Below are 72,089 nucleotides of genomic sequence, written 5' to 3' on the forward strand. Positions count from 1 at the left end.
AAACAAAATAGTGCTGACACTAAACACTACACAGAGACAATTACCCACATTAACCTAATGCCTATGGCTGCCTTAAATATGGCTCCCAATCAGAGACAATGAATGACAGCTGTCTCTGATTGAGAACCATTCAGGCAACCATAGACATACCTAGATACCTACACTCAACACAAACCCATACACTCTACTAAACCTCCTATACCATACAACCACCCCAGACGAGACAACTATACACAAAATTCCCCCCTGTCACACCCTGACCTAACCAAAATCTTACAGAAAACAAAGATAACTAAGGCCAGGGCATGACAAACTGCCTGTCATATAAACGCCTAAGCAAAATATATCATGCTGCAGGCAGAATAGAGAAGAAGAATACATGCTTAGAACTGATAATTGATCGCATGGTACAAGAATGAATTAAATTAATTGATTATTGAATGTTATGATGGACACAGCTTTGTAGAAACAAAACATGCACAGCCTCTGCTCACAAACTCGAAAACGATCGTTTGGGGTGCTGCAGTTCACAAACGATATTGTGCTTATCACCCTCATGGCAGTCAAGCAATGCAACTTTTGGAACCATTTCCCTGTTTGATCGCTAGGTTTAATGGGTATTATGACACCTCCACTGGGGGGGGGGGGGGCTCTAGGTACCAAGAAATAACCGTATTTGTATGCCTAGCAATCAACAAATGTACATCGTTTAAAGCATTATTTTACAAGTCTCAATCACAAATGCTCCAATAAGCCCCCTATGGTGAAGGACGTAAACGAGAGGCTTGTAGAATCCTGACTCGTTCAAGTATTCAGTTCATCGTTCGCCTATAGGGGGTCCTGCATGCTCTGGGCATTACTGACTCAAATGAACAAAATTTGTTCAAATATTTTTATTTTCACTGAACGAGTCAATAAAAAGAGCCAAACTTCCCATCACTGCTTTGGAGAAGGCCTACTTTGATTTTGTTTTCTCTACCGCCTTTTTTTAAAGAGGCCAGCAGGGGAGCCGATTCTCTGAAAAGCATTAGAGAATCCTCAGGGACAAGCTCTGCCTTCCCCACCTGGACTTTACCAATCACAATACATCGAGAACTATCTCGGAACGCTAAAGCACATTGTGAAAATGTAAAATAGCGTAAATTCACTTACTGTACATATATAGGCCTAGTCAACATTCGATTCAGTTCTGTCCTACATATCCTAAGCATACTCCCATAACTCCCACAATGAATGGCACAGTTAAGTTCTTGTAAACATAAACATGTCAATAGTAATGCCTTCATTTAAATTCCAACCAAACTTCCTTTTGATTATGAAACATCATACTGGAGCAATCGCCCTGTCTTCCCTAGTAATTGGCCTGGCTACTGACAGAGGTGCTTTAAAGTGCTAATGTACAGAGTGGACCGAGTCAGTGCATAAGGGATATCAGCTAGAGTCGGCACATCCTCTCATCAATAACAAGCTTAGCTCAAAGTCAGTTATCAGTCAATCAACGGTGTTTAGGGAACTTTCTTAACTCTGATGTTGAGGACACCATTATAGTAAAAAATAATAAAAATATTGGTATCGTTCAAAGACACCTAATGGTATTCTATAGGCACTAGTACCGCGAGGCCGAGCACTCTCCAAAATTATGAGGTACATTTATGAAATCCTCATAGAAACAGTTAATAACTAGCTCCGAGTGTTGACAGGGAGTCTCAAGTGAGGCTGGAGAAAGGCAAAATCATGCACATTTTCAAAAGAGTACAAAAGGAAAAAGGGTTTGGAGGCCTCCGAACATAAAAGAAGGCTCCCGCTCAAAGCGCCAACCTTTCCCAGACACCCTTGAGAGCCCGCCTCACCCACCTCTCCAAGCATTTACATCACCCACCCTCTTTCTCGCTCTCTCCATCACAAAAGTCTATCCGAGCCAATCAAAGGCTATTTATAGGTCATTCAGTTTAGAGCTGCAACACTGTGACCAAAACTATATTGATTTACAGCCTGGGAAAATTCCTCCTCTTAAGTAAATGATTGCTAGTAAAAGGAGTGAGTGGGAATCAGGTAGCTGGCTACAGTTGTGTGTGTGCCAGTGGATCTATATGCTGATGACCTCCAAATGACCCGTTTTCCCCCGAGTGCATGATTATCCTGGGAACTAAGGGCAAGAAGGCGACTGCGTCACTTCCTGTTGAATCTGCAGACGTGTTGCTGTGCGTTTTGCTGCCAACTTTACTTTGCTAGCTGACAACTTTACGTTTTTTTGTTTTGTTTTTGTTTTTAATTACCGTTTATATTTTTAGTTTTTTTCCATCGCAACTTTTTTCCCTCATTCAACTTTTTCACTCCGGACGCTTTATCTGGACATGGTTCGTCAACACCTTCAACAGCCGAAGCTAAGTAGTAACATTAACATGATGTCTTCTAATTGCAGTCGCTGTACTCATAATATACAGGAGAACGATCGCCTTACGGCGAGAATAGCTGTGCTACAAGCCCAGCTTCAGACGCAATCGTTAGGCAAGGGTAATTTCAGTGTAGGAAAGGAAGAAACAGCGTCTGTGCCACCAGTAAGTACAGATAGTAACGTTAGTATAAATCCCCCCGCACAGTCCCCGCAGCCGGACAACTTTCTCATGGCTTCTGGAGGGAAATGCTGTTGGAATGCTCAACCGGTGTCGCTCATTCAGCCGACAGAAACTTTCAACCGGTTCTCCCCATTATGTAGCGAGTCGGAGTCTGAGTCTGAGTCTTCTCTTGTCTCTACTCCTCCCGTTACGGGGTCTGAGACGCCGAAGGCTCCCACCATTAGCTCTGACAAATTGAAAACCCTAGTCATTGGCGACTCCATTACCCGCAGTATTAGACTTAAAGCGAATCACCCAGCGATCATACACTGTTTACCAGGGGGCAGGGCTACCGACGTTAAGGCTAATCTAAAGATGGTGCTGGCTAAAGCTAAATCTGGCGAGTGTAGAGAGTATAGAGATATTGTTATCCACGTCGGCACCAACGATGTTAGGATGAAACAGTCAGAGGTCACCAAGTGCAACATAGCTTCAGCGTGTAAATCAGCTAGAAAGATGTGTCGGCATCGAGTAATTGTCTCTGGCCCCCTCCCAGTTAGGGGGAGTGACGAGCTCTACAGTAGAGTCTCAGCACTCAATCGCTGGTTGAAAACTGTTTTCTGGCCCTCCCAAAAGATAGAATTTGTAGATAATTGGCCCTCTTTCTGGGACTCACCCACAAACAGGACCAAGCCTGACCTGCTGAGGAGTGACGGACTCCATCCTAGCTGGAGGGGTGCTCTCATCTTATCTACCAACATAGATAGGGCTCTAACTCCTCTAGCCCCACAATGAAATAGGGTGCAGGCCAGGCAGCAGGCTGTTAGCCAACCTGCCAGCTTAGTGGAGTCTGCCAATAGCACAGTCAGTGTAGTCAGCTCAGCCATACCCATTGAGACTGTGTCTGTGCCTCGACCTAGGTTGGGCAAAACTAAACATGGCGGTGTTCGCCTTAGCAATCTTATTAGGATAAAGACCTCCTCCATTCCTGCCATTATTGAAAGAGATCGTGATACCTCACATCTCAAAATAGGGTTACTTAATGTTAGATCCCTCACTTCAAAGGCAGTCATAGTCAATGAACTAATCACTGATCATAATCTTGATGTGATTGGCCTGACTGAAACATGGCTTAAGCCTGATGAATTTACTGTGTTAAATGAGGCCTCACCTCCTGGTTACACTAGTGACCATATCCCCCGTGCATCCCGCAAAGGCGGAGGTGTTGCTAACATTTACGATAGCAAATTTCAATTTACAAAAAAAAAAATGGCGTTTTCGTCTTTTGAGCTTCTAGTCATGAAATCTATGCAGCCTACTCAATCACTTTTTATAGCTACTGTTTACAGGCCTCCTGGGCCATATACAGCGTTCCTCTCTGAGTTTCCTGAATTCCTATCAGACCTTGTAGTCATAGCAGATCATATTCTAATTTTTGGTGATTTTAATATTCACATGGAGAAGTCCACAGACCCACTCCAAAAGTCTTTCGGAGCCATTATCGACTCAGTGGGTTTTGTCCAACATGTCTCTGGACCTACTCACTGCCACAGTCATACTCTGGACCTAGTTTTGTCCCATGGAATAAATGTTGTAGATCTTAATGTTTTTCCACATAATCCTGGACTATCGGACCACCATTTTATTACGTTTGCAATCGCAACAAATAATCTGCTCAGACCCCAACCAAGGAGCATCAAAAGTCGTGCTATAAATTCTCAGACAACACAAAAATTCCTTGATGCCCTTCCAGACTCCTTCTGCCTACCCAAGGACGTCAGAGGACAAAAATCAGTTAACCACCTAACTGAGGAACTCAATTTAACCTTGCGCAATACCCTAGATGCAGTTGCACCCCTAAAAACGAAAAACATTTGTCATAAGAAACTAGCTCCCTGGTATACAGAAAATACCCGAGCTTTGAAGCAAGCTTCCAGGAAATTGGAACGGAAATGGCGCCACACCAAACTGGAAGTCTTCCGACTAGCTTGGAAAGACAGTACCGTGCAGTACCGAAGAGCCCTCACTGCTGCTCGATCATCCTACTTTTCCAACTTAATCGAGGAAAATAAGAACAATCCAAAATTTCTTTTTGATACTGTTGCGAAACTAACTAAAAAGCAGCATTCCCCAAGAGAGGATGGCTTTCACTTCAGCAGTAATAAATTCATGAACTTCTTTGAGGAAAAGATCATGACCATTAGAAAGCAAATTACGGACTCCTCTTTGAATCTGCGTATTCCTCCAGGGCTTAGCTGTCCTGGATCTGCACAGCTCTGCGAGGGCCTGGGATCGGGAGAGACACTTAAGTGTTTTAGTACTATATCTCTTGACACAATGATGAAAATAATCATGGCCTCTAAACCTTCAAGCTGCATACTGGATCCTATTCCTACTAAACTGCTGAAGGAGCTGCTTCCTGTGCTTGGCCCTCCTATGTTGAACATAATAAACAGCTCTCTATCCACCGGATGTGTACCAAACTCACTAAAAGTGGCAGTGATAAAGCCTCTCTTGAAAAAGCCAAACCTTGACCCGGAAAATATAAAAAACTATCGGCCTATATCGAATCTTCCATTCCTCTCAAAGATTTTAGAAAAAGCTGTTGCGCAGCAACTCACTGCCTTTCTGAAGACAAATAATGTATACGAAATGCTTCAGTCTGGTTTTAGACCCCATCATAGCACTGAGACTGCACTTGTGAAGGTGGTAAATGACCTTTTAATGGCGTCAGACCGAGGCTCTGCATCTGTCCTCGTGCTACTAGACCTTAGTGCTGCCTTTGACACCATCGATCACCACATTCTTTTGGAGAGACTGGAAACCCAAATTGGTCTACACGGACAAGTTCTGGCCTGGTTTAGATCTTACCTGTCGGAAAGATATCAGTTTGTCTCTGTGAATGGTCTGTCCTCTGACAAATCAACTGTACATTTCGGTGTTCCTCAAGGTTCCGTTTTAGGACCACTATTGTTTTCACTATATATTTTACCTCTTGGGGATGTTATTCGAAAACATAATGTTAACTTTCACTGCTATGCGGATGACACACAGCTGTACATTTCAATGAAACATGGTGAAGCCCCAAAATTGCCCTCGCTAGAAGCCTGTGTTTCAGACATAAGGAAGTGGATGGCTGAAAACTTTCTACTTTTAAACTCGGACAAAACAGAGATGCTTGCTCTAGGTCCCAAGAAACAAAGAGATCTTCTGTTAAATCTGACAATTCATCTTGATGGTTGTAAAGTCGTCTCAAATAAAACTGTGAAGGACCTCGGCGTTACTCTTGACCCTGATCTCTCTTTTGACGAACATATCAAGACTGTTTCAAGGACAGCTTTTTTCCATCTACGTAACATTGCAAAAATCAGAAATTTTCTGTCCAAAAATGATGCAGAAAAATTAATCCATGCATTTGTTACTTCTAGGTTAGACTACTGCAATGCTCTACTTTCCGGCTACCCGGATAAAGCACTAAATAAACTTCAGTTAGTGCTAAATACGGCTGCTAGAATCCTGACTAGAACCAAGAAATTTGATCATATTACTCCAGTGCTAGCTTCCCTACACTGGCTTCCTGTTAAGGCAAGGGCTGATTTCAAGGTTTTACTGTTAACCTATAAAGCGTTACATGGGCTTGCTCCTACCTATCTTTCCGAGTTGGTCCTGCCGTACATACCAATACGTACGCTACGGTCACAAGACGCAGGCCTCCTAATTGTCCCTAGAATTTCTAAGCAAACAGCGGGAGGCAGGGCTTTCTCCTATAGATCTCCATTTTTATGGAACAGTCTGCCTACCCATGTGAGAGACGCAGACTCGGTCTCAACCTTTAAGTCTTTACTGAAGACTTATCTCTTCAGTAGGTCATATGATTGAGTGTAGTCTGGCCCAGGAGTGTGAAGGTGAACGGAAAGGCTCTGGAGCAACGAACCGCCCTTGCTGTCTCTGCCAGGCCGGTTCCCCTCTCTCCACTGGGATTCTCTGCCTCTAACCCTGTTACAGGGGCTGAGTCACTGGCTTGCTGGTGCTCTTTCATGCCGTCCCTAGGAGGGGTGCGTCACTTGAGTGGGTTGAGTTACTGACGTGATCTTCCTGTCTGGGTTGGCGCCCCCCCCTTGGTTTGTGCTGTGGTGGAGACCTTTGTGGGCTATACTCGGCCTTGTCTCAGGATTGTAAGTTGGTGGTTGAGGATTTCCCTCTAGTGGTGCGGGGGCTGTGCTTTGGCAAAGTGGGTGGGGTTATATCCTTCCTATTTGGCCCTGTCCGGGGGTTTCTTCGGATGGGGCCACAGTGTCTCCTGACCGCTCCTGTCTCAGCCTCCAGTATTTATGCTGCAGTAGTTTGTGTCGGGGGGCTAGGGTCAGTTGGTTACCTGGAGTACTTCTCCTGTCTTATCCAGTGTCCTGTGTGAATTTAAGTATGCTCTCTCTAATTCTCTCGTTCTCTCTTTCTCTCTGAGAACCTGAGCCCTAGGACCATACGTCAGGACTACCGGGCATGATGACACCTTGCTGTCCCCAGTCCGCCTGGCCTTGCTGCTATTCCAGTTTCAACTGTTCTGCCTGCGGTTACGGAACCCCTACCTGTCCCAGACCTGCTGTTTTCAACTCTTAATGATCGGCTATGAAAAGCCAACTGAGATTTATTCCTGATTATTATTTGACCATGCTTGTCATTTATGAACATTTTGAAAATCTTGGCTCTCTCTAATTTTCTCCTTCTCTCTTTCTTTCTCTCGGAGGACCTGAGCCCTAGGACCATACGTCGGGACTACCGGCCGTGGTGACTCCTTGCTGTCCCCAGTCCGCCTGGCCTTGCTGCTATTCCAGTTTCAACTGTTCTGCCTGCGGTTATGGAACCCCTACCTGTCCAAGACCTGCTGTTTTCAACTCTTAATGATCGGCTATGAAAAGCCAACTGAGATTTATTCCTGATTATTATTTGACCATGCTTGTCATTTATGGAAATTTTGAAAATCTTGGCTCTCTCTAATTTTCTCCTTCTCTCTTTCTTTCTCTCGGAGGACCTGGGCCCTAGGACCATGCGTCGGGACTGCCGCCCGTGGTGACTCCTTGCTGTCCCCAGTCCGCCTGGCCTTGCTGCTATTCCAGTTTCAGCTGTTCTGCCTGCGGTTATGGAACCGCCACCTGTCCCAGACCTGTTGTTTTTCAACTCTTGATGATCGGCTATGAAAAGCCAACTGAAAATTATTCATGATTTGACCATGCTTGTCACTTATGAACATTTTTGAACATCTTGGCATAGTTCTGTTATAATCTCCACCCGGCACAGCCAGAAGAGGACTGGCCACCCCTCATAGCCTGGTTCCTCTCTAGGTTTCTTCCTAGGTTTTGGCCTTTCTAGGGAGTTTTTCCTAGCCACCGTGCTTCTACACCTGCATTACTAGCTGTTTGGGGTTTTAGGCTGGGTGTCTGTACAGCACTTCGAGATATTAGCTGATGTACGAAGGGCTATATAAAATAAAATTGATTGAACTACTTCCTCTAATTTGGATACATCTCCATACAGAGGCGGCGGTGCGGCGGCCCACAAAAACACACTCCTTGATATCTCAATCTGTCACAGAGTCCGCCACCGTGTATCAGAAGAAACACATCATGGTTAATTAAGTCTGGTGACAGGAGAGCACCTTTTGGGGTGGAGCTAACGGACTGTGGCACACTGTATTACCCCGATCAATCACATGGTCACATGGCTTCCTGTGTACAGTAAGTGGTCAATGTAACAACAAAGTGATCTGTGTGTGTGTGTGTGTGTGTGTGTGTGTGTGTGTGTGTGTGTGTGTGTGTGTGTGTGTGTGTGTGTGTGTGTGTGTGTGTGTGTGTGTGTGTGTGTGTGTGTGTGTGTGTGTGTGTGTGTGTGTGTGTGTGGTGAGGGGTGTGTAAATAGGTGTACTTTAGTTTTGTCAAATGCAGTTTGCCAGAATAAATGTTTGTGTACGCGTGTGTATACCTTTTGTGTAGTGTGGAATGTTTGTCGGTAACACAGCTTAGCATGTGAGTGAAAGATATTGTGTGTGTATGTGATATTGATTGTGAGAGAAGCTGTGGTAACTTAATGACCCAGATCTTTGCTTTGGTGCTACAGATGAAAGCTGGATTGGTTCTCTAAGAGGTCAGGGGGAAACAGTAACAATGTAACAACACCATAACCAACAGAGACACCAGGGCCACATTCTGTAGGCAAACATTGTAGAATGTTGCAGATAGAAATGGCTTAAATGACATGCTTCCTTATGTCTGAGGCATGTTTGTTCTACATAATACACTGAGTGTACAAAACATTTCCATTACATGGAATCCAGGTGAAAGCTCTGATCCCTTATTGATGTCATGTTAAATCCACTTAAATCAGTGTAGCTGAAGGGAAGGAGACAGGTACATGTTTAAGCCTTGAGACAATTGAGACATGGATTGTGTATGTGTGCCATTCAGAGGATGAATGGGCAAGACAAAAGATTTAAGTGCCTTTGAACGGGGTATGGTAGTAGGTGCCAGGCGCACTGGTTTATGTTAAGAACTGCAACACTGCTGGGTTTTTCATGCTCAACAGTTTCCCCTGTGTATCAAGAATGGTTCACCACCCAAAGGACATCCAGCCAATTTGACACAACTGTGGGAATCATTGGAGTCGACATGGTCCAGCATCCCTGTGGAACGCTTTCAACATCGTGTAGAGTCCATGGCCCAACGAATTGAGGCTGTTCCGAGGGCAAAAGGGGGTGCAACTCAGTATAGAAAGGTCTTTCTAGTGTTTTGTACACTCAGTGTATATTATCATTATAATAATAATAATATATGCCATTTAGCAGATAATTTTATCCAAAGTGACTTAGTCATACGTGCATACATTTTAAGTATGGGTGGTCATGGAAATCGAACCCACAATCCTGGTGTTGCATGCACTGTTTTCTACCAACTAAGCTATTATTATAATAGTATTATGTAATCATACTATTAAATATTTATTTCTGAACGTTCCATAACATTGTGCCCTGCTGTATGTAACCCACATCAAACACTGCCACTGACACATACCACTAATGCTGATACTAATATCACTGTCCTGTCACACCCTGATCTGTTTCACCTGTCTTGTGCTTGTCTTCACCCCCCACCAGGTGTCTCCCATTTCCCCATTATCGTCTGTGTATTTATACCTGCGTCTTCTGTTTGTCTGTTGCCAGTTTGTCTTGTCCTGTCAAGTCCTACCAGCGTGTTTCCTGTGCTCTAGTTTTTGTTTTTCTTATTCTTCCCAGTTCTGACCTTTCTGCCTGTCCTGACCCTGATCCTGCCTGCCGTCCTGTACCTGCCTGATTTGGATTACGACCCTTTGCCTGCCTTGACTTACCTTTTGCCTCCCCCTTGTACTATAATAAACTCTGAGACTCGTACTATCCGCCTCCTGTGTCTGCATCTGGGTCATATCCTGAGTCGTGATAGTACGAACTGGCCATGACTGACCCAGCAGACTCGGACCAGCTCCAGAACGCTGTCTCCGTCCAAGGAGTCGCCATTGGTAGACACGAGATAGTATTTCAAGACCTTATGGAAAGACTCCAGACCTGGGCGGAATGCCATGACCATGCTTTCACTGCGTTGCTGTAGCAATTCCGCTGGATATCTACTAAGCAGCAAGCCCCCAGACTGTCAGTTACCCCGCTACCAGTGGCGCTTCTTCCCAATCTACCCTGGCTCCCCCAAAACCCCGCTTACCTCCTCCAGAGCGCTACGCTGGAGATCCAGGATCCTGCTTGGCGTTTCTCTCCCAGTGTTCTCTCATCTTTGACCTGCAGCACTCTTCGTTTTCCCTCGGATCGCTTGAGGATAGCGTACTTGATAACGCTGATGTCTGGGAGGGCTCTCAATGTGGGAGCAACAATCCACCGTTTGCCTCAGTCTGGAGGAGTTTGTGGCGGAGGTAGAAGACTCCCGTAGTGTGGCAGACTACATGGTAGATTTTTGTTACTTTGGCCGCTGAGAGTGCCTGGAACCCGGAAGCTTTGTTCGACACGTTCCTGCATGGATTATCGGAGGTGGTCAAAGACGAGTTTGCAGCCCGGGAGCTTCCCATGGATCTCGACTCTCTCATAGCCTTGACAATAAGGTTGATGGGCGGCTACGGGAACATAGGAGGGAGAGGAGGTCTTCTCCCAGTCACATTCGCTCGTCCACGATGCTCACCTCGCCTCCGAGGAATCCCGGAAGTCCCCGGGAGGATCCGATGTCACCCGAGTTCTCTCGGGAATCTCTGAGGGCTGTCGACTCGCTGCCTCTGGAGCCCATGCAACTGGGCTGGGCCAGATTGTCTCCTGCTAAACGCTTACGCGGACTAAGCACCAGGAGCTGTCTGTATTGTTGAACAACAGGACATTACATATCTACCTGTCCATTAAAAGACCAGGCTCATCAAGTAGGTACGAGTACGCTGGTGAGCCGTACGGGGAGTTTCCCATCTTCCATTTCTCGTACCCCTCTCTATGCTATCCTGTTGTGGGGTGACCAGTCCAAATCTCTCCGGGTGCTCATTGATTCTGGGGCCGACTACCCTGGTGTCGGAGCTGGGAATCCCCACACAACCCCTCTTCATTCCCATGGACATCAGAGCGCTGGATGTGCACTCTATTGGCAGAGTCACCCACACTACTTTTCCCATTAACCTGAGCGTGTCAGGTAATCACAGTGAGTCTATGCAGTTCCTGCTATTGAAACCCCTCATGCACCTGTGATTTGGGGTTTTCATGGCTCCAGAGGCACAATCCTCTGATAGATTGGGCTACTGGTTCTATCATGGGTTGGAGCCCGTTCTTCCATGCGCATTGTCTGAAGTCAGCCAACGCATTGTCTGAAGTCAGCGCAGCCTGCCCCGGGACGAAGCCTCAGATCTCTCCTCCATTCCCGCGGGGAGAACCAGGACCTTCGGGAGGTTTTCAATAAGGCCCGCGCTACATCTCTCCCTCCGCATCGACCCTACGACTGCGCTATCGACCTTCTCCCGGGAACTACACCGCCTCGAGGGCGGCTTCATTCCCTGTCGGGTCCGGAGACCAAGAGAGGTACATTGAGGATTCTCTTGCTGCAGGGAGTATTCGTCCATCTGCCTCCCCCGCCTGGCGCAGCGTTCTTCTTTGTGGAGAAGAAGGACAAAACCCTACGCCCATGTATTGACTATGGGGCCTTAAAAAACCTCTTGAAGCTAGGGGGCAGAATTTTTATGTTTGGAAAAATAATGTTCCCAATGTAAGCTGCCTATTTCTCAGGTCCAGATACTAGAATATGCATATAATTGACAGAGTAGGATAGAAAACAGTCTAAAGTTTCCAAATCTGTCAAAATATTGTCTGTGAGTATAACAGAACTGATTTTTCTGGAAATCCAACCCGGAAGTGACTCTTATTTTGAAAAATCACTGTTCCATTGCCTGCCTTTCGTCCATTTAAATGGATATCAACCAGATTCCTTTTCCAATGGCTTCCTCAGGGTGTGAACAGTCTTTAGACATAGTTTCAAGCTTTTATTCTGAAAAATTAGCGAGATTTATCAAAACGTGTCAGTGGATAGACGGAGGTCCTTACATTAGTTCATGCGCTCGACACTGGTTGCTCGACATTTTCTTTCTCTCCAGTATTGAATAGTTTACAGTCCGGTTGAAATATTATCGATTATCGATGTTAAAAACAACCTGAGGATTGATTATTCAAAATGTTTGACATGTTTCTACGAACTTTACGGATACTTTTTGGAATTTTCGTCAAGCCTTGATGACCTGCCCAAGGCTGTGGAATACTGAACATAACGCGCCAAACAAATGGAGGTTTTTTGATATAAAAATAATCTTTATCGAACAAAAGGAACATGTATTGTGTAACTGGGAGTCTCGTGAGTGCAAACATTCAAAGATCATCAAAGGCAAGTGATTCATTTTATTGCTTTTCTGGCTTTCGTGACCAATATACATTGCTGCTAGGTGTTCTTAATGTTTTGTCTAGAGATCGATAAACTCACACAAACGCTTGGATTGCTTTCGCTGTAAAGCATATTTTCAAAATCTGACACGACAGGTGGATTAACAACAAGCTAAGCTGTGTTTTGCTATATTGCACTTGTAATTTCATGAATATAAATTGTTTTTGCAACAACAAAAAAATATTTGGCGCTCTGCAATTCAGCGGTTGTTTACGAAAATGATCCCGCTAAAGGGATCCGTGCGTCAAGATGTTTTAATGACATCACGGCTATAAACCGTAACCCTCTACCACTCCACTCCTCTGCGTTCAAGCCTCTCCAGGGGGCGACGATCTTCTCTAAGTTGGACCTTCAGAACGCCTACCATCTGGTTCAAATACGGGAAGGAGACATTTACATTTACATTTAAGTCATTTAGCAGACGCTCTTATCCAGAGCGACTTACAAGTTGGTGCATTCACCTTATGATGTCCAGTGGAACAACCACTTTACAATAGTGCATCTAACTCTAAGGGGGGGGGGGTTAGAAGGATTACTTTATCCTATTCTAGGTATTCCTTAAAGAGGTGGGGTTTCAGGTGTCGCCGGAAGGTGGTGATTGATTCCGCTGACCTGGCGTCGTGGGGGAGTTTGTTCCACCATTGGGGTGCCAGAGCAGCGAACAGTTTTGACTGGGCTGAGCGGGAGCTGTACTTCCTCAGAGGTAGGGAGGCGAGCAGGCCAGAGGTGGATGAACGCAGTGCCCTTGTTTGGGTGTAGGGCCTGATCAGAGCCTGAAGGTACGGAGGTGCCGTTCCCCTCACAGCTCCGTAGGCAAGCACCATGGTCTTGTAGCGGATGCGAGCTTCAACTGGAAGCCAGTGGAGAGAGCGGAGGAGCGGGGTGACGTGAGAGAACTTGGGAAGGTTGAACACCAGACGGGCTGCGGCGTTCTGGATGAGTTGTAGGGGTTTAATCGCACAGGCAGGGAGCCCAGCCAACAGCGAGTTGCAGTAATCCAGACGGGAGATGACAAGTGCCTGGATTAGGACCTGCGCCGCTTCCTGTGTGAGGCAGGGTCGTACTCTGCGAATGTTGTAGAGCATGAACCTACAGGAACGGGTCACCGCCTTGATGTTGGTTGAGAACGACAGGGTGTTGTCCAGGATCACGCCAAGGTTCTTAGCGCTCTGGGAGGAGGACACAATGGAGTTGTCAACCGTGATGGCAAGATCATGGAACGGGCAGTCCTTCCCCGGGAGGAAGAGCAGCTCCGTCTTGCCGAGGTTCAGCTTGAGGTGGTGGTCCGTCATCCACACTGATATGTCTGCCAGACATGCAGAGATGCGATTCGCCACCTGGTTATCAGAAGGGGGAAAGGAGAAGATTAATTGTGTGTCGTCTGCATAGCAATGATAGGAGAGACCATGTGAGGATATGACAGAGCCAAGTGACTTGGTGTATAGCGAGAATAGGAGAGGGCCTAGAACAGAGCCCTGGGGGACACCAGTGGTGAGAGCACGTGGTGCGGAGACAGATTCTCGCCACGCCACCTGGTAGGAGCGACCTGTCAGGTAGGACGCAATCCAAGCGTGGGCCGCGCCGGAGATGCCCAACTCGGAGAGGGTGGAGAGGAGGATCTGATGGTTCACAGTATCAAAGGCAGCCGATAGGTCTAGAAGGATGAGAGCAGAGGAGAGAGAGTTAGCTTTAGCAGTGCGGAGCGCCTCCGTGACACAGAGAAGAGCAGTCTCAGTTGAATGACTAGTCTTGAAACCTGACTGATTTGGATCAAGAAGGTCATTCTGAGAGAGATAGCAGGAGAGCTGGCCAAGGACGGCACGTTCAAGAGTTTTGGAGAGAAAAGAAAGAAGGGATACTGGTCTGAGAAAGAAGGGATACTGGTCGAATGGAAGACAGCTTCTAACACAGCTAGCAGGTACTATGAGTATCTTGTTATGCCACTCGGACTGTCCAATGCTCCCGTAGTGTTCCAGGGCCTTGTCAACAATGCGCTCCATGATATGTTCAACCGGTTTGTGTTTGTCTACCTTAACGACATCCTCGTTTTTTCCCAATCAGCTCAAGAACACATCCCCCACACCTGACAGGTCTTTCAGTGTCTCCGGGAGAACCAGCTTTTTGTTAAAGCAGAAAAATGTGAATTCCATCGTTCCACCATCTCCTTCCTAAGGGACATCATTGCTGCTGGAAATATTCAGATGGACTCTGACAAGGTGAAACCTGTGGTGAATTGGCTCCAACCCACATCGAGAGTGCCGCTGCAACATTTCCTGGGGTTTGCTCATTTCTACCGTCGCTTCATCTGGGGTTACAGCACCCTGGCTTCCCCCCTCTCAGCACTCACCTCTCCCAAGGTTCTGTTCACGTGGTCTCCAGCAGCTGACCGGGCGTTCTCTGACCGGGCGAATCAAAGCATCGGTTCACTACATCTCCCATCTTAGTCCATCCGGACCCGTCCCGTCAGTTCATGGTGGAGGTTGATGCCTCGGAAGTCGGAGTGTGGGCCGTCCTGTCCCAGCGTTCTGCCCAGGACCAAAGCTGCATTCCTGCGCTTTCCTTTCCCATCGTCTTTACCCCTCTGAAAGGAACTACAACATGGGAAATCGAGAACTACTCGCGGTCAAGATGGCGTTTGTGGAGTGGAGGCACTGGTTAGAGGGGGCAGAACATCCATTCATAGTGTGGACTGATCACAGAACCTGGAATATCTCTGCACTGCCAAGCGCCTCAACTCTAGGCAAGCTTCATGGGCCCTGCTTTTCACTCTGTTCAACTTTACCATCTCCTACCGCTAGGGGGCCAAGATTGTGAAGCTGGAAGCGCTGTCACACTCTCACACCTCTCTAGCCCCGCTGCTACACCATCGGACTCCGAGACCATCTTCTCTACCTCTTGTCTAGCGGCTGCACTCATCTGGGTATAGAGCATTGGGTTGTCAGCCAGCCTGTCCTCCGGTTTTCACACCCAGTCTAACGACCAGTCGGAGCGAGCCAATCAGGACCTGGAGACGACTCTTTGTTGCCTCGACTCCGCCAACCACACCACCTGGAGCTAGCAACTCATGTGGGCGATATACACCCTTCCCTGCTCGGCCACAGGTCTCTTGCCTTTCGAGTGTTCCATGGGATATGAGCCCCAGCTTGAACGATTTGTGCTACAAACTATTCATGGGTTGCAACTCCATCACTTGTTCACGTCATGCTGTCGTTATGAGCGTTCCTGAAACGCTTCCGCCATATTGGTGACCTAAAGGCGACTGGTGCCCAGTCATTCTGAACTGGGGCAAATGACTGTTTCATCAAAATTACACTGTACTGGGCTGGAAATATAATGACAAAGTAGGCAACTAATTCATAGGAAACAACTTTGCCATCAGTATGTTTAGACTGATGGCAATGTTGCCATTAGCTAGAATAATGTGCCAACAATAGCTAGCAAAAATCTACGTAAGCTAGCAAAAATACTGTGATGTCCACTCAATCTACAGTGGCTTGCGAAAGTATTCACCTCCCTTGGCATTTTTCCTATTTTGTTGCCTTACAACCTGGAATATAAATAGATTTTTCGGAGGTTTGTATCATTTGATTTGCACAACATGCCTACCACTTTGAAGATACAAAATATTTTTGCGGGTGAAACAAACAAGAAATAAGCAAAAAAACTGAAAACTTGGGTGTGCATAACTATTCACACCCCCAAAGTCAATACTTTGTAGAGCCACCTTTTGCAGCAATTACAGCTGCAAGTCTCTTGGGGTATGTCTCTATAAACTTGGCACATCTGGCCACTGGGAGTTTTGCCCATTCTTCAAGGCAAAACTGCTCCAGCTCCTTCAAGTAGGATGGGTTCCACTTGTGTACAGCAATCTTTAAGTCATACCACAGATTCTCAATTGGATTGAGGTCTGGGCTTTGACTCGGCCATTCCAAGACATATAAATGTTTCCCCTTAAACCACTCGAGTGTTGCTTCAGCAGTATGCTTAGGGTCATTGTCCTGCTGGAAGGTGAACCTCCGTCCCAGTCTCAAATCTCTGGAAGACTGAAACCGGTTTCCCTCAAGAATTTCCCTGTATTTAGCGCCATCCATCATTCCTTCAATTCTGACCAGTTTCCCAGTCCCTGCTGATGAAAAACATCCCCACAGCATGATGCTGCCACCACCATGCTTCACTGTGGGGATGGTGTTCTCAGGGTGATGAGAGCTGTTGGGTTTGCGCCAGACATAGCGTTTTCTTTGATGGCCAAAAAGCAACATTTTAGTCTCATCTGACCAGAGTACCTTCTTCCATATGTTTGGGGAGTCTCCCACATGCCTTTTGGCGAACACCAAACGTGTTTGCTTATTTTTCTTCTGGCCACACTTCCGTAAAGCCCAGCTCTGTGGAGTGTATGGCTTAAAGTGGTCATATGGACAGATACTCCAATCTCCGCTGTGGGGCTTTGCAGCTCCTTCAGTGTTATCTTTGGTCTCTTTGTTGCCTCTCTGATTAATGCCCTCCTTGTCTGGTCCGTGAGTGTTGGTGGGCGGCCCTCTCTTGGCAGGTTTGTTGTGGTGCCATATTCTTTCCATTTTTTAATAATGGATTTAATGGTGCTCCGTGGGATGTTCAAAGTTTAGAAAAAAAAATTATAACCCAACCCTGATCTGTACTTCTCCACAACTTTGTCCCTGACCTGTTTGGAGAGCTCCTTGGTCTTCATAGTGCCGCTTACTTGGTGGTGCCCCTTGCTTAGTGCTGTTGCAGACTCTGGGGCCTTTCAGAACAGGTGTATATATACTGAGATCATGTGATATACTGTATATACTGAGATCATAATTTTTTTCATTTCACTTCACCAATTTGGACTATTTTGTGTATGTCCATTACATGAAATCCAAATAAAAATCCATTTCAATTACAGGTTGTAATGCAACAAAATAGGAAAAACACCAAGGGGGTGAATACTTTTGCAAGGCACTGTAAGCTAGGTAGCTGAAATTATACTGCATCCAAAGTCAATCTGGCGACATCACAATGATGACAAAAGGTTTTCCTACTAATTATTTACCTCCTTTTGAAATGTCATCATGTTTCCAAGCCATAGTAAAGCACTTTAGACAAATTCTTCATCTTCATCAGCGCCCACTGAGAATGCAATGAGTAGAATGCTCGGTTGGGCATCAGTCCTAAAACAAATGTTAAAACAATATTGTGACGAAACATGCAACCCATAAAATCTGAAAAGATTAGACTCTCACGAACACACACGTGTTGTCTATTTTGCTCTATGATGTTCACAAGGGGTCCGATTCCGACATAGGAAATGATGCCTTTCTTACGCACGCCTTTCCTACGTACTTACCTTATGAAGGTGCATAACTGGCTTAGCGAGCGTGGTTCCCTTGCGTGTGCTGAATAAACGTAATTCAACCGATGAAAAACCTCCCACTTGCTGGCCAACAGATTTTTTTCTGGTGGAGTTTTCATTCAATAGGGTTTCAGTACATTTATCTTAAATACGGTGTACCTTTTTTATTAGAATTTTGTAGACAGACTATAATATATTGAGAGAAAGGGGTTCAGAAAATAGGGAACAATGAAAGAAGGCCATCTATGCAACTTTTGTCTCCGTTGCACCAACTGGTAGATTAAAAAATACTATATTTTAGATTATTTAGACACATTTTAAGGTTAGGAAAGTATAAACGAATCATTAAAAAAAGTTGTATGAATCATCCAGGAAAAAAGTGTACAATAGGGCTTGACCAATAGTCCTATAAATCTACCCTAATTCTCACTAATCATGGAACTGTATAAAAAAAACGGAGCAAAGCCTGTGCATAGTTACGAAATATGAACAAAAATATAAACACAGCATGCAACAATTTCAAGATTTTACTGAGTTACAGTTTAGGAAATCAGTCAATTGAAATAAATAAATTAGGCCCCAATCTATTGATTTCACATGACTGGGAATACAGAAATGCATCTGTTGGTCACAGATACCTTAAAAAAAATTAAGTAGAGGTGTGGATCAGAGAACCAGTCAGTATCTAGTGTGACCACCATTTGCATGACACCATTTGCATGACACATCTTTGCAGGGTTGATGTGGCTGTTGATTGTGGCCTGTGGAATGTTGTCCCACTCCTCTTCAATGGCTGTGTGAAGTTGCTGGATATTGGCGGGAACTGGAACACATTGTCGTACACGTCGATCCAGAGCATCCCAAACATTGTCAATGAGTGACATGTCTGGTGAGTATGCAGGCCATGGAAGAACTGGGACATGCTCAGCTTCCAGGAATTGTCCACAGATCCTTCCGACATGGGGCCGTGCATTACCATGCTGAAACATGAGGTGATGTTGGTGGTGTCTCTGTGCATTCAAATTGCCATTGAAAAAATGAAAATGTGTCCATTGTCCCTAGCTTATGCCTGCCCATACAGTACCATAACCCCACCACCACCATTGGGCACTCTGTTCACAACGTTGACATCAGCAAACCATTCGCCCACACAACGCCATACATGCTGTCTGCCATCTGCCCGGTACAGTTGAAACCGAGATTCATCTGTGAAGAACACACTACTCCAGCCTTCCAGTGGCAATTGAAGGTGAGCATTTGCCCACTGAAGTTGGTTACGACGCCGATCTGCAGTCAGATCAAGACCCTAGTGAGGACGACGAGCATGCAGATGTCTCAGCTTCCCTGAGACGGTTTCTGACGGTTTGTGCAGAAATTCATCGGTGCAAACCCACAGTTTCATCAGCTGTCCGGGTGGCTGGTCTCAGACGATCCCGCAGGTGAAGAAGCAGGATGTGGAGATCCTGGGCTGGCGTGGTTACACGTGGTCTGCGGTTGTGAGGCCGATTGGATGTACTGCCAAATTCTCTAAAACAACATTGGAGGCGACTTATGGTGGAGAAATTAACATGCAATTCTCTGGACACAGCTCTGGTGGACATTCCTGCAGTCAGCATGCCAATTGTACACTCCTTCAAAACATGAGACGTCTGTGGCATTGCGTTGTGTGACAAAACTTCACATTTTTGAGGGGCCTTTTATTGTCCCCAGCACCTATTTAATCAGCTTCTTGATATTCCACACCTGTCAGGTGGATGGAGTATATTGGCAAAGGAGAAATGCTCACTAACAGGGATGCAAACAAATTTGTGCACAAAATTAGTTAGAAATAAGCTTTTTATGTATGGAAAATATCTGGGATCTTTTATTTCAGCTCATGAAACATGGGACCAACACTTTACATGTTGCATTTATAGTTTTGTTCAGCGCATATTTCATTCTCACAAATTATGAGGTCACACAATAAACATTTCTGAATAACGGCACAGCTATTTATTGCCTACTTCACTGTGGAAAAAGGGAAGCAATACTTGTAATGTTGATGTGATTTTCAGTTTGCTTCCATATGGCTGGTTTTACATTTGTCTACAGGGATCATACGGAAAAATAACCTAGAACAATTGCTATGTGTATTTACAATCCCCTTCTCCAAATGGATTACTCATTTACCTAGCTCTTATCAATAGCTCTTATCCATTTAGAAATTACAATGCATGGAGAATGCTGTTATTTCTATCTAAAAAAGAAAATAGATGTTTTCCACTTGGAACCGGCAGGTTTGCTCAACCTGATTCATGGTTTCCTCAAAGGTGGTGGAATTATGACGGAATTATGACGGAATTAAGTCAAGGTCAGTATACAGCTTATCTATAGACACCTCCCCGGCAAACCTTCCTTTCTTAGATCTGCACCAGAGCGAATAGCGGGGTTAATAGAATGCTATTCTCATGCTCAAGTTCAAGGTCAGAATACGCATAGAGAGAAAAGCGCATAACGTTCCATTGCTCAACCCGGGTCAGAATCGGGGCCAAGCCTTGCAGGACACAAGGACACCATCCCAACTCCCTACAAAATGACTGTGCAGTAAAAATAACTTAAAGAATAACTTAAAGAATAAGGGTTGTTCCACATGAAAAACCTTCCCTGGTGTTTTCCTGAGCTTTCCTATCTCTCAAACGTGTTTCAGACACTTCAAAACATATTCCCTTTTGTGTTCTTTAATGTGTTTCTATGGGCTAATAGCAGTAAGGCCAAATTCAATGTTTCATCAAGTCATTTTTACATACATTGTTTTTATACCTACAGGGGCCCTATAATACAAAATTAAACAGCTAGATGGTCCATTTTATTAATATCCTAAAACAAGTCCATATGTTAGGTTAGTAGATATCACAGAAAAAGGGCTTAGATCTACATGTTTTAAGAAACGCACACAAGATCAGTCATAAATACTGTACTTATCTTCTAGTGTCCAGAATCCCTTGTGGGGCACCTATAGGTCTTTCTTTTTTAGAGCGTATTGTTGCTGGAAGTCCAAAGAGATGCCATTCATTACCACCTCACTGTAGACAATGGACATGTATTACATCCTGTAAAATCCCAACCCAGTTTTTACCATTGTGTGCTTAGTGTACGCTGGCCTTGTTTCTGGAATCGTTCAGACACGTAATTCTGAACCCATCTTCCCTGAGAAAAGAGCTTAAAAATAAAACGGGTCAGCTGCGTACACAAATGACACAGGGTAATTAGCTGCTAATTAGCACAAACAGACAAGGCTGAAAATGTTAACAGGATATTTAACCACATTAAACTGCCATTCAGAGCAAAGAAATAGCAGGAAACCACACCGAATAGGAGCATTACAGCAATAACAACAAAAAATCTAAATACCCGACTTTTGTTTCAACTCAACATTTTTTATTCCTCTCCCCTTTTCGGGAAGAACCCCATCCCAAACCTATACCCTCACATTCTCCACTGCGGCTGAAAGTAATATCAGCCTAGGTTTATGACAAAAGGTTATGAATGATGTTTATGTATTAATCATTCATGGTGGCATAGTCCAGGTTCATAGGCTTCTCAGTCGCCTGAAAATTGCACGCTCACTTCGGCTATAAATGATCAGATCCCAGTTCCCATCCCAGCCTTCTCACCCCTAAGGAGGTTTTCATTTTCATGGCGGACACTGTTTATGATAACGCTCCTGACTAATGATGACCAGACATTTAATACAGTGGTAGCATTTATATTTTTTGTGGTGATGTGTCACTTTGTAGTCCCCATATGTAAACAAAGCATGAGGGAGAAATGAATGTTATTCTGAAGAGAGAAAGACAACAGAAAAAGAGCAGAAGCAGCAGCATTTTATCTTTCCCTGGCTGCCCTCGTTCTGACTGACTGGGAGAGACAAGCCATGTGGTTTGGCTGTGTGTGTTTAGAGGGTAGAGGGGGAGAGGGGGAGAGAAGGAAAAGCAAATGCAAGGGATGAAGGAAGTGGATGAGCACACAAACACAAATACTCTAGGTCATACACATGCTTACAATTTCAATTGTCCTGCAAGAACCACATACTTTATGCAACATTAACACACTCAAACATCATCTGCCCTCACATACATAAGCATATGACCATAATCACATACCAGACGGCAGGTAGATTAGTAGAATGTGTAGCTATGGCTATACTCCAATCACATGAAACCTGACACAATGTTTTTATGGGGTCATTTGATTAACGACATGATACTATAAATCACATCTGAAAATATCTGGCTAAGGGGGGTTAAATTGAGAGAACGATAAAATGGAAATGGAGAGCAAAATGACAAAGGTACAGAGACACGCACAATGAGATAGAAAACAAAAAACTAGCAACCGATATTAAATAAAACAAAGGTTATAGGAAGAGAATAAAGAGTGAGAAATGAGTGTGAGAAAGGGATAGAATAATTGATAGCCATATTGTAACAGCCAAGCCATTCAAATTCAATGTGTATGAGTAATCTATGTGGGACAAAGAGAGATGTCAAAAGGACGACAGGCTGTGTGGGCTGAAACTCTGCACACTGCGAAACTCGGTATATAATCCCTATTGGTCCCGTTGATGCTCCCAGAGCCTTGCACAATAATTAGTTTCACCATAGCTGTGTGCTTAAGACCGATAAGCAATGGCTGGGGCTGAGGAGCAGCCGCCACCGAATGGATGTAGAAACTTGTTATCTGCAAACCGCAGAAGAAGAAACAACGGTGCGGCGACAGGGACAGAGCCTTCGGTAATGACCATGTGTGTGAGAAGTGCGCGAGTCACCGACCGCGTTCCAGAAACAACAACGGCAATGCAATAAAATAACTGAGCAGGTGCACCGTTTTCAAGAGTCCCACATAGGTATTGCAGGCCTGTGAAGACTGAAGAGACAGTTTTGTTTTAACTTGGTGCGTCTTTAGTATCTTAATTAAGAGGTTTGCTTAATGAAGGGGGCGAGCAGCTCTGCTGGGACAGCCTTGAAAACAGTTAGTTTAGCACCAGGCCGCTTTCCTTATCTGCTCCATCTCCAAGGGACCAAAACAACAAGAACAACATCAACAACAGATCAGCCAGAACAAGAGCAAGAGTAATGGCAGGCATTTTCCTACACAGGTTTCGAACCAGTACAATGAGCTGCGTGAGCATGTCAGCAGCCGTGGCGAAAGTTATGAGATCAAGGGGAGTAGCGCCAATTCCATCAGGCAACATCCACATACGAACTGCAAGACTGAGAAAACTGGTGACAGTATGATCTCTCATAATAACTGAATAACTCTCATTTACCATTGTACAATATATTATAAGGGTGGCAACGAAGGAAACAAACTCAAAGCCAATCTCAGTTGGCTGTATACTGCTCTAAGGCAGAGTTTCCCCAAATCCTATAGATTTGGCATTTTGGCATGCAGTGACTTTAGAAAGTATTCATACCCCTTAATTTATTCCACATTTTGTTGTGTTACAGTTTGAATTCAAAATGGATTAAAACAAATAATAATCCACCCATCTACAAACATTAACGCATAATGACAAAGTGATAACAGAAAATGTTTGCAAATGTATTGAAAATGAAATCTAGAAATATCTAATTTACATATGTATTCACACCCCTGACATAGTATGTATTCACACCCCTGAGTAAATGCTTTGTAGAAGCACCATTGGCGGTGATTACAGCTTTGAGTCGTCTTGGGTATGAATTTATCAGCTTTGCACATCTGGATTTAGGAACTTTCTCCCATTCTTCCTTGCTCAAGCTCTGTTAAGTTTGATGTGGAGCTGCGGTGAACAGCAATCTTCAAGTCTTTTCGATGTGATTTTAATCTGGGCTTTGGCTGGGCCACTCAAGTACTTTGACATTCTTGTTCTGAAGGCATTCCAGCATTGATTTGGCTGTATTCTTAGGGTCATTGTCCTGTTGGAATGTAAATCTTCGTCCCAGGCTAAGGTTGTTTGCACTCTGAAGCAGATTCTCATCAAGGACTTGCCTGTATTTGATGCTGTTCATTGTTCCCTCTATCCTTTGTGGTGGTTATTTCTTTATTATCAAATGAGGAGAGACAAACATATCACACAAGTCAGATTTATACTTAAACTTAATCTTTATTCATTTATTAATAGGGAAAGCAGGTCACACCACACACACAAGTGAATGATGTGAGTGCTCTGCAATAACGAGGCTGGTCAACCCAACACTCTTGACTGCAGGGTTGAGAGCCCTGACACAAAGAACACAAAGATCTTCTATAGCAAAGAGACACCCCTTAGTCTACATGACAAACCACAGATGTGTGGAATGGGTCACAATGTGAGACTTGATATATGAGAAAGGAGTATCCCCCAGCCAGATAGCATTTGCCGTGAAGACTGTTCTTATTGTACAGAAACCAGAGTTTGGCCACTAAGACAAGGTTCCTCTCATCATTATCCATATCCGAGCCAACTCTCTCTGGTACCTTACATTAAATAAACACCAATTCATTATGTGAAATGCATGCTGTAGGTTTTATCACCAACCCATTCAGAAATCAATTGTCAGCTCCAGATACTCCTATCTTGACCACACGCCTAGACTAACTGCAGGGAGCTGGAGTAGAACCCATATTTTTGCAAAAACACAGCATTAGTAGAACAGAGGTGTCATACTATTTGTTAAGTATATATAATGAATTATTAATATTAAACAAAGCAGGTAAATCTGTAAACGTTGGTGTTAACACCTTACCAGTCACAGTCGCTGCCGCTGAAAAGCATCCACAGAGCATGATGCTGCCACCACTATGCTTCACAGTAGGGATGGTTATAGACATGTGATGAGCTGTGCCTGGTTTTCTCCAGACATAGCGCTTTACATTCAGGCCAAAGAGTTAAATGTTTGGTCTCATCAGACCACATAACCTTTTGCCTTACCCTCTAACACATGCATTTTAGCAAATTCCAGGAGCTGAGAATTTTTTGTCTCGGGGGGTGCTACAGATTACTTTATTTGTCCGCTATTACAGGACTAGTAAAGGCCCAGTGCACTACTTTTGTGGAAAATGTCTTCAATCATCTTCATTGTTACAATAACTAACTTTGAGAAATGATTTATAACAAGAATTGGGGTATGCTTGAGGCTTTTGTAAAAATTACACAACCCCCAAGCAACCCAAAACACGCAGGATATAAATGCAAAAAATATGATAATTTTTTCCCTGCGCTACAGACGGCTATATTGGGCCACTAATACAGGACTTGTAAAGGCCCAGTGCACTACTTTTGGGAAAGATTTTTTTTTTACAGTACCAGTCAAAAGTGTGGACACACTTACTCATTCAAGAGTTTTTCTTTATTTGTACTATTTTCTACTTTGTAGAATAGTAGTGAACACATCAAAACTATGAAATACCACATATGGAATCAGATAGTGCCCAAAGAAAGTGTTGAACAAATCTAAATATATTTTAGATTTTAGATTCTTCGAAGTATCCACCCTTTGCCTTGATGACAGCTTTGCACACTCTTGGCATTCTCTCAACCAGCTTCATGAGCTAGTCACCTGGAATGCATTTCAAGTAACAAGTGTGCCTTGATAAAAGTTAATTTGTGGAATTTCTTTCCTTCTTAATGCGTTTGAGCCAATCAGTTGTGTTGTGACAAGGTAGGGTTGATACCGTGGGGCAAAAAAGTATTTAGTCAGCCACCAATTGTGCAAGTTCTCCCACTTAAAAAGATGAGAGAGGCCTGTAATTTTCATCATAGGTACACTTCAACTATGACAGGCAAAATGAGAAAAAAAATCCAGAAAATCACATTGTAGGATCTTTTATGAATTTATTTGCAAATTATGGTGGAAAATAAGTATTTGGTCAATAACAAAAGTTGATCACTCTTGCACACTCTTGCACACTCACACAGCATGGCTACAATTTTGTTTCTGGTGTCCTTTGACAGCTCTTTGGTCTTGGCCATAGTGGAGTTTGAGGTTGTGGACAGGTGTCTTTTATACTGATAACAAGTTCAAACAGGTGCCATTAATACAGGTAACGAGTGGAGGACAGAGGAGCCTCTTAAAGAAGAAGTTACAGGTCTGTGAGAGCCAGAAATCTTGCTTGTTTGTAGGTGACCAAATACTTATTTTCCATCTCATCATAAACTTTACTAAAAAATACATGTTGGACAGCAAATGAAAGATACACTAGTTCTTAATGCAATCGCCGTGTTAGATTTTTTTAAATAACTTTACCATAACAAACAGCTTACGTTATAGCGAGACAGCGCCCGCAATAAGGGACTAAACATTAGGACTAAACATTTTCCACAGAAATACGAAATAAAATCATAAATGGTTCCTACTTTTGCTGAGCTTCCATCAGAATCTTGTACAAGGAGTCCTTGGTCTAGAATAAATCGTTGTTTGGTTTTAGAATGTCCTCTTCTCCTGTCGAATTAGCAACCATAACTAGCCAAGTGGCGCGAAGATGTCCATCTTCTCTCAACGCAAACAACGCAAAACTCCAAAACTCCCGATAAACGTTGAATAATCTGATAAAACTCGATTGAAAAAACATACTTTACGATGATATTATCACATGTATCAAATAAAATCAAAGCCGGAGATATTAGCCGTGTATACCGAAAGCTTTTCAGAAGGCAATCTGGGGTTCCTTCTCGCGCCTTCGAAGACAATGAAATTTCCAGACACGTCATTCCAAAAGCTCTTGTTCGACCTCAGATCAAGCTAGACACCCCATTCCACATCCCACTGCCTGTTGACATCTAGTGGAAGGCGTATGAAGTGCATGTATATCCATAGATTTCAGGCAATTAAATAGGAAGGCCCTGGAACAGAGCCTCGATTTCAGATTTTTCACTTCCTGTCAGGAAGTTTGCTGCAAAATGAGTTCTGTTTTACTCACAGATATAATTCAAACGGTTTTAGAAACTTGAGAGTGTTTTCTATCCAATAGTAATATTAATATGCATATTGTACGATCTAGAATAGAGTACGAGGCAGTTTAATTTGGGCACGATTTTTTACAAAGTGGAAACAGCGCCCCCATATTGACAAGAAGTTTTAAACCACTTTTGAGGTCTGTCAACATATGGCAAATTTGGATTTTTTGGTGAACTATCCCTTAAAATGTAACATTTGCTATTGTATAGACCTACAAAATATAAAATAATCATTTAATAACAGAGAACTTCTTTGAATGACAAATGCAGTATTTTAGCTAACTTAAATTGTGTAAAAAAAAGTGAGCCAATGGTCAGTAAGGGATGCGCTTGGAGACGATACCGTTATGAGGTGAAAACACTCTGTGACCGTTTGGACTGCTTTCTGGTTCTGCTATATTCCACAGCCCGCAGATTGGACTGAATAAAGCTTCAATGTGCTTCCCTTTATTTCCGCCCCCGCATTCTTTCTACCTGGAGACAGCTCCGCCCTCCCTTCTTGGCAACAACACCTCCTCCACACAGACTCTTAACACAGAGGCCCCCCAGGGTTGTGTCTTCAGTCCTCTGCTGTACTCCCTGTTCAACCACGACTGCGTGGCTTTGCCTGACACCAACTCCATAAAGTTTGCTGACAACAGAAGGCCTGATAACCAACAACAACGTGTCAGCATATAGGGAGAAGGTAAGTGAACTGGCATTGAAGTGTAATGACAAAAACCTCTCCCTCAACATCAGAAAAACAAACAAGTTGATTGTTGACTTCAGGAAGCAGATGAGGGAACATGACCCAATCCACATCAATGGGACTGAAGTAGAGAGAGTCACGAGTTTTAAGTTCCTCGGCGTCCACATCAGCATTCACTCACTCATGCACACACACATCACAACTGCTGCTACCAGACTCGTATTGTACTGCTCAGTTTATACACTGCCTCCCATCCCCTTCCCAAATACACATGTAAATATTGGACTATAAATTGTGCCTTCCTATATTATTATGTTAAAATGTTTGTTCTATTCTAATGAGCCATTTACTTTATGCTTGTATTCTTATCTTTTATTATTTCTTATTGTTGTTGCATTGTCGGGAAGGAACCTGCAAGTAAGAATTTCGTTGGACTATGTATACCATACGTACATATGACTAATACAACTTGAAACTTCTTCCCCTCATTCTCTGACCTCCCTGCCCTCCCTAGATAAACAAATATATTACAATAGGCACCAGATTGTCGAGGCTGATATTTTCACAGAGGAAGAGGCGGAAGTGTGGAAAGGGCGGTCACCAGGTGTCTCCATGGCATCAAGGGAATCAGAAAATGCTATTCACTGTAAAAAAAAAAAAAATAACAGGCTCAATAGTCCTCCTGCAAAAACGTCTGTACTGTAAGAGTCACTACATGCTACCTTGTGGATATTTAGTCTTTGTAACATTTGAATGTATATTATCTTTACCTTTCTAACCTCAATGGCTCTTGAGCAACACTTAACATAATATCTATGTTGCTCTTCTACTGTATACTTACATATTACGGATTCCTCTAACATTATTAATCTGCAAGTTTTGGGCAAGCCTATGGGCCAAATGTCCCCTCCCCTTCCGAAATGTGAAAAATCTGAGTACTGGAACAAAGTTTCTCTGTATTCGGCGCATCCCACAGTCTATTGACAAATGCTACGATGCCATTTATGTTACGTGGGTCTGTCCACAAGAGATTACTCAAGCATTGACACATGCACTGTGAGCAAACTTTAAAGAGACGGGAGCTCTGAATACTACATTGTGCCATACTGTTGACCTACATTTCAATTAAGCCTTTTCACTGACATTGACAAATCTTCACCAAAATTGTCTAGACCTAAAGTCTAAACCTAAATTGTCTAGACCTAAAGTCTAAACCTAAATTGTCTAGACCTAAAGTCTAAACCTAAATTGTCTTAACCTATAGTGTAAACCTAAATCGCGCAAATTGTAATTTCACTCATCCCCTCTGAGAAATGTGACGGTTAGTTTGCTCACTCTTGTGGAATTTTTTTTCCACATGATCTTATGTGAGGTTGTATGATCACTTGTGAAAATACAGATGTGGAACTTCATGTGAAATATCATCACATGTAAAGTGTTCCAAAACCACATGATTTCACATGTGAAAGGTTATGAGATCACATGTGAAAATCTACATGTAAATCTTCATGTGAAATATCATCACATGTGAAGTGTTCCAAAACCCTGTTTCACATGTACAAAACATGTCAGAATTTCACATGTGAAATCATGTGATTTCCCACATGAGAAATCATCTGATTTTTCCGTAAGGGCATAGCGCATGTGTCATTGCGACAGGAAAATGTGGCACAATAACTATTATGTTGGGAACCGTACTTACTCCACAGTACATTCTAACTGCAGATAAGCTACAGTATAAGAGGCAATTACATGACACAATGGATTGTAATGAAGAGACAGGCCAAACTCTACATGTAATTACACAAAGAAATTAAATAATTTGACTATTATATTATTTAATGTAACTACATATCTGCTCAGCTTTATGTAAAGCATTGCATAAATGGGGTTTTCTAACTCCCGAACCTAGCCAAACCAAGCTATACTGAGATGACAAGGTTATGCCTCCACCATAATTATTGGAACAGAGCTGAAAAGGACAATGTGAAAACAAAATATCCTAGCCAGCACAGCTCGCTTCAGGTCGGCATGATAGTGTGAAAAGGGCAAGAGTGTGTGCTAGCTAGCTCGCACATGAAGAAGGCAATTCTGTAACATTGTTACAACGTCTCAGTCTAGCTAATGTGATTTGACCTGACAGTGGCAGGTGCCCTTGACCTGACCTCACTACCACCAACACCCATATATAGAACCAGTCTATAGATTGTAAGTAATTTGGGTAACACTTCCTATTATAAGTGTCTATGTTTTGCATTATAATACATTATGCATGTCTCATAAGGAGTTTAGTTTTCTCAATGCTTTCGTAATGTTAGGCAACGTTCATAGAAAGGTACGTATCACTCACTTAGTCAGACCCCCTTTCCTCCTTTCACAAGTAGACACACACACACACACACCCCGAGCTGCAGCAGCCTCAAAGGCCCCACAAATTAAAATGTTCCCTGTTTGTTGTTCTCCCAGCTCCGGTGCTGGCTGCTGCCGAGTGAACAGAGCATGCTCCCAACATTCCCTCCTGCTCTCCAGGGTTTTCTCTTGTTCCTCCACCGCCTCCGGTCTGCCTGCTTTTGTTACACATGCACACACACACACGGCCTCGCTCTCTCTCTCACACAAACTGTCTCTCTCTCATACACACACAAACTGTCTCTCTCATACACACACAAACTGTCTCTCTCTCATACACACACAAACTGTCTCTCTCATACACACACAAACTGTCTCTCTCTCATACAAACACGAACTGTCTCTCTCATACACACACAAACTGTATCCCTCATACACACACAAACTGTCTCTCTCTCATACAAACACGAACTGTCTTTCTCATACACACACAAACTGTCTCTCTCATACACACACAAACTGTCTCCCTCATACACACAACCTGTCTCCCTCATACACACAAACGGTCTCTCTCTCATACACACAAACTGTTTCTCTCTCATACACACAGACTGTCTCTCTCATATGCACACAAACTGTCTCCCTCATACACACACAACCTGTCTCTCTCATACCCGCAACCTGTCTCTCTCATACACACACAACCTGTCTCTCTCATACACACACAAACTGTTTCTCTCTCATACACACACAAACTGTCTCCCTTATACACACACAAACTGTCTCCCTCATAAACACACAAACTGTCTCTCTCATACACACAAACTGTCTCCCTCATACACACACAACCTGTCTCCCTCATACACACACAAACTGTCTCCCTCATACACACACAACCTGTCTCTCTCATACACACACAAACTGTTTCTCTCTCATACACACACAACCTGTCTCCCTCATACACACACAACCTGTCTCCCTCATACACACAAAACCTGTCTCTCTCATACACACACAAACTGTTTATCTCTCATACACACAACCTGTCTCCCTCATACACACAAACTGTCTCTTTCTCATACACACACAACCTGTCTCTCTCATACACACACAACCTGTCTCTTTCTCACACACACAACCTGTCTCTCTCATACACATAACCTGTCTCTCTCATACACACACAACCTGTCTCTTTCTCATACACACACAAACTGTCTCTCTCTCATACACACAACCTGTCTCTCTCATACACACAACCTGTCTCTCTCATACACACAACCTGTCTCTCTCATACACACACAACCTGTCTCTCTCATACACACAACCTGTCTCTCTCATACACACACAACCTGTCTCTTTCTCATACACACAAACTGTCTCTTTCTCATACACACACAAACTGTCTCTCTCTCATACACACAACCTGTCTCTCTCATACACACAACCTGTCTCTCTCATACACACACAACCTGTCTCTTTCTCATACACACACAAACTGTCTCTCTCTCATACACACAACCTGTCTCTCTCATACACACAACCTGTCTCTCTCATACACACAACCGGTCTCTCTCATATACACACAACCTGTCTCTCATACACACAACCTGTCTCTCTCATACACACACAACCTGTCTCTTTCTCATACACACACAAACTGTCTCTCTCTCATACACACAACCTGTCTCTCTCATACACACAACCTGTCTCTCTCATACACACACAACCTGTCTCTTTCTCATACACACACAAACTGTCTCTCTCTCATACACACAACCTGTCTCTCTCATACACACACAACCTGTCTTTCTCATACACACACAACCTGTCTCTCTCATACACACAAACTGTCTTTCTCATACACGCACACCAAAGTTGTGTGGTTGCACCAGGAGAAAGTCTTGGCTTCCTCGTCGGCAGGCAGGTATAGAGGGAGGGGGATCCCTTTCCCCCTGCAATGTGAAGTGCTCTTTAAGGGACAATGAAATATTTAAGAGACAGCATCACTGCGGCCCAATACGCATTTGCACGTTTTAATTTAGAAACAAATCCAGTTCCCAGGCTCGTTAGCCATGCCCAATCTTAATTAACAGCAAGAAAGATTAAAAGGAGCGGGTAGCAGACTCGGGCTCCTGCCGTAACTCACCCATAATAAGCATTAGAATAATTCCCTTTCATAAAAAGACAAATTTAAACTGATTGCCTTGGCACAACCAACCCTGTGCAGGATTAGAAGAGAGGGGAAGTAGAGGAATGTGAAATGCTACTGTTAGGCCAGGTGGATTGGAGCCAAAGAAAGGGATAACGGAGGGTGTACGTGCACAAATGCACACAGGGCTGGAATGGCAGGATATTAGTACCTGTCCCTTTATGGAAAGTAACCATTTAGCCACAATGATAATCCAATGGCACAGCTGACAGCCCTTACTATACTCATCCATCATTCAGTTCACATTTATTTAACAGAGGGTGCACAATATGGCATAATATCTTTATTTGCTACGATAACAGAGATTCTGAAAACTGCCTAAATACAACAGACTCAGACTTTCATTTTTGCTTGATGGTAGGTCCCAGATCTTTTTGTGCAATCATGTCAACTTCTTGTAACTCATTGTCATGATAGCAGAAACAGACTGGCACCCAGGCTAGCTATCCTTTTGAGTGTCACTACAGACAAACACATTTTTATTTTCCCCCTCTTGTAGTGGGATGATGTGATGATGACAGTCTCCCACTTTGCTGTGATGTGAAACCACAGCTATCAGCAGGAAAACTGACACTCCCACTGAGATCAACATGCAGCCAATATCAGCCGCACACAGCACAAGTGTGACTATCAGAAATTCAACGGCTCAACGCCACACAACATTTTGAGGCTGAGTCATCAAACTCAGTGACAGCATTTGGGAGAGATTTGTACCTATGCCGAGCTTACCTAGGCTGCATCTGAAAGGGTACCCTATTCCCTATAATTCCTTATTGGCCCTGGTCAAATGCATTGCACTATTTAGGGAATATGGTGCCATTTCGGACACAGGCCTGGATTTCATTTGCTTGAAATATTTTTGCTGTGTTTGATTGAGCTGGCACATTGGAACAAATGGAATAGTACCCAAAGTGTAAACGCCAACCATCTGACACTCTCAGGGCAGGCTCAAACTAGTGCTCAACCCTGGTCTGATGCCTAGACTAAACAAGATAGATGGGAGCAGAGGCTAGGATGGAGAAAGAAAGACATGACACTTCTTTAGTTAAAATGACAGGTTTATCACTTAAAGTGTCACTCAAGCATACAGACAATGGAAAAAGGCCTTATCGGACAGCGTCAATGGACACTCACTGTGGTATTGTGTGTGTGTGTATGAGAAAGCGAAGGCTGGCATGCTAACCAGACCACATAACGAGCCATGACATATTTTTTTTTTTTTTTTTTTTTTTAACCTTTATTTAACCAGGTAGGCAAATTGAGAACACGTTCTCATTTACAATTGCGACCTGGCCAAGATAAAGCAAAGCAGTTCGACACATACAACAACACATAGTTACACATGGAGTAAAACAAACATATAGTCAATAATACAGTGAAAAAAAAAAAATATGTCTATATACAATGTGAGCAAGTGAGGTGAGATAAGGGAGGTGAAGGCAAACAAATATATGTATAAATAAATAAAAATATAAAAGGCCATGGAGGCGAAGTGAGTACAACACAGCAAGTAAAATAAAAACTAAAAATAAAATAAATAAAAAATAAATAAAAAATAAATAAAAATAAAACAATGGAATGGTTGGTTTGCAGTGGAAGAAAGTGCAAAGTAGAGACAGAAATAATGGGGTGCAAAGGAGCAAAATAAATTAATAAATAAATACAGTAGGTAAAGAGGTAGTTGTTTGGGCTAAATTGTAGATGGGTTATGTACAGGTGCAGTAATCTATGAGCTGCTCTGACAGCTGGTGCTTAAAGCTAGTGAGGGAGATAGGTGTTTCCAGTTTCAGAGATTTTTGTAGTTCGTTCCAGTCATTGGCAGCAGAGAACTGGAAGGAGAGGCGTCCAAAGGAAGAATTGGTTTTGGGGGTGACTAGAGAGATATACCTGCTGGAGCGCGTGCTACAGGTAGGTGCTGCTATGGTGACCAGCGAGCTGAGATAAGGGGGGACTTTACCTAGCAGGGTCTTGTAGATGACCTGGAACCAGTGGGTTTGGCGACGAGTATGAAGCGAGGGCCAGCCAACGAGAGTGTACAGGTCGCAGTGGTGGGTAGTATATGGGGCTTTGGTGACAAAACGGATGGCACTGTGATAGACTGCATCCAATTTATTGAGTAGGGTTTTGGAGGCTATTTTGTAAATGACATCACCGAAGTCGAGGATTGGTAGGATGGTCAGTTTTACAAGGGTATGTTTGGCAGCATGAGTAAAGGATGCTTTGTTGCGGAATAGGAAGCCAATTCTAGATTTGACTTTGGATTGGAGATGTTTGATGTGAGTCTGGAAGGAGAGTTTACAGTCTAACCAGACACCTAGGTATTTGTAGGTGTTCACATATTCTAAGTCAGAGCCGTCCAAAGTAGTGATGTTGGACAGGCGGGCAGGAGCAGGCAGTGATCGGTTGAAGAGCATGCATTTGGTTTTACTTGTATTTAAGAGCAGTTGGAGGCCACGGAAGGAGAGTTGTATGGCATTGAAGCTCGCCTGGAGGGTTGTCAACACAGTGTCAAAAGAAGGGCCAGAAGTATACAGAATAGTGTCGTCTGCGTAGAGGTGGATCAGAGAATCACCAGCAGCAAGAGCGACATCATTGATGTAAACAGAGAAGAGAGTCGGTCCAAGAATTGAACCCTGTGGCACCCCCATAGAGACTGCCAGAGGCCCGGACAACAGACCCTCCGATTTGACACACTGAACTCGATCAGAGAAGTAGTTGGTGAACCAGGCGAGGCAATCATTAGAGAAACCAAGGCTGTCGAGTCTGCCAATGAGGATGTGGTGATTGACAGAGTCAAAGGCCTTGGCCAGGTCAATGAATACGGCTGCACAGTATTGTTTCCTATCGATGGCGGTTACGATATCGTTTATGACCTTGAGCGTGGCTGAGGTGCACCCATGACCAGCTCTGAAACCAGATTGCATTGCGGAGAAGGTGTGGTGGGATTCGAAATGGTCGGTAATCTGTTTGTTGACTTGGCTTTCGAAGACCTTAGAAAGGCAGGGTAGGATAGATATAGGTCTGTAGCAGTTAGGGTCAAGGGTGTCCCCCCCTTTGAAGAGGGGGATAACCGCAGCTGCTTTCCAATCTTTGGGGATCTCAGACGACACGAAAGAGAGGTTGAAGAGGCTAGTAATAGGGGTGGCAACAATTTCAGCAGATAGTTTTAGAAAGAAAGGGTCCAGATTATCTAGCCCGGCTGATTTGTAAGGGTCCAGATTTTGCAGCTCATTTAGAACATCAGCTGACTGTATTTGGGAGAAAGAGAAATGGGGAAGGCTTGGGCGAGTAGCAGAGGGGAGGGCAGTGCTGTTGTCCGGGGTAGGGGTAGCCAGGTGGAAGGCATGGCCAGCCGTAGAAAAATGCTTATTGAAATTCTCAATTATAGTGGATTTGTCGGTGGTGACAGTGTTTCCTATCTTCAGAGCGGTTGGAAGCTGGGAGGAGGTGTTCTTATTCTCCATGGACTTTACGGTGTCCCAGAACTTTTTTGAATTTGTGTTGCAGGAAGCAAATTTCTGCTTGAAAAAGCTAGCCTTGGCTGTTCTAACTGCCTGTGTATATTGGTTTCTGGCTTCCCTGAAAAGTTGCATATCACGGGGGCTGTTCGATGCTAATGCAGAACGCCATAGGATGTTTTTCTGTTGGTTAAGGGCAGTCAGGTCAGGAGAGAACCAAGGGCTATATCTGTTCCTGGTTCTAAATTTCTTGAATGGGGCATGCTTATTCAAGATGGTGAGGAAGGCATTTTTTAAAAATGACCAGGCATCCTCTACTGACGGGATGAGATCAATATCCTTCCAGGATACCCCGGCCAGGTCGATTAGAAAGGCCTGCTCGCTGAAGTGTTTCAGGGAGCGTTTGACAGTGATGAGTGGAGGTCGTTTGACCGCTGACCCATTACGGATGCAGGCAATGAGGCAGTGATCGCTGAGATCTTGGTTGAAAACAGCAGAGGTGTATTTGGAGGGCAAGTTTGTTAGGATGATATCTATGAGGGTACCCGTGTTTACGGAATTGGGGTGGTACCTGGTAGGTTCATTTATAATTTGTGTGAGATTGAGGGCATCAAGCTTAGATTGTAGGGTGGCTGGGGTGTTGAGCATGTTCAAATTTAGGTCGCCTAGCAGCACGAGCTCTGAAGATAGATGGGGGGCAATCAGTTCACATATAGTGTCCAGAGCACAGCTGGGGGCAGAGGGTGGTCTATAGCAGGCGGCAACGGTGAGAGACTTGTTTTTAGAGAGGTGGATTTTTAAAAGTAGAAGTTCAAATTGTTTGGGAACAGACCTGGATAGTATAACAGAACTCTGCAGGCAGTCTTTGCAGTAGATTGCAACACCGCCCCCTTTGGCCGTTCTATCTTGTCTGAAAATCTTGTAATTGGGGATGAAAATGTCTGAATTTTTGGTGGTCTTTCTAAGCCAGGATTCAGACACGGCTAAAACATCCGGGTTGGCAGAGTGTGCTAAAGCAGTGAACAAAACAAACTTAGGGAGGAGGCTTCTAATGTTAACATGCATGAAGCCAAGGCTATTACGGTTACAGAAGTCATCAAAAGAGAGCGCCTGGGGAATAGGAGTGGAGCCAGGTACTGCAGGGCCTGGATTCACCTCTACATCACCAGAGGAACAGAGGAGGAGTAGGATAAGGGTACGGCTAAAAGCTATGAGAATTGGTCGCCTAGAGCTACTAGAGCAGAGAGTAAAAGGAGGTTTCTGGGGGCGATAAAATAGTTTAAAGGAATAATGTACAGACAAAGGTATGGTAGGATGTGAATACAGTGGAGGTAAACCTAGGTATTGAGTGATGATGAGAGAGATATTGTCTCTAGAAACATCATTGAAACCAGGTGATGTCATCGCATATGTGGGTGGTGGAACTGAGAGGTTGGATATGGTATAGAGAGCAGGGCTAGAATCTCTACAGTGAAATAAGCCAATAAACACTAACCAGAACAGCAATGGACAAGGCATATTTACATTAAGGAGAGGCATGCTAATCGAGTGATCAATAAGGGTCCAGTGAGTAGAGGTTGGTTGGGGTCGTGGCGATCCAGACAGCTGGCCGGGTATATGGCTATCGGTAGCAGCATAGGATGGAGGTCTGTTTGTAGATACCTCGTGCGTTTCCGTCGGTAGGTTAGTGGGGTTCCGTGTAGTGGGGTTCCGTGTGGTAGAGGGGATCAATCCAAATTGGCAAAATAGATATAGTGACCCAAGGAAAAAATAAAATAAATAAATAATAATAATAATAATAGTTGTCCAATATACTTGTTCAAATAGCAGCCGATAAGACAGCTAACGATTAGCGGGCCTCAGATGAGCGTTCAGGTAACGTCGGGACGGAGGTGCCAGTTGGATAAATCCCTCGGGCAGATAACGTCGGCAGTCAGTCGCGGCAGTCAGTCGTGAAGGCCCGGTGGGGTTCCGTATCTGCAGCAGCAACAAAAGAAACGGGTCCGGATGGTGATGGAACTCCTCAGCTGGCTAGCTCCAGAATGATTAGAGTTTGCTCCGGGGTCGACGTAAGCCAATAGTCACACGGTTTGCAGCTAGCTAGCTGCGAAATCAAGGTACAAGTGTCCAGAGCCTGCGGCTGGAATCCGGGGAAACTGAGAGAAAAAAAGAGTCCCGGAATGCTCCGGTCCGAGTCGCGTTGCACAAAAGTGCCGGTAGATTATCGAGCTAAAGGAATAGCTGATGACCACTAAACGTGGGCAGCTGAAACACCAACGCTAGCCAGTAAACCGGCTAATTTCGGGGCAGCTACAGATTAGCTTCTGGCTAGCTATCGGAGTAGCTTCTGGTTAAGCTTTCAGGCTAGCTTCTGAATTAGCCCCTGGCTAGCTTCCACGATGGATTTTCAGATTGAGGTAAGTAATACTTTTTGTAATTGGTGAAGCGGGTTGCAGGAAAGCTTTTGCAGGAAAGCTTTTGTAGTTGAGTTCTTGGATAATAAAATAGATAAAAGATATGCGAAGAAAGGTGTAAATATATATATATACAGGACACGAACAATACGGAACAGAAAAAGACGTCTGAACTGCTAAGCCACCTTGGATATCTGATATCTATATGCCTTGACGTCTGACAGACACATTCAACAGTTTTCGATATAGTACCAAGCCCAGCACCTAGTTTTCGATATAGTACCAAGCCCATGCCCATTGTGATCGTTACCCCAGTCCCCTCCCCATCAGATCCACCCCAAAGAGCCACGGTGCTAAATCATCCAGCGCTAATGTTCGTTTGGTGGCTACACAGCACTTCTTTAAAAGAGTAATCCCTGACAGGCAGAGATCCGGGGAGATACGTTCCAACACACACTGAAACACACACACAAACTGATGGACTGAGAAAGAGACGCCATGGGAGGCTTCCCCTCGACCAGCAGGTCTTTACAGGCCGGTGAAAAATAGCCGTCTTTAGCGGTGCTAGCATTGGCATGGGGGCATTTCTCAGCCCGAAGGGAAGCCCAGCAGAGCTGCTAATGACCTTAAATCAGTCATGTGTTATGTGGCCTGCTGGTTTCGGTCCAGTAGGGGTGTAATGGTATAAGTATTCATGCCGAACCATTCGGTATGGGACCTTGGTTCGGTTCGCACTGTGAACCCAAATTAAAAAAACATTTGGCCTATAGGCTATGCCTACGCTGCATTGTAGGCCTCTTGAGTAAATCTGACCTGAAAAAACATTACAGGCTATTCCATTAAAACAACTAGAGCCTATGCGCACGTTGAGATTAAAATTCTAATCTTAATTGCCGCATTTCAAGCTGTCCTTTAGTGAGGCTCAGCCGGGAACTAGTTCTGTACCATGACGAGTGGTGGGGTCGATCAACCAGAATTGGATGATCATCATTTAATGTAAATTTCCCAGTAGATTACAATGGCGATGGACAGAGATGTGGATAAAATGTTAACAGTATGTTGCCACCCTCAACGAGACTAGCCTATGCAGCTGCCAACACCTCAAATATGTTGACACATTTATACCTCGTCACTTCAGTTTACCGGAGCAAAACGGAAACGTAACATCGTCTCCCCTCTGCAGCTGATTCTGATTCGTGCCAAAGAAATTGCAAGAGCAATAGGTAGCCAATGTTTATATTTTTTACAGTCTTTTATTTATAGCTGTGTATACTGTATGTGCCCATTCTCGGTGGTTGAGAATAGGGGGTTTCAGCACCTAGTGGAAAGGCTTGAGCCAAGTTAGGAACTTTCCTTCTTGCACCCATTTCAGCAAACAGGTAGTACTCACTTCAATCAATTAGCCAATGCACCCTTTGTTGCACTTACTTAACAGCAACTAACAGCCCATCACATTACCTCGGAGAGGGAGGTGTACCGTGGTAACTTTATGTCATGGTGTGACATAACCAAGTATCAGTCTCTTTAGCTAACATTCCACTCTTTGACAGTCCTTTTAATTGCCAAAGAAACTGGCCTTTCGGCAATCTCAACGTTCAATATCCAGCTGGATTTACTTTAGCTAGAGAGAATGGTACTCAGACTAGTAATTTACCACATACAACTGGGAAAAATCTACTTCAGCGGCCCTTGAACTGGTAATTACTAGTGTGAAACTCGTCTATCATCCTGAGCACCCACTTCTCCGACATGCTGACCTCATGGTCACCTACTAAAGAAATGGCCTCTATAACAGTATTTTCGGCAGTTAAATGCAACAACAAAACATTATTTATAAAAAGCAATCTATTAAAGTGGTTTTCAAACTTTATAATTTGTTTGCAAGTGGGATTACTGTACTTTTAGTTTAAGGTTGACACAGCTTGTTGGCCAATAGCCAATCAGCGTTTGTCAACGAGTTAAAATAAAAATCTAATAAAATGCTTCATAAAAAAATGCTTCGTATAAAACAGGTGTAGACAAACAGTGAAATGCTTACTTACAGGGCCTTCCCAACAACGCAGAGAAAAAATATATATAAATAAATAGAAAAATAATAACAAGAGGAAGAAATCACAATGAGTAATGATAACTTGGCTATATACATGGGGCACCAGTACAGAGTCGATGTGCATGGGGTACGAGGTAATTGAGATAGATATATACAGTCGAAGTCGGAAGTTTACATACACCTTAGCCAAATACATTTAAACTCAGTTTTTCACAAATCCTCACATTTAATCCTTGTATAAATTCCCTGTTTTAGGTCAGTTAGGATCACCACTTTATTTTAAGAATGTGAAATGTCAGAATAATAGCAGAGAGATGATTTATTTCATCCTTTATTTATTTTCATCACATTCCTAGTGCCTCAGAAGTTTACATACACTCAATTAGTATTTGGTAGCATTGCCTTTAAATTGTTTAACTTGGGTCAAACGTTTTGGGTAGCCTTCCACAAGCTTCCCACAATAAGTTGGGTGAATTTTGGCCCATTCCTCCTAACAGACCTGGTGTAACTGAGTCAGGTTTGTAGGCCTCCTTGCTCGCACACGCTTTTTCAGTTCTGCCCACAAATTTTCTATGGGATTGAGGTCAGGGTTGGCTTTGTGATGGCCACTCCAATACCTTGACTTTGTTGTAGTTAAACCTCTTTAGGGTACGTGAGACGTTAGCGTCCCACCTCTTCAACAGCCAGTGAAAGTGCAGGGCGCCAAATTCAAAACAACAGAAATCCCATAATTAAAATTCCTCAAACATACATGTATTTTACACTATTTTAAAGATACACTTGTTGTAAATCCAGCCACAGTGTTCCATTTCAAAAAAGCATTACAACGAAAGCAAACCAAACGATTATGTTAGGTGAGTGTCTATTCACAGAATAACACAGCCATTTTTCCAGCCAAAGAGAGGATTCACAAAAAGTAGAAATATAGATAAAATTAATCACTAACCTTTGATGATCTTCATCAGATGACACTCATAGGACTTCATGTTACACAATACATGTATGTTTTGTTCGGTAAAGTTCATATTTATATCCAAAAATCTGAGTTTACATTGGCACCTTACGTTGCAGAGAGCCACATCAATTTACAGGAATACTCATAATAAACATTGCTAAAAGATACAACTGTTATGCATGGAATTTTACATGCACTTCTCCTTAATGTAACCGCTGTGTCAGATTTAAAAAAAGCTTTACGAAAAAAGCAAACCATGCAATAATCTGAGTCGGCGCTCAGAGCCCAATCAAGACACAAATATAGCCGCCATATTATGCAGTCAACAGAAGTCAGAAGTAACAATATAAACATTCACTTACCTTTGATGATCTTCATCAGAATGCACTCCCAGGAATCCCAGTTCCACAATAAATGTTCGTTTTGTTCAATAATGTCCATCATTTATGTCCAAATTACTCCTTGTTGTTCTAGCGTTCAGTACACTTTCCAAACTCACGACGCGCGGGCAGGCCCAGCGGAAAGTACGGACGAAAAGTTTAAAAAGTTATACTACAGTCCGTAAAAACATGACAAACGAAGTATTGAATCAATCTTTAGGATGTTTTTAACATAATTGTTCAATAATGTTCCAACCGGAGTATTCCTGTGTCTTCAGAATTGCGATGGAACAGAGCTCGCTCTCACGTGAACGCGCATGGTCAGAGCATGTTCAGGTCATGGCAGACCTGACTCTTTCCTCTCTCCTTCGGCCCCACTAAACAGTAGAGGCATCAGACAAGGTTCTAACGACTGTTGACATCTAGTGGAAGCCTTAGGAAGTGCAACATTACCAATATCCCACTGTATCTTCAATAGGAGCTGAGTTGAAAATTGACCAACCTCAGATTTCTCACTTCCTGGTTGGATTTCTTCTCAGGTTTTTGCCTGCCTGATGAGTTATGTTATACTCACAGACATCATTCAAACAGTTTTAGAAACTTCAGAGTGTTTTCTATCCAAATCTACTAATAATATGCATGTTCTAGCTTTTATGGCTTTGTAGCAGGCCATTTACTCTGGGCATGCTTTTCATCCGTACGTGAAAATACTGCCCCCTACCCCAAAGAAGTTAAGCCATTTTGCCACAACTTCGGAAGTATGTTTGGGGTCATTGTCCATTTGGAAGACCCACTTGCGACCAAGCTTTAACTTCCTGACTGATGTCTTGAGATGTTGCTTCAATATATCCACATAATTTTCCTGCCTCATGATTCCATCTATTTTCTGAAGTGCGCCAGGCCCTCCTGCAGCAAAGCACCCCCGCAACATGATGCTGCCACCCCCGTGCTTCACGGTTGGGATGGTGTTCTTCGGCTTGCAAGCCTCCCCCTTTTTCCTCCAAACATAACGATGGTCATTATGGCCAAACAATTCTATTTTCGTTTCATCAGACCAGAGGACATTTCTCCAAAAAGTACAATCTTTTTCCCATGTGCAGTTGCAAACCGTAGTCTGGATTTTTAATGGCGGTTTGGAGCAGTAGCAACAGGATAGATACAGCACAGTAATAAACAACAGCGGTGGGACCAAGTCACTATTATTCGAGTCACAAGCAAGTCTCAAGTCACAAGGTCCGAGTCTCGAGTTGAGTCCCAAGTATTTGTATTTGTATTTGCATTTATTATGGATCCCCATTAGCTACTCTTTCTGTGGTCCAGCAAAATTAAGGCAGTTTATACTATTTTAAAACATTACAATACATTAACAGATTTCACAACACACTGTGTGCCCTCAGGCCCCTTCTCCACCACTACCACATATGTACAGCACTAAATCCATGTGTATGTATAGTGTGTATGTTTTCTTGTCTATGTGTGCATGCATGTGTCTGTTTCAATGTTCGTGTTGCTTCACAGTCCCGCTGTTCCATAAGGTGTTTTTTTTAATCTGTTTTTTAAATCAAATTTTACTGCTTGCGTTAGTTACTTGATGTGGAATAGAGTTCCATGTAGTCATGGCTCTATGTAGTACTGTGTGCCTTCCATAGTCTGTTCTGGACTTGGGGACTGTGAAGAGACCTCTTGTGGCATGTCTTGTGGGGTATGTGTGGGTGTCTGAGCTGTGTGCCAGTAGTTTAGACAGACAGCCCGGTGCATTCAACATGTCAATACCTCTCATAAATAAAAGTAGTGATGAAGCATGCATATTATTAATATTAGCTCTCTGTGTACATCCAAGGGCCAGTAGTGCTGTTCTGTTCTGAGCCAATTGCAATTTTGCTAAGTCCTTTTTTGTGGCACCTGACCACACAAATGAACAGTAGTCAAGGTGCGACAAAACTAGGGTCTGTAGGACCTGCCTTGTTTATAGTGTTGTTAAGAAGGCAGAGCATCGCTTTATTATAGACAGACTTCTCCCCATCGTAGCTACTACTGCATCAATATGTTTTGACCATGACAGTTTACAATCAAGTATTACTCCAAGCAGTTTAGTCAACTCAACTTGCTCAATTTCCACATTATTTATTACACGATTTAGTTGAGGTTCAGGGTTTAGTGAGTGTTTTGTTATTATTTAGGGCTAACTTATTCCTTGCCATCCACTCTGAAACTAACTGCAGCTTTTTGTTGAGTGTTGCAGTCATTTCAGTCCCTGTAGTAGCTGACGTGTATAGTGTTGAGTCATCCGAGGACATAGAAACTCTGGCTTTACTCAAAGTCAGTGGAATATCTTTTGTAAAAAAATTAAAAAGCAAGGGGCCTAAACAGCTACCCTGGGGAATTCCTGATTGTAACTGGATTATATTTGATAGGCTTCCATTAAAGAACACTCGCTGTGTTCTGTTAGACAAGTAACTCTTTATCCACATTATAGCAGGGGGTGTAAAGCCATAACACATAGGTTTTTCCAGCAGCAGACTATGATCAATAATGTCAAAAGCTGCACTGAAGTCTAACAATACAGCCCCCACAATAATCTTATCATCAATTTCTCTCAGCCAATCATCAGTAATTTGTGTAAGTGCTGTGCTTGTTGATTGTCCTTCCCTACAAGCATGCTGAAATTCTGTTGTCAATTTGTTTACTGTAACATAGTATTGTATCTGGTCAAACACCATTTTTTACAGAAGTTTACTAAGGGTTGGTAACAGGCTGACTGGTCAGCTATTTGAGCCAGTAAAGGGGGCTTTACTGTACTATTCTTGGGTAGTGGAATTACTTTAGCTTCCCTCCAGGCCTGAGGGCACACACTCTCTAGTAGGCTTAAATTGAAGATGTGGCAAATAGGAGTGGCAATACCATCTGCTATTATCCTCAGGAATCTTCCATCTAGATTGGCAGACCCTCTTGGCTTGGCATTCTTGATAGACAACAATACTTTTTTCACCTCTTCCACACTGACTTTACGGAATTCAAAAGTAAAATTTTTGTCTTTTATAATTTGGTCCGATATACTTGGATGTGTGGAGTCAGCGTTTGTTGCTGGCATGTCATGCCTAAGTTTGCTTAACTTGCCAATTAAAAAGTTATTCAAGTAGTTTGCAATATCAGTGGGCTTTGTGATGAATGAGCCATCTGATTCAATGAATGAAGGAGCCGATTTAGCTTTTTTTCCCAAAATGTCATTTAAGGTGCCCCAAAGATTTTTACTATCACTCTTTATATAATTTATCTTTGTTTCATAGTGTAGTATCTTTTTATTTTTATTTAGTTTAGTCATATGATTTCTTAATTTGCAGTACGTTTGCTAATCAGTTGGGCTGCCAGACTTAATTGCCATACCTTTTGCCTCATCCCTCTCAACCATACAACATTTTCTTAATGGGTGCGTGCTTATTAGCAACTGGAATAATTTGTTTAATAAATGTGTCAAGTGCAGCGTCTGGTTGCTCCTCATTACACACCACAAACCAGCAAATAATATTTACATCATCAACATATTAATCACTACAAAACGTATTGTATGACCTCATGCACTATATAGGCCCAGTCTTTGGAACTTTGGTTTTCCTAGATATGGCTATTATATTGTGATCACTACATCCTATGGATTTGGATACTGCTTTAAAGCAAATATCTGCAGCATTAGTAAAAATGTGATCAATACATGTTGATGATTTAATTCCTGTGCTGTTTGTAATTACCCTGGTAGGTTGACTGACAACCTGATCCAGGTTGCAGGCACTGGTTACAGTTTGAAATGTTTTCCTGAGTGGGCAGCTTGATGATAGCCAGTCAATATTTAAATCACCCAGAAAATATACTTCTCTGTTGATATCACATACATTATCAAGCATTTCACACATATTATCCAGATACTGACTGTTAGCACTTGGTGGTCTATAGCAGCTTCCCACAAGAATGGGCTTTAGGTGAGGCAGACAAACCTGTAGCCATATTACTTCAACAGTATTTAACATTGGATTGTCTCTAAGCTTTACAGGAATGTGGTTCTGAATATAGACCGCAACACTGCCTCCGTTGGCATTTCTGTCTTTTCGGTAGATGTTATAACCATGTATTCCTACCACTGTATCATCAAATGTATTATCTAAGTGAGTTTCAGAGATAGTCAGAATATGAATGTCATCTGTTACAAGCAAGTTATTGACTTCATGGACCTTGTTTCTTAGGCTACATATGTTAATTTGGGCTATTTTTAGCACTTTTCTCCAGCAGAGCTACAGTAGTCTTTTAGACAGATGTGTAATGCCAGCAGTCTGCTGAATCTTTCACACCCGCGGCTCAACGATGGTACTAGACCTGAAATTACTGGCCGTTTTTTTGAGTCTTTTAATGCTAAAATCAGTTCTTTAAAATCCATTTTCAAATGTTCCAAGCTAGCCTTCCTGATGTCGTTTGACCCCACATGGACTATGACAATGTCAGCTCCCGGCATCTTGTTATGTCCTGAACTCTTACTCCTGGGTAGCACAGGGTTTTTGCCTTGGGGACCGAGATGTTTCTCACCATAGAGCTGCCTATAATGACAGCTGATGATGTTGAATGGGCCGGTCTCTCAGGCAGGCTCACGGTCTGGTGAGGCTGGGAGCTCCGAGGATCTGAACCCAAGGTAGAAGCCACCCGAGAGGGAGACAGAGCCGTTTACGAAGACGCAGGTACCTTTGGATCCAATCTTTATTGGGAAGCCACCACGGACGAAGGCGCCGGAAAAACCTCTGGAACCAGGGCGGCAAAGCTGTTTCTGGTCTGTGTCAGTTCCGGGCTCAACATCTCCATGGAGACCCCAGGTGCCAGAGGACGCCTTCTTTGACTTCCACGGCGAGTGACGTACCGCCATGGCTAGTTGGTTGGGTCGAGATCAGCTCTGTTCTCCAGGGAAGTGGGAGACCCTGTCGGGGTAGGAACCCTGCCTAGCACTGGCCAGTCGGCTGTGGAGAGCCGACATGGCGGTTCAACTTCCACCAGACCAGAGCGGCATCCGGCTACTGGGGTGGAAGAAAAACAAAAAGTAGGTGGGCGTGGGTTCCCCAGTAGCTTATGTAGGTTTGCTACTTGCTTGCTAAGAGTAGCTACTTCGCTCCTGTAGTCCTCCGCCTAGCAAGCAGTTGCTACATTGAAAGTCAGCGCGGTCCACGTTGTCCCGGAATAAAGCAAAGTAAACGCAGCTCCTGCAACGTTGCAAACGTTCAATAGCGGCCTCCATTTGAGACCGGCGAGCCAGCTAGGCTAGCTGGGCTTTCGCGTCTCTCCCCCTATACGGAATCTGGCAGGATCCCGGGACAGATAGCAGCGCTCACAGCAATTTAGCCTATCAGAGCTGTGTAGCCTAGTTATGCTAATAGATTTGAGATCAGTGTATTGCAGTTAATTTAGTCTTTGATTTAGTAAGTAAAATATCTTTGAGTGTTTGCGTATAAACAGGTAAACAACGAGTCCCAGACAGTTTACAAAAGAACATACTTGAGGTAAAACGAGTCAATACTCGAGTCAAGTCCCAAGTTGTGTGTTCTAAGAGCAAGTCAAGTCACAAGTTTTCAAGTCAAGTAAAAACAAAATCTATACATGCAACAACTTGTTCAACTACAAATCTGTGTCCATTTATTGAGCCTACCAGACAGCCCTTTTCATTATTTTGTCTACAACATATCTTTATTAGACTATGTAAAATATTGACTTTGTAGTAGTCATGAAGGGCATGAAATCAGCAGAAGGCAAGGCAGGTTGACGTGCTCAGTGTAGATTTATTTACAGGTCTTGGTGATCCAATGGTGAAAGCGCCATATCATACAAAATATACAAGCAGATTTTCCCAAATATACACGGGCAATAGCCCAAAAGAAATAGCCTCTGTATCAGGCTTAACCTGTCCTATCTGAACGGACACTGGTGGAGGGCAAAACTGTACAGCCTCCCCTTGAGAAACCAAATCGAATCTGTCAAAGACAGAAGCTCAAACAGGTAGGCCTACATAATATAAACCCTGGGCTCCAAGGACCATAGAATTACCCAGTTGGCAATTACAACCACTAAACTGGTTCTACAATGTAAAAGGCAATTTCCACATCTACTGTATTGTTACATTGGTACATCCATCTCAATCAGATTTAATGATTTTTTAATGATATTTCAACACCATGCAGACATGGAACAATAATTTCCTCTTGTCACGAACCGGCTCAAAGTGCGTAACAAGGAGACAACGTAGAGATATGGAATAACAAAATATATTTATTTAACTAAAGTAAACTAAATATAATTAACCTCTCTGGGATAGGAGGCGGTATTTTCACGTCCGGATGAAAAGCATGCCCAAAGTAAACTGCCTGCTACTCAGGCACAGAAGCTAGGATATGCATACTATTACTATATATTTGGATAGAACACACTCTGAAGTTTCTAAAACTGTTTGAATAATGTCTGTGAGTAAAACAGAACTGATTTGGCAGGCGAAACCCCGAGCACAATCCATCCAGGGATTTTCTTTTTTTAGGTCAATCTGTTTTCCATTGGTTTCTATGGCAAGCCCGTTTTAATATAAATATGCTTGCAGTTCCTATAGCTTCCACTAGATGTCAACAGTCGTTAGAAACTGGTTGATGTTTTTCTTTTGAAAAATGAAGTAACCATTTCCTTTCTGGGTGTATAGCCAAGTGGACTGTTTTGTTTGGGGCGCGTGACCTGAAGCTCGCTCCACTTTCATTTTATCCGCTATTGAACGCAGTTTATCCCGTCTTAAATTGTATCGATTATTTACGTTTTCAAATACCTAAAGTTGGATTAGGAAAGTTGTTAGAAATGTTTGGACAAAGTTTACAGGTAACTTATTAAATATTTTGTATTCATGTTGGGCGAGTTGGAACCGGTGTTTTTCTGAATCAAACGCACCAAATAAATGGACATTTTGGAGATATAACGAATGGGACACAGCGAGCCCAGGTGTTTTCCATTTCACTGACGACCCTCCCGGCTCCGCCCACCGACATCCTATTAAGGAAAACAAGAACAAAGAGAAAGATTTCGGCAGACAGAGTGGGAGGGTCGTCACACTCTTATTCAACGTTCTGACTACAAAGTGTGGGGCGCAGCCCACGTAGCCTATTTATATACACACTGAGGCGCGTGCACTCCTATTAAGCGTAACTAAAATGTCAGAGACATAGGACTTATGCCGCGGTCAGTACAACTGAGAACTCAGAAAAATACTTGGGAAAATCATGACGTCAGTGATCTTCAGGTTGGAAAGTCGGAGCTCTAGAAAGAGGCCCGAGTTCCCGAGTTGCAATTCCGAGTTGGATGACCGTTCAAATAGATTTTTTTCCAATCGGAGCTCGTTTTTTTCTGAGTTACCAGTTGTTTCGAACGCACTGAAGTCGGAAGTCGGAGATTTCCAAGTTCCCAGTTCCGAGTACCCAGAGGTTTTGAAAGCGGCAACAGACACACGGAACTCCGACATAACCCAGGAAAGGGAAATACGAACAAAGGAAACCATACATTGAATTAAATAAACAGAACTTCTACCTCATGTGTCTTGTGAACAGTCATGTGCACTATAAAGATCACGCCCACTCAGAGCAAGGTAAGAAATTTAAATGTATCGTAAGCCTGTCAAACATGAAACAGAAATGTCTACGTGTTGCAATAAACGGTACAGGGCTGAATGATGGGTAGAAGCTGTTCAGGTTCCTGTTGGTTCCAGACGTGGTGCATCGGTACCGCTTGCAATGCGGTAGCAGAGAGCACAGTCTAAGACTTGGGTGGCTGGACACCGAGGAACTTGAAGCTCTTGACCTGCTCCACTACATCCCCATCGATGTGGATTGAGGCGTGCTCGGCCCTCCGTTTCCTGTAGTCCACGATCAGCTCCTTTGTCTTGCTGCCAGGTCACTGACCTCCCTATAGGCTGTCTCATTGTTGTTGGCCAACCAACTTTGTGTCGTCAGCAAACTTAATGATATTGTAGGGAGTCATGCATTGCCACGCAGTCGTGGGTGAACAGGGAGTACAGGAGGGGATTAAGCACTCACCCCTGAGGCACCGTGTTGAGGGTCAACGTGGCGGATGTGTTGTTGCCTACCTTCACCATCAGGGGGAGGCCCGAAGATGTCAGGAAGTCCAGGATCCAGTTGCAGAGGGAGGTGTTCACATGAATGCATCCAACTGATATTTATAACTTCACAACTGATAAATTCCCACCTCCCACATGGTTACAAACGCAGCATCAGAGTCTAAACTTGAGAGGCCCAAGATAACAATCCTGTCACAACAGACAATGCCAGGAACATTGCAAATAGCATTTAATTTTTTCCCCGCTGTACCGAAACCGAAGCAAACCATGACCCCAAAACCTCAATATGTACCGAACCGTGGGTTTGTTGAACCGTTGCACCCCTATTCTAAAGTAAACAACTTTTAAATCCCATTGTATGTTAGTCCTACTCAAGTATACGGTTTCAGCTAGTGTGCACATATCCAGCAGATTTCGAATCAGGGGTCTAAAACTTATTTGCAGACGCAGGATCTTAATTTGACCAGTTTCTCAAAGCAGGAAAATAATCCTGCAAGAAATGTGAATTATTGTGTGTGATATAATTAATGGGTATTTATGTAGGGGTTGATACATTTTTTGTTAGGACAAATCAAGTCTGACATTTTCAAGTGGAAATTACAAACTTAAGAAGCTTTTTAAACCTTGAAACCACTACAAGTTTGCATTTCCTGCTGTGCAGAGTGATCAAATTAAGATCCTACACCTGTACTTGGTCCTCTTTGTCCCAGGTGAGACATAAGGCCACAACAATCTTCTTCCACTGGACCACAGCTTTGGCAGGATCTAATACAAAGAAGATACTGGTGATGCATGACTAGAAAAATAATACCTGCATTGTTTGATTCTCTCATCAAACATACCCATAAGTTTACCCATATTTCAAGAGACTAGCTGTGCTCAGAGTTGATTTGGGCTTAAGAGTCTGCAACGGTGCAACTGACAGCTGGGGAAATAAGTATACTTCTTAACTCCTTCTGTCCCACAAAATTATGATTGTATTTCTTAAGGCGGATTAAAATGTAGTTTTATGAAAAACTCCTGGGTTGCATCCCAAATAGCACTATTTCCTATATACGGTAGTGCACTACTTGGGCCCATAGGGCTCTGGTAAAAAGTAGTGCACTATATAGGGAATAGGGTGCCATTTGGGAAGCATGCTTGTTTTCCACGCTGCATAAGAAATGCCTGGGCTTCTTCTTGATAGTGTTTCTGCGGGGATTACAGCAACGGCTGGGGAAACTCATTAATATTGAAGTTAGGCAATTAGGCAGGAATAAAATACACAGATTCTGGGAGGAACCCGAATACTCTGTGACTGTCTGCAGGACAATTTGTATGATAAAGTACACATTGCCATGCCTCGAGTCAAAGTGTAAAGGATGCAATCGTTATAGCGCTGTATTGCATAAAACAAATTAAATGATGGGAGTACAAAGGCAGGGGATGTAGTGGGTTGTGTCATGTTGGAAGATTTCTGTGTGTGGGTGTGAACTATGTATGCGTCGTCTTTACAAAGGTGTGTGTGTGTGTGTGTGTGTGTGTGTGTGTGTGTGTGTGTGTGTGTGTGTGTGTGTGTGTGTGTGTGTGTGTGTGTGTGTGTGTGTAGAATTAGGGTTAGGAGCTAGGTTTAGTTTTAGGGTTAGGTTTTTGGGTTAAGGTTAGGGTAAGAGTATGGTTTTGGTTTAGGGTTATGGGTAATAGGATTTTAAATGGGACTGAATTGTGTGTCCCCACAAGGTTAGATGTACAAGACTGTGTGTGCGTGTGTGTGCGTGCGTGCATACATAGTAAGTGTGATACATCTGATTGCAGTAGAGATGTTCTTATCCGAGGACTGCTGTAGAGAATACAGTAAGTTCCTTTATCTTATGGGAGAGGAATAGCAGGTGAATGCATCACAAATGCAAGTTTATTGGTCGCGTACACAGTTTTGCAGATGTTCTAGCTCCAACAATGCAGCAATATCTAGCAATACAATAACAATACACACATAATCCAAAAGCTTTAAATGCAAATCAGAATGAGCAATATCAGAATGAGCAACGTCAGAGTCCGGAATATAAATACACTAAGTGTACAAAACATTATGAACACCTTCCTAATATTGGGTTCCACCCCATTTCATCCTCAGAACAGCCTCAATTCATCAGGGCATGGATTCTACAAGGTGTTGAAAGCGTTCCACAGGGATGCTGGCCCATGTTGACTCCAATGCTCCCCACAGTTGTGTCAAGTTGGGTGGTGGACCATTCTTGATAGACACGGGAAACTGTTGAGTGTGAAAAACCCAGCAGCGTTGCAGTTCTTAACACACTCAAACACTCAAAGTGTGACCCTTCAATCTTTTGTCTTGCCCATTCATGCTCTGAATGGCACACACACAATCCATGTCTCAATTGTCGCAAGGCTTAAAAACCCTTCTGTAACGTGTCTCCTCCCCTTCATCTTTACTGATTTGAAGTGGATTTAACAGGTGACATCAATAAGGATCATACCTTTCACCTGGATTTACCTGGTCAGTCTATGTCATGTCTATGTCATGTTTTGTACACTCAGTGTATATGTATGTGAATGGTGTGTATAAACAATATGGACAGTATATGAATAGAAAAGGTATGTTCAGCGCTAGTTATATAGGATGAGCCATGACTAGAATACACTATATACACATGAAGTGGGTAAAACAGTATGTAAACATTAAAGTGACCAGTGTTCAATAACTCTATGTACATTGGGCAGCAGTCTCTAAGGTGCAGGATAGAGTACAGGGTGGTAGCCAGTTAGTGACAGTGTCTTAGGATCAGGGCAGGGTCCTGGACGGAAGCCAACTAGTGATGACTGTTTAACAGTCTGATGGCCTGGAGATAGTAGCTGTTTATCAGTCTCGGTCGCAGCTTTGATGCACCTGTACGGTCTCTGTCTTCTATATAGTAGCGGGGGGATCATACATTCCCATTGTCACATCATTCATCACATCCGTCATCGTCTGGTTTAGTCTACAGTGAAGTGCTTACTGAGGGAGGACAAGCAGCCTTGGTCTGTCAGCTGTAGCCCGTGGCCTAGGGGAGAGAGCAGTATACAAGTATCTGTGTTTATTCCTTCCATGGAATGTCAAAATAGAGCACAGTGTGAGAGGAGAAATGGAGAAAGGAGAGATGTGTCACAGGGTGGAGAGGAAGACAGGCCTCCAGATGCTCTCTCGTCTCCCCCTCTCGCTCACAAAAGTTACTCTCATTGACAGCAGGTGCATAGTTTGTATCCCAAAGTTAAATACATACTGTCATTGAAATCAATTTGAACATTTGTCTACTTCTCTTCCACTAAAATGCTGATTTACAATGGAAACACCTTTAATCACAGCAGGTAGCCTAGTGGTTAGAGCGTTGGACTAGTAACCGAAGGGTTGCAAGATTGAATCCCCGAGCTGACAAGGTAATAATCTGTCGTTCTGCCCCTGAACAAGGCAGTTAACCCACTGTTCGTAGGCCGTCATTGAAAATACGTTTTCTTAACTGACTTGCCTAGTTAAATAAAGGTAAACATTAAAAAAAATTATCAGCTAATTAAAATAAATATTAGTGACAACCAAAACTAGCATACAACAACGTACCTATAACAACCTTGAGAGCAAGACTTTGCCTTTCCTTGCATCATAAGAGCTCCCATCAAATCAAAGGATCCATCTGATCCACGAGGGACTGGATCATACGGAATACACTGCATTATTCATGACCATGTGTCAATGTCAACGGGGTGGCCATTTTGACTCTATAAATCGGCCCGATGGTATCTTGACCATCTTTCTAATGAAGTTCTCTTTTAATGTCGATTTCATAAGATCCATGTGAGGTTATAGTCAATGTGTCCGTCTGCCAATGTTGAGAAAAAGTTGAGTGGACAACGATGCACCCCCACCCCCCAATGCAGTCCTAAATCTCCAGATGAGATGTGGTTCATCTGTCGGTCTCTCCTCCTCGCCACTCAGCCTTATCTGTCCCGTGGTAATGCCACTCACAGACGCCAGCCATGATCACTCTGTAAATCATCTCAGTCATAAAACGAGCACTCGAAAAGCAAAGATAATTTATTCCCTATGACTATGAAGAGCATAGAGGGGAAATCATCTGAGGGCAGAACAATGTGAACTTTTTGGGGGCACAAAGGTGCAACGAAGATAGATCATTGCCCTTCACTATGCTCCTCAATGTCCAACCCTGTTAATGTCTGCATGACTCTCCATTTCATCATGTATGTTGAACAGGGTTGGCATTGAAGAGTACTAGTGAAGGGCACGGATGTACTGTTGGCAAAATTTGAATGTGCTCTGATTATTTTTTGGCTTGCCGTCAACTTATCCACACATCCATTTTTACATTTCTCAAAACGGATTTATTTAGTTTGCTACCTACTCTTCTCAAGCCAAACTTTTATATGTGCAAGCATAGATCTTTACAAATTACAGATGTAGGATCTTCATTTGATCACCCTGTTGCAAGATAACTTTCCTTCAATGCAGGACATTTAAAACTTTTTTTGAGTTTAAAAAGTATAGATTTTCCCTTACGAAAAATGTATCAACCCCTACAAAAATGTCCATGACTTATAATCCTCATAATAATTCAAATGTCCTGCTGCAGGATTATTTTCCTGCTGTAGCAAACTGGCTCAAATTAAGATCTTACATCTGTAAGTCCTTAACGTTATCTAACCTGTAGCAGACGCTTACTCACGGGGAGAAACAACTGTGAGGAGAAACAATCTAACTTTTAATTAACTAAACCAATTTAAAGAATCATCAAACTTGTCCTCCACACTATACACACTCTACAGGCAGTTAACTTATTAATGTTCCATTTCCTCTTCAACATATGGCTTCTTATACCGGTTTTAAACTGGAGGAAGCTTCCCACTTCAGAATGGCCGACAAACCTCCCAGTCACCTGTGATGTGGATTTGATGGTTTTTGATGATTTTTACGATCGTTGTTCCAGACCCATGTCACCACTCTCCCTCCGAATCACGTCCGACCATAAAACTCCAAGGCCCTCCACTTTGATTCATTGCATGTGGGTGAATTAACGCACCTTATCCCATTTTCAGCCTGCAAAATGTTCTCTGCTCCTGAGACGAAATGGGAAAATCAAATCGCTCGTCAATTGCTGTTGATTTATTAAGGTAAGGCCCCCCCCCTCTTCCCTCTCTTTGCACAGGCTGACTAGGCAGATATCCCAGCTGTGTTCCTGTTAGCGATTCTGATAGCGCCAAATGAAAAAGCCATCTGAGGGAGTTAGGCGTCTAATACAGAATCACAAGATCCAAGCTGACTTAAATCAATAAATTAAACACTGTATAAATTCACCCTCCACCTCCGTATCTTTACACAAGCGTTGGAAATGAAGGATCAGTTTGTGGTCGTTTCGAGGCAAATCTACAATTCTGAGTGCTGTCTACTGCGATATAGAAATGTCAGTAGTGCTCATTTCGGTTATCAGCAAACCTGAGGCATATTCTCAGTGATGAGCTTGTTCGGCTTCCAAGGCCATGTCAGCTGCTGAAACAGCCCAGGTTCTCAGGGAATCATGGAAATAAAGTTAAATGGCGAAACACACTGTCGGCTTGTTTATGGCTGGTTGTACATCTGGTGAATTGTCTGGCATTTCTCGACCCATTTAAATGTGTGTATGTGTGTTTGAGTGTGTGTGTGTATTCTTCCGTATGTATGCTTACGTGCATTCGTGCTTGTGTACGTACATGAGTGTGTGTATGAATACATCTGTGTGTGCGTATACTTGTGTGTTTGTGTGCAGAGTATGTTTCAGCGATGGGATTCCAAAAGCATGACCGCCTTTTTCCCCCGGCCAAAGCCAATGGATTCTCCATGCGCCGGTTGGCTGAAAAACATTGCTCAGTGTCAGAAGCCCTGAATGAGCTGGTGGGTGGAAGGATTACTCTATTGTAGCGAGGGCGCGCTGCTAAAGGCAACCGAGGAGATTTCGCATTATATTCAATTAAAATCTGTAATTAAGAAACAAACGGCTATAAAAACGTCTCATTCCAGGGCGACTGTCTTAAAACACACTCTCCATTTAAGCCGGCAAATTGAGTTGTGCAATTTTGGCAGCCCTTTTTGCTGTCGTTTGACGGCAGCAACGCACAGTGTCAGAAATAGAGAACACACAACGTTTGGTGGATAGATGGTTTGTTGTGGCCGACAGAAGCAGTTCTGATCATATTGTGTGGACGCTACAGAGGGAACAGTATAACAACCTGAACAGCTTTTCATTTAAAGTCTTTGCCATGCTGTGGTAGGGATGTCCAAGTACCACCACACACACACACACTACTCTATAACACATAAAACGTAAATGACAGTTCATTATGTTTGTCTTGATCTACCAGCCATAAATTGTCTGGGAGTGATGCTGTTCTATCTAATATTTTTTACAGACAAATACGTTTGTGTATGTGCATGTGTCTACGATACGGTTGAAGTCGGAAGTTTACATATACCTTAGCCAAATACATTTAAACTCAGTTTATCCCAATTCCTCACATTTAATCCTAGTAAACATTCCCTGTCTTAGGTCAATTAGGATCACTACTTTATTTTAATGTGAAATGTCAGAATAATAGTAGAGAGAATTATTTATTTCAGCTTTCATTTCTTTCATCACATTCCGAGAGGGTCAGAAGTTCACATACACTCAATAAGTATCTGGTAGCATTGCCTTTTAAATTGTTTAACTTTGGTCAAACGTTTTGGGTAGCCTTCCACAAGCTTCCCACAATAAGTTGGGTGAATTTTGTCCCATTCCTCCTGACAGAGCTGGTGTAACTGAGTCAGGTTTGTAGGCCTCCTTGCTCGCACATGCTTTTTCAGTTCTGCCCACAAATTCTCTATAGGATTGAGGTCAGGGCTGGCTTTGTGATTGCCACTCCAATACCTTGACTTTGTTGTCCTTAAGCCATTTTGCCACAATTTTGGAAGTATGCTCGTGGTCATTGTCCATTTGGAAGACCCATTTGCGACCAAGATTTAACTTCCTGACTGATGTCTTGAGATGTTGCTTCAATATATCCACATAATTTTCCATCCTCGTGATGCCATCTATTTTGTGAAGTGAACCAGTCCCTCCTGCAGCAAAGCACCCCCACACCATGATGCTGCCACCCCCGTGCTTCACGGTTGGGATGGCGTTCTTCGGCTTGCAAGCATCCCCATATTTCCTCCAAACATAACGATGGTCATTATGGCCAAACAGTTCTATTTTTGTTTCATCAGACCACAGGACATTTCTCCAAAAAGTACGATCTTTGTCCCCATGTGTAGTTGCAAACCGTAGTCTGGCTTTTTTTATGGCGGTTTTGGAGCAGTGGCTTCTTCCTTGCTGAGCGGTCTTTCAGGTTATGTCGATATAGGACTCGTTTTTACTGTGGATATAGATACTTTTGTACGTTTCCTCCAGCATCTTCACAAGGTCCTTTGCTGTTGTTCTGGGATTGATATGCACTTTTCGCACCAAAGTACGTTCATCTCTAGGAGACAGAACGCGCCTCCTTCCTGAGCGGTATGACGGCTGCGTGGTCCCATGGTGTTAATACTTGCGTACTATTGTTTGTACAGATGAATGTGGTACCTTAAGGCATTTGGAAATTGCTCCCAAGGATGAACCAGACTTGTGGAGGTCTACAATTTTTTTTCTGAGATCTTGGCTGATTTCTTTTGATTTTCCCATGATGTCAAGCAAAGAGGGACTGAGTTTGAAGGTAGGCCTTGAAATACATCCACAGGTACACCTCCAATTGACTCAAATGATGTCAGTTAGCCTATTAGAAGCTTCCAAGCTGAATTTTCCAAGCTGTTTAAAGGCACAATCAACTTAGTGTATGTAAACTTCTGACCCACTGGAATTGTGATACAGTGAATTATAAGTTAAATAATCTGTCTGTAAACAATTGTTGGAAAAATGACTTGTGTCATTCACAAAGTAGATGTCCTAACCGACTTGCCAAAACTATAGTTTGTTAACAAGAAATTTGTGGAGTGGTTGAAAAACTAGTTTTAATGACTCCTGTTTGGTATGTAAACTTCCGAATTCAACTGTATATATGTGTGTGTGTCCTGTTTGGCTCAGTTGGTAGAGCATAGTGCTTGCAATGCTAGGGTTGTGGGTTTGATTCCCACTTGGGACCTGTATGAAAATGTATGCACTCACTACTGTAAGTCTCTTTGGATTAGAGCGTCTTCTAAATAACTCAAATGTTTGTGTGTTATTAAGGTGAGACTGAGCGCCGCCCATCACCCAGCGGTGTGTTCTCTGTCTGCGAGCGTTGAGGAGATAATGTGGTGAGGAATGGATCGGCTCCACCAACTCATTTCACAAGTTCCTCCTCGCTCCGATCCCAGAGCTAGTAGTGAGTCAGCTCGAACATCCTTCTCCACCCCCCCCAGCCCCCCCCCCCCCTCCAAGCCATCATCCTCCACCTGTGTTCACTCAAACTTCTCTCCCACCATATGCTGTCCCTTATCACCACATGATGCACACTGCAGAGTAAGCAGTCAGCCGCTTCCAACCCAACTACAGTATCTATCCTGATATTCCCAACGATTCCAAGGCACTCTATAATTTTTTAAAATGAAAATGGCTATTTAAATTGCAGCACTGCACCACCCAGGATAGTTTTTTTTTTAAATGTCACACTTCCGCGTTTGGCGTTGGATTCTTTTAAAATATGAATACTGGGAGACTGAATCAGGAACCCATCCAAAGAGCACCTACTGTACTGAACGGTCTTTTACAAGTTCTCATCCAGCAGCCCTCCTGACTCTGCTGTTCATAGAAGAGCATATATCCTTGTTTGAAATTGTACATAGCCTAATTCATCATACACCGCTATCATCAAGACCTCCAAATCTCCTAATCACATAGTTGCCAAATTCCAATGATTATGTCACCCCAAGGTGAACAGTGGGAGGGGAAGTGGAACAAAAGCCTACAAACACCAACTCTTTGACACTTCTGGACCCACAGGTAAGGCCTGAGTCAATAGCTTCATCACCTGTTGCCATCAAACCGCCTCCCTTCAACATTTAGATGTACGAAAGCGAGGACGAATATGCCGATGCGGCTGCGTTAACACTGTTGAGCGAGTCAATTTGTCCCCATTTTCAAGGCTTGTTCGCAACCGTGACCAAAATAATTACACGGTGGCACCCGATTTAAATTAAACGGGTCTACATTTCTCTCGCTGCGGGCTCACCTTTTTATCTGTCCTCTCTCTCTTTTATTTCTCACTCTCTTCATCCTCCCTCTCTTTCTGTCTCTCTCTTAGTAACCTTGTGAATTTGCCTTTAATATTCATAGTGATTGAACCAGAGGGAATTCAGCCTGTCTCTTTAATTTATGTAAGATAGGCTTCATTATTCACAGGCTGAATTTAATATTCATTACAGGAGGGTGGAAAAAACGAGAGGAAATCTAAGAAACCTGCTGCAAGGATCACTGTGCCTAGGATAAAGTTCTGAGAGATTGACTGATATTTCTTCCTTGGGCCAAATTACTCTCTGTACTCCTCCCTGTAATTTCTTCCCACCCCTTTCTCTCTTTGTATCTGTGTACATCTCTACCTCCCTTTTCCCTCTGTATGTCTTGCTCCTCTCTCTCTCTCCATCTCTCTCTGTGTCTGAATCTCTCTTTAATCCTTTCTATCTTTCTTTCTCCCATTTATGTATTCCTGTATCTCTCTCTTCGCTTCTCTCTCTCTTGCTGTTTGAATCTGTATCTCTCTCTTCCATTCTCATCCTCTCTTTCTCTTCCTGACACACACATTCTACACACCACCTCTCTCTCTTTCCACCTTCCCCCTCTCTATCTATACTTTTCACCTCATCCTTATGCTAAAGAGGGAATTGGTATTCTCGAGTCATCACGGCAGGACAAGCTTATCTTTTCAGGAGGAGGAAAAGGGGCTGATGCTGCATGAAAAGTATTTTCCATAGGCAACCTCTGTGACATCTCATGACACGCTCATACCAGCTAGTTGAAGAGGTTTACCTACCAATGGATTTAGATAAAATGAACATAATGCACTAACAAATGAACTAAGATTACACTTGCACCGCCATGTTTGAGCACAGAACAGAATGAATAGAAATCCCATACAGGAAGTCTTGGAGTTGCCATAACTGTCACGAATGCTAGTCAAACAGTAAAATGGTAGAAGAAGTTGAGGATAGTTATGGTTATGGGATACTAATGGCTTATGGTTAGGGCATTAGGCATTAGGCCCAGTACTGGTACCATTGACTGTGATGTGAAAATACCCAGTTCCTTATACAAACACAGCACAAGGCTATGATTACGGCAACATGTTATCAAAAACTCATGTCCATTCTTGGAGTCAAGCCGATTCTAGACGTTCGTCCAACTTCCTCAAATGAGAGAGAATTACGAGGGACCACACTGCATTGTCCAAACATCAAATTGCAAGGTCAAAATGTGAGACCCCACTGCAGGGCTTGTGTGCTTGTTAAAATGATGACTTCTACAATGCAAGAACCTCCACGAGCTAGGCAACAACCCCTGTGTGGCTAAGCTAAGGGTACGGGTTTGCGTTAATGTTAGAACAGAACAAATTCAAATTCAAATAAATCCTGATTCCGGGAATCCCCCAAACGGGATTTCGGGAAAACCAGGGAATTTAAAGTTCACGGAATTTTGCAACCCTATAAATTACTCAACCAGTCTGTGCGAGGCCGGTGTGTGTGTGTTTGTGTGCATTTGAACAGGCATGTATATACGTACGTGTATTTGTGTGTGTTAGACAGGCATGTGTGTGTGTGCATGTGTAACAGACTCTGCTTGCTTAGCGAGAACCGCTTCCTCCTGATTTGGCTCATACCGAGGCTCGAACACAGGACCTCTGCCTCACTATCACACGTAACTGCCATCCTGAAGTGTCTTAGCAGTTGGCACCCTCCTGAAGCATCTAGCTAGTCAGCGGCACAAGTGGGGACACTTCAGGCTGAGGAGTGCTACACATGTATACTAATGTATGTGTATATGTCTTTGTGTGTGGGTGCGTGCGTGTGTGCATGTCTATTTGAATACGGATGCATGTGCCTGTGTGTGTGTCTGAATACTTGTGTGTCTGTCTATCTGTCTGTGCGCGAGCCTGTGTGTGTGTACGTGACTCCAGCTCTGCTGACAGAACTGTTATCTGTTTTACAGACGGTGGGCCCTGGCAGCTCTCCTCCTTGTGCCCTGGTGGATAATGTTTGCTCAGAGATGTGAAAGCTGTCATGGGGATGCTGCTTACTGAGCCATATATCCATGTGCAGCCTCTCGCTCTCTATTTCCCTTCTCTCTCCCGCCAGCTCTATCATTTTCTATATCCTCTCTCTGCCTCTCTAGTTTTTGCACTGTGGTCACTGGTGTCTCTCACACACTCTCACACACACTCTCTCTCTCTCTCTGTCACTACCCCCGATCACACACTCTCTCTCTTTGTCACTCCCCCCCATAACACATTCACCCTCTCTCTTTCCCTCTCTCTGGATTTTCTTCATAACTATCCCCCATGGGGAATTATTTTATAAAAAATAAACAGAATTATAGGTGGGGTAGCGAGAATTGGCATTCTAAACAGGCCCGGCATATGTGTGTGTGTGTGTGTGTGTGTGTGTGTGTGTGTGTGTGTGTGTGTGTGTGTGTGTGTGTGTGTGTGTGTGTGTGTGTGTGTGTGTGTGTGTGTGTGTGTGTGTGTGTGTGTGTGTGTGTGTGTGTGTGTGTGTGTGTGTGTGTGTGTGTGTGTGTGTGTGTGTGTGTGTGTGTGTGTGTGTGTGTGTGTGTGTGTGTGTGTGTGTGTGTGTGTGTGTGTGTGTGTGTGTGTGTGTGTGTGTGTGTGTGTGTGTGTGTGTGTGTGTGTGTGTGTGAGCGCGCCAGAAAGAGCTTGTCAACAAGGCAGGGGTGGGGAGAAAGATCTCCAGTTAATCAGATGAAAGGTGAGAAAATGACTCCAGGGAAGTGTCAAAATATGGAGGGGAGAGACGTGATAGAGATGGTACACGTTCCCCCTCCGTGCACCATCTCTATCACACTGCCAGAGCCCCATTCACCTTGCACATGGTGTGTGTGTGTTGTCTGTTACATTAAGACAATACACTTCACATGGTTTCAAATCTCATAGACCCAGTCGAGCATATCAAGGAGCCAGGTATATTGATTCAGCAATCATTTACATGTCTGTAAAAATGTAACATGCAATACCGAGATTGAATATAATAAATAAGCAGGGTGTTGTTCGTCAAGAGAGAATGAAATGTATATTGTGTTTGTTGTTATTTTCTTTTCAGGATCAATTAGCATTTTCCATCGAGAGAGAGAGAGCGATAGAGAGAGAGAAAGACAGACCTAGCACAATTGGTAATTTCTTTCCACCACCCGATCTATTTTCCATAAGCAATTATTTGTACATGACAGAATTTAATTTGTCACCCCCCTTTAAAGAGCATTAAAGGTCCAACCAGGAGGGCGGGAGCTCAGGAATGGGTTTGAAGTGAGCTAATGAAACATGCATGAGTCTGCGTATTGATGAAAACACACGCAGAAGACGGCTGCATATTTCGATAAACAAATCAAAGGAGAAGCCGTCTCGAAGGAAGTCTCTATGTTCTTATTGCCAAATATGGAATGCCTTTGCCATATAAAAATAGGGTTTCTGGTATGGATTGACCTTGTCAAGGAAAGTGCAGTATCGCCACGACGACAGTGTTACGAACCATCAATCAAAAGTCGTCGGTGACCGTGTTTTGACGTGCTGCCGCTGAGGTTGCCTGAAGTGTGAGTAATGCACGGCGACGGATGAGTACACAAAATTAGGCTGCAAGTGTGTTTGTGCCCAGATTTCAGAGCACCTGGGTCCTCTCCTTTAGCCTGAAATCCAAACTGTTATGCTTCACCAAGTGGTAACACTCCAGGCACAAATCTTCCCACTGAAAACCGGGGTTCAAAACCTGACTGTATTCCCTTAGGATTTCCATACTGTCCAAAATACCCTAATAAAATCAAATAAATTATAAAGAGCATGTCAGTTTGGACTCCAGGCTACCTTCCATATTTATACATGCAGGATGTCGACAGATGGAAAGCCTCTCATCTGAACACAAAGGGGTTCTCTCTCTATCTCCCTTTCCCAGTGATCACATCCCTCTTTTAAATGACATCCCAAGACACTTTTGAACTCTGATCGATTAGATACCGCAGCAAATTCCCTCTTCAATTTGGACGGGAGGGGAGGAAAGAAACGCTTGCGCTGCTGCACGAGATCAAAGCACTCCCCCGCCCTAAGAGAATCAAAAACCTAATTTCTTCACACTTAACTTGCTTTAAACCTTAAATGGGTTGTGCACACTGTATTAACCACAAATTGAAGTTTGTGAGAGTGACTAACGTTACTCCGGTTCACGCTGAGAGTTGAGGCACTCCGTCGCTGCTGTCCAATTGGCCTGTCAGGAGGTTAAGCCAATCAGAACAGCGAGAGCTGAGGTAGACCTGTCTGTGATATCATCGGTGCTGACAGTCCAAAATCAGTTGGCCTGTGTGCTTCACTTAGGTCTGGTTCTGATGAACACCACCCACGCAGCGCCCTAGGACAACCAACCACTCACAAAATCAACCATCTGACAACCAATGTTCCCTCAACTGCACGCAGCTCCCCCGGGACTGCCGCGCAGAAACATCAGCCAACAGAGAGAAGCACGAGATTGAACTTCACTCAACTTTCTAGAGCAGTGGTCACCAACCGGTCGATCGCGATCGACTGGTCGATCTCCAAGGCATTCCTAGTCGATCGCCAAACATTTCTTTAAAAAACCCAACGATAAAGCATTGTGTTCCTATTTTTTTGTATTCGTCACAGGCTGTTGGCTGTAGGTGCAACCGATTCAGTTGCCCTGTGCGCTGGGAAGGCAAACTGTTGCCATTTAGAACCATTTAATGTGTCTGAAGGTACAAACTCAGAGAGCAAATCAAGTGCACTATAGGTCTACCGCTGGCCTATCGGATAGCTCAGATGACCATGTCTGCAGTAACGTAGCAGGCACAAAAGAAAAATACAGCAAAGCTACTGTTTTAATGAGTGACTTTAAGTTCTTACTCAGCATGGTCAAAGCTTTTATAAGCCATAAAATGTGCGTTCTTCCTATTTCCACTCAGCACTACAACAAGCACTGTAGCAGTAATGAGTGAGTAGTGATGAGTGAGTAGGAAAGTGTATCTATAGGCTTGAGTTGTTGTTATTATTAGCAGCTTGGGTCTTTTTAATATCGAGGAATATTTCACTTTCTCTGTTCATAGGAGTAGCAACATACATTTGTGCATGAGGCCGAAATAATGATGTGTGAGTCGAGTATCGCTACCAGCTGGAAGACGAAGTCCATTTTTGGCAAGTGTCAGTGGAGGAAAGGGAGAGCGGAGTGATGTTGAGAGGTAGACCCTCAGTTTGCGGCTCTCTCTCTTCACTGAGTCTGACCATCAGATGCAGGCACCATCAAATCGCCCGAATAACAATGCATTCATTGGCAGGGCAATTGAAGCAAATCCAATATGCAGTGATAATGTATTGGGCCTACAGCATACTGCACAAACCTCATTGCTACAGTACGGTTTTAATTGGTTAATGTTGCATAGGCTTACGTTTTTTAAGTCATGTTAAAGAAAAATCTGAGCGGCAGAATGCATCAGAGTAGGATTCTATTGCATTGACATGCACTACTCAACCCTTACTTTACACAGACCGGTATGGCATAAAGAATCAGAGCTGCAGTAGGCCTATATGCAAATAGAACATTGCCATATATGGGTCTGTGCTATTTACTTTGAACTGGACTGTGTTTACAGCCTGAGCGGTCGTGGGTAGATGTGGTTGTTTTGAGATCAAATAGAGAGCTGCACGTAGCCACGTGTGCACATTTTGTTCATATCCTTTGCTAGTTAGTGAGTTATTAGCCCAGTTATAGATAATATGTAGTCAACAATAGGGGAGTGATTGCATCCTGCAAGAGCACAGAACATGTACATTTCTAAACATCTTTGAAAAGCGAGTCAGGTAAAGGGATTTTTTTTGTCTTAAAGGGGCAGTTTTGTATTTTGAGACATGCTTAAATAAGCTAAGTAGCCAATAGGCAGAGGCTAGCTTAATTTGTCTGATTCTCCATAACAATGGTATGGGAATAATAATGCTGTCACGCCCTGATCGTAGAGAGCTTTTTATGTCTCTATCTTGGTTTGGTCAGGGTGTGATTTGGGTGGGCATTCTATGTTCATTTTCTATGTTTTGTATTTCTTTGTGTTTGGCCGGGTGTGGTTCTCAATCAGAGGCAGCTGTCTATCGTTGTCTCTGATTGAGAATCATACTTAGGCAGCTTTTTTTCACCTGTGTTTTGTGTGTAGTTGTTTTCTGTTTAGTGTTTTGCACATGCCAGGACTGTTTCGGTTTCGGTTATTCACTTTGTTATTTTTGTTTAGTGTTCAGTTTAAATAAAAAGTCATGAACACTTACCACGCTGCGCTTTGGTCCGATTCCTCTTCATCCGACGACGACACCCATTACAAATGCATTTTATTTTGCATCAAACAACACAACAACATATTCAGTCACCTCCTTGTCTTAATGACAAGTGAATAAACGGGTTAATGTCAAGCCCTCTGTTTTTATTTTTTAAAGTCTCATGGAATGTAGGCCTACATTGAACATTGGCTGCTACTGTCGGTTTAATGATTATATTTTATTTATTTATTATTTAACCGTTCTTTAACTAGGCAAGTCAGTTAACTTCTTATGGCTGCAGGGACAGTATTGAGTAGCTTGGATGAAAGGTGCACAGAGGTGCCCATAGTAAACTGCCTGCTCCTCAGTCCCAGTTGCTAATATATGCATATTATTATTCGTATTGGATAGAAAACACTCTGACGTTTCTAAAACTGTTTGAATTATGCCTGTGAGTATAACAGAACTCATATGGCAGGGCAAAAACCTGAGAAGTTCCACTTCCTGTTTGGATTTTTTCTGAGGTGGCAGATTTTCAACCAAGCTCTCATTGAAATTGCAGCAAGATATTGATGAGTTTTCACTTCCTACGGCTTCCACTAGATGTCAACAGTCAATAGAACTTTGACTGATGACTCTAATGTGAAGGGGGGCCGAAGGAGACAGGAATTAGTCACCACTGCCACGAGCTGACCATGCTTTGACCACGCGCGTTCACGTGATAGGCAGCGCCGTTCCATCGCTCAACTGAAGTCAATCTAATTCTCCTGTTGGAACGTTATTCAAGATGTATGTTAACAACATTCTAAAGATTGATTCAGTACATCGTTTGACATGTTTCTACTGACTGTTATGGAACTTTTGGACATTTGGTCACGTTATAGTGGACGCGCTTTGTGACTTTGGAATTGTTTACCAAACGCGCTAACCAAAGTAGCTAATTGGACATAAATAACGAACATTGTCGAACAAATCAAGCATTTATTGTGGGCCTGGGATTCCTAGGACTGCATTCTGATGAAGTTCATCAAAGGTAAGGAAACATTTATCAAGTATTTTCTGGTTTCTGTTGACTCCAACATGGCGGCTAATTTGGCTATTGTTCGGAGCGCCGTCTCAGATTATTGCATGGTTCGCTTTTTTCGTAAAGATTTTTTAAAATCTGACACAGCGGTTGCATTAAGGAAAGGTATATCTATAATTCCATGTGTATAACTTGTATTATCATCTACATTTATGATGAGTATTTCTGTTGAAACGATGTGGCTATGCAAAATCACTTGATGTTTTTGGAACTAGTGAATGTAACGCGCCAATGTAAACTCAGATTTTTTTATATAAATATGAACTTTATCAAACAAAAAATGCATGTATTGTGTAACATGAAGTTCTATGAGTGTCATCTGATGAAGATCATCAAAGGTTAGTGATTAATTTTATCTCTATTTCTGCTTTTTGTGACTGCTATATTTCACTGGAAAAATGGCTGTGCTTATTGTGGTTTGGTGGTGACCTAACATAATCGTTTGTAGTGCTTTCGCTGAAAAGCATATTTGAAATCGGACACTTTGGTGGGATTAACAACAAGATTACCTTTAAAATGATATAAGACACATGTATGTTTGAGGAATTTAATTATGATATTTCTGTTGTTTGAATTTGGCGCCCTGCACTTTCACTGGCTGTTGTCATATCGATCCCGTTGGCGGGATGCAGCTATAAGAAGTTGTAAATGTATATTATTTACAATGACGGCCTGGTGTGGGTTAACTGCCTTGTTCAGGGGCAGAATGACAGATTTTTACCTTGTCAGCTTGGGGATTCAATCTAGCAACCTTTCGGTTACTGGCCCAATGCTCTAACCACTAGACTACCTGCCGCCCCATAGAGCAGCTATTTCCATGTTAAAATGTTATGGGATGCATTTTCTCCATTGTTTTTGATGGTAGGCCACTCTGGTAGGCCTACATTATGATCAAATAGCCACAGTAGCCTACATGGCCACTTAAAACTGTAACTTAAAGTGGGTACAGCCTCAGTGTTCACAGTAAACGTTTGCTGGAAGTTGCACAGAAATTTCACAACATTCCAAGTTTGCACTCAGCAGACCTGAAATTTGCTCAGTGCCCAAAATTATTTGAGGGAACATTCCTGACAACCACATGACGACCTTGACAAGTGAGAAGAGAAACAGTCTGTGTGATTCTGATATACAGTACATACTGCTTGCTGGCATACTAGTTATTATGCAAGGCATGTAGGTGATAGATTGGGGGTAAGGCCTTGCGTCAAACTAGTGTCCTGTCCAGCGGGTGTACAGTGCCTTCAGAAAGTATTCACACACCTTGACTTTTTCTTTACATTTTTACATTACATTTTGTTGTTAAAAAGTGGGATTAAAATGGATTTCATTGTCATTTTTTTGTCAACAATCTACACAAAATACTCTATCAGAGGAAGAAAAATTTGAACATTTGTAAAAAATTGAATATGAAAAATAAAATATATCTTGAGTCAATACATGTTAGAATCACCATTCACAGATATTTCTGGGTAAGTCTCTAACAGCTTTGCACACATGGATTGTACAATATTTGCCCATTATCCATTTCAAAATTCTTCAAGCTCTGACAAATTGGTTCTTGATCATTGCTAGACAACCATTTTCAGGTTTTGCCATAGATTTTCAAGCGAATTTAAATCAAAGCTGTAACTCGGCCACTCAGGAACATCCAATGTCTTCTTGGTAAGCAATTCCAGTGTATATTTGGCCTTGTGTTTTAGGTTATTGTCCTGTTGAAGGGTACATTAATCCCCCTGTGTCTGGTAGAAAGGAGACTGAAACAGGTTTTCCTCTAGGATTTTTCCTGTGCTTAGCTCCATTCCGTTTCTTTATTATCTTGAAAAAATCCCCAGTCCTTAACAATTATAAGCATACCCATAACATGATGCAGCCAACACTATGCTTGAGAATGTAGTGGTACTTAGTAATGTGTTGTATTGGATTTGCCCCAAACATAACACTTTTCACTCTGCTTGTTTTGCAGTATTTTTTTAGTGCCTTGTTGCAAACAGGATACATGTTTTGGAATACAGGCTTTCTTCTTTTCACTCTGTCAGTTAGGTTAGTATTGTGGAGTAACTACAATGTTGTTGATCTGTCCTTTTTTCTCCTATCACAGCTGTTTTAAAGTCACCATTGGCCTCGTGGTGAAATCCCTGAGCAGTATCCTTCCTCTCTGACAACTGAGTTAGGAAGGACACTTGTATCTTTGTAGTGACTGAATGTATTGATACACCAAAGTGTAAATAATAACTTTACCATGCTCAAAGGGATATTCAATTAAACAAAATGTTTGTACCCATCTACCAATAGGTGCCCTTCTTTTCGAGGTATTGGAAAACCTCCCTGGTCTTTGTGGTGTTTAAAATTCACTGCTTGACTGAGGGACCTTACAATTATCTGTATGTGTGGTGTATAGAGATAAGGTAGTCATTCATTATTGCACACAGAGTGAGTCCATGCAACTTATCATGTGACTTGTTTAGCAAATGTTTACTCATGAACTTATTTAGGCTTGCCATAACAAAAAGGTTGAATACTTATTCACTCAGACATTTCAGCTTTTCATTTTTTATTAATTTGTAAAAAAATCCTAAAAACATAATTACAATTTGTCACTATAGGGTGACATAAACATCTCAATGTAATCAATTTTAAATTCAGGCTGTAACACAAAAAAAATTGGAAAAAGTAAAATGGTGTGAATACTTTCTGAAGGCACTGCTGTACATCAAGCAGCCTCATGCTACAGAAACAGGAGATAGGCCCCTGGCCTATGGTCCATTCTGGCTCGGACAAGGCTTACTTACTTACTGGTGTATGCACTTACCCTTACCTCAGCTACTACCACATTCATATTAACATGCCAATTTGCCTCAGTCAAAATGTGGGGCCTCTATATTCTCCAGTCCCTATTATTGTGGCTTAAGTTTCCATGTAAATAGAGTGATAATGCAGTCAGCGGTTATGGTAATGGTTGACTCAAGCCTCGCTGTGCAAGTGTCAGTGGGAGAACCCAAGAATCCCGATGTTGATCGGCAGCACTGCTTCCCGCATTCACTTATACACGTGTATCACAACCTCTGCTATTTGCACCACCTTGCCCCCCCCCCCCCCCTCCATTTTACATTTTTACCTCAATCTCACAGTCCCTTGCTCTGCACTCAATAACATTTTTATTTTTGTCTTCTCCAGCTAATGTGAGGGCAGACTAGCCCCCTGGCTTCTTTTGTTAATTTCCAAATTAAACTCGTACTCACCACTCGCGTAATTCATTGTGACAAATGGCCTCTCAAGTTTACAGTGGAAACCAGCGAGGATCGGACTAGAACCTGGGTCGTGTCTGCCTGCAGCAGACAACATTATAAAGGTCCAATGCAGTTGTTTTTATCTCAATATCAAATCATTTCTGGGTAACAATGAAGTACCTTACTGTGATTGTTTTTAATAATACTTGTCAAAAAGAAACAAAAATAGCTTCTTAGCAAAGAGTAATTTCTCAAGCAAGAATTTTGCTAGGACTGTCTCAGAGTGGTTTGATTGGGGAGGGGAAAACTGAAAACTAGCTGTTATTGGCAGAGAGGTTTGGAACTCTTTCTTATTGGTCTATTTGGCCTGTCACCAGGCAGGCCAAAACTCCATCCAACAAAACAGGCTGAAAATGAATCTGGTCTTTTCTTTTCAAACAGCTCTTAAACATAATTTTCACAATTTATTATTACAGTATTATTCCAACCTCATAGTGTGAAAATATATATGAAACACAGGTAAATCACGTTTTTGACTGCGCTGGGCCTGCAAAAGAAAACTGCGCTGCAAAAGAAAACGGAAATTAGTGTTTCTTATTGGGCAAGTTCAGGTAGTCCCTCCCTGTTCCAGCCTGTTTGCTTACGTTTCATGCCTAGTGAATATTACTGTAGTTTTGTAGAGCAATAGCAAGGCAGTTAAAAAAGGGGGAGCTGCTTGAGCATTTCATTTCTCAGTGACAATTTTGTATTTGTATTTATTATGGATGCCCATTTGTGGTAGCAGAGTAGTGGCCTGAGGGCACACACTTAATGTGTTGGGAAATCTGTTGGGAAATGTATTTTAATGTTTAAAAAAATGTATATAACTGCCTTAATTTTGCTGGACCCAGGAAGAGTAGCTGCTGCCACATTACGTGTGTGCCCTCAGGCCACGATTCTATCCCCACATATCTACCACAAAATCAATGTGTACGTGTGTCACGCCCTGGCCTTAGTATTATTTGTTTTCTTTATTATTTTAGTTAGGTCAGGGTGTGACATGGGGTATGTGTGTGTTTTGGGTGATTATATGGTATAGGGGGTGTTCGTTGTAGTGTATGGGTTTGTGTTGAGTGTATGTGTCTAGGTATGTCTATGGTTGAGTGTAGGTGTTTAGGAAAGTCTATGGTTGCCTGATTTGGTTCTCAATCAGAGACAGCTGGTTATTGTTGTCTCTGATTGGGAGCCATATTTAAGGTAGCCATAGGCTTTAGGTGTTTGTGGGTAATTGTCTATGTCTAAACGTTAGTAGCTTGTGTGTGCACTTTCGTTTTGTAGCTTCACGGTCGTTTGTTGTTTTGTATAGTTTGTATAAGTGTTTCGTTTCGTGTTCATCTTCGTCGTTCTAATAAAAGAAGATGGCTTATTTTTCACATGCTGCGTTTTGGTCCGTCTCTCCTCCACACGATCGTGACAGAATTACCCACCAAACAAGGATCAAGCAGCGTGATCAGTGGCAACAGGAGCAAGGAACAAAGGATTCATGGACATGGGAGGAGATTTTGGATGGAAAGGGACCTTGGGCACAACCGGGAGAATATCGCCTCCCTCGTGAAGAGCTGGAGGCAGCGAAAGCCGAGAGGAGGCGATATGAGGAGGCAGCACGGAGGCAAGGCTGGAAGCCCGCAAGTACAACCCAAAAATTTCTTGGGGGGGGGGCTTAGAGGTAGTGGGCCGAGGGCAGGTAGGAGACCTACGCCCACTTCCCAGGCTAACCGTGGAGAGCGGGAGTACGGGCGGACACCGTGTTACGCAGTAGAGCGCACGGTGTCTCCTGTACGTGTTCATAGCCCGGTGCGGGTTATTCCACCTCCCCGCACTGGTAGGGCTAGATTGGGCATTGAGCCAGGTGCCATGAAGCCGGCTCAACGCGTCTGGTCTCCAGTGCGTCTCCTCGGGCCGGCTTACATGGCACCAGCCTTACGCATGGTGTTCCCGGTTCGCCTACATAGCCCGGTGCGGGTTATTCCACCTCCCCGCACTGGGCGGGCGACGGGGACCATTCAACCAGGTAAGGTTGGGCAGGCTCGGTGCTCAAGGGAGTCAGTACGCCTGCACGGTCCGGTATTTCCGGCGCCACCTCCCCGCCCCAGTCCAGTTCCACCGGTGCCTACGCCACGCACCAAGTCTCCTGTGCGTCTCCAGAGTCCTGTGCATCCTGTTGCTGCTCCCCGCACTAGCCTTGAGATGCGTGTCTCCAGCCCGGTACCACCAGTTCCGGCACCACGCACCAGGCCTACAGTGCGCCTCATCCGGCCAGAGCCATCCGTCTCCCCAGTGCCATCTGAGCCATCCGTCTCCCCAGTGCCATCTGAGCCATCCGTCTCCCCAGCGCCATCTGAGCCATCCGTCTCCCCAGCGCCATCTGAGCCATCCGTCTCCCCAGCGCCGTCTGAGCCATCCGTCTCCCCAGCGCCGTCTGAGCCATCCGTCTCCCCAGCGCCGTCTGAGCCATCCATCTCCCCAGCGCCGTCTGAGCCATCCGTCTCCCCAGCGCCGTCTGAGCCATCCGTCTGCCCAGTTCCGTCTGAGCCATCCGTCTGCCCAGAGCCTTTAGAGCCGCCCGTCTGTCCCGAGCCGTTCGTCAGTCAGGAGCTGCTAGAGCCATTCGTCAGACAGGATCTGCCAGAGCCGCCAACCAGACAGGATCTGCCAGAGCCGCCAACCAGACAGGATCTGCCAGAGCCGCCAACCAGACAGGATCTGCCAGAGCCGCCA

The sequence above is a fragment of the Salvelinus alpinus genome, chromosome 13, assembly GCF_045679555.1.
Source record: "Salvelinus alpinus chromosome 13, SLU_Salpinus.1, whole genome shotgun sequence".
In the NCBI taxonomy this organism is placed as follows: domain Eukaryota; kingdom Metazoa; phylum Chordata; class Actinopteri; order Salmoniformes; family Salmonidae; genus Salvelinus; species Salvelinus alpinus.